The sequence below is a fragment of the Bos taurus genome, chromosome 8, assembly GCF_002263795.3.
Source record: "Bos taurus isolate L1 Dominette 01449 registration number 42190680 breed Hereford chromosome 8, ARS-UCD2.0, whole genome shotgun sequence".
Taxonomy (NCBI): Eukaryota; Metazoa; Chordata; class Mammalia; order Artiodactyla; family Bovidae; genus Bos; species Bos taurus.
In genome coordinates this window covers 104,998,183-105,070,271 of record NC_037335.1, presented here as the reverse complement: position 1 = coordinate 105,070,271, position 72,089 = coordinate 104,998,183, and positions in this window count along the sequence as shown.

The following is a 72,089-nucleotide window of genomic DNA, read 5'->3' as shown; positions in this document are numbered from 1 at the left end:
TTGGGGTCATTCCAAGTACTGAGGCCCATACAAGATATTCCACTTAAAATGGGTTAGCTATTATTATCATTCTATATTATTATAGACTCTGTGGGATGTACTGTAATTCTATTTACTGCCCTGTTTTCTTCTTGAGCTGGACTGCAGTCCACAACTTAATTTTGTTTTATCCTTAACACCAAAATGTGATGGGGTTCAGTACATCTCCACTTAGTAACTCAAGGAGAGGGTCATCCTTAGGAATCAAGAGATCCAGCCTTACAACTAACCTGCTATGGGATCCTAGGCAAATCATTTCCCTTTCTAGGAATGTTTGAATTTGATGATGGTTAAGGCCCCATCTAATTATACCATGCTATTGAATCCATCAAACTATACAGGATGAGATGCTTTGGTGATTTTCATATATTTTTTCAAAGAGTTTATTCCAATTCCAGGGGCTGATGCCATACACACACAGACTTTCATAAGTTTCTGGCAAATCTGGGAGCCCTGCCTGCTAAGTGGAGTGAATGTTCCTTAAGCTGATAACTCTAATGGTCTCAGCCCCAACTATTTACCTGTCCAGCAATTGGACACTTATTGCTCCTGCTGTTTCAGCAAAACCTGAGAGGGTTGTTTATGATTCAGGATGTCAGACTCACAGAAAAACTGTCATCTGTAATTTTTACATGTACAAGTGACTATAGGTTGAGCCGATAGAATGAGTAAAGTGCCCTTTCTCACTTATGTTGTGTCCCATCGCCAGCAATATGATTTTTTTTTTTTAAATTAAGAACTTGCTTGAAGTAAACTATTGAGACAGTAACAGCCAACAGAAGGAGTTTTTTCCAGGGACAGAAGAACAAAAGATGGCAGTTGCCCCTTATGGAAAATTCCAAGAACTTGGATATGATATTTTGAATCAAGTGACAGGTGACTGACATCTGTCACCAAGTGGCTGGGAAGTTTATGATCATCTCTATGCCTCAGTTAGCACATCTTGTACAGTGGAGATAATACCTACCTTGTATGATTCCTGGAAGTATTAAATTAAATGTTTTCAAAAGCATTAAATATATTCAAAAGCACTTTGTTCAATTGTAAATTACCAACAAACATAAATTATAGTTAACTGAGGGAGTCAAGCTTTGATTTGCATATTTAACATCTTTACAAACCACATAATCCCAATTTTTACTCAGGGGATATAGATTACATTGAAAATAATGTAAATTTTGTTTAAACATTTTATATCTGACAAAGCTTTGGGAACATCTTTTGTGAAGGGAAATTTTCATGGAGGAACAGAGGGAATTGGGTTCACCCTAATTGTTTACTCCACTGTGTTTTCTAGAACTTGAGGCGGGAAGGAGAGTTGTGTTGATTAAACACTGCCCCCCATGCACCACACACACACACACACACACTCACACACACACTCACACACATACACACACACACACTCACACACACACACACACACACTCACACTCACACACACTCACACACACTCACACACACATACACACAAACACACACACACACACACACACACTCACACAGTACTGCACCCTTCAATTTTATACAGCTGTCCAATTTCTCCTACACATAAAGGGAAGAAAATCAAGGACAGTCATCTCAACCCTGTATGGCGGTTGTGAGGAATAAATGAGCTGTGTTTATGTGACTAGAGCTTTGCTAATAGTAACGTCATGCACAATGGGGCCTGTCCTGGAGGCAGATATAGGACATGAAGTCTTATCGAAGCTCTGAGGTCAAAAAATTCTGAGTTTAGCTACAGCCTCTGCTTCTCTGCCTGGTCTTTCCTGCATTGATTGGCACTTACCTCCTACAGTCACATAGGTTCAGTCTCTGTGGGTATAAACTGATACTTCCCCTTGCCTTGCAGGACTGTCATAAGGAGCAATCAAGAAGATGCCTATAGCCTTGCCCTGCAACTGGCAGTATCTCCTACAAACTTACAGTAAAGAGTGGGTTCCGTTCTAGTTACAAGAAAAGCCCAGGGCCTCTGAATTAGCTGAGGAATTATTCTCCCCTCCACCAAAGGCTTGAAGAGCCAGCAGCAGGATTCTGCCACCAAAGATAGCCCATCATTAAGCAGGAGCATTCACACCCCATCTCCAGGGCATTGCGTTTCTCAGTCTAACCATCTCACAAGTGCAATCAGCACAAAAAAGAAACAAACATTGTTGCAAAGGTAAGTTCCTCTACAAGAAGAATCCAGCATGTTGGTCCATCCTGGGCTGAGGGCAAGCACCATTTCCTCCCTGAGTCCCAGCTATGTCAATTCATACAAAAGAAAGGGATAAAAGAAGCAAATTTTCTGCTCCCACTACTGAGCCATCCCTAACTTACAAGAAAGAAAAGGAGGCAGACAAAAGGAAGGATGTAACTAGCCTCTCCTCTGAGAACAGAGCTCTCTTTAATATTCATATGGGTCACACTCATTGGCAATAAATACAGACACCCATTTTAATGAAATATTAGGAACAGAGTAAGAACATCCAGAAACTTGACCATACAAATGATGTGCTAAGAGCTCCGTGTCTGTTATATGGGCCATCTTCTGTCTCATCCATGGAAAACTACTTTAATCCTCTTGCTTTTTGTTTCTGATTTCTGTGTTTACAGATACATGATACCTTTGTTTTGTACGATGAGCTCTTCAAAGACACAGGCCAGGTCTCCCTCGTCTCCCCGCTGGCCTGCTTAGCACAGGAAAGGGCACAAAACGTTGCAGGGGGGCTTCCACAGGGGACCACACAGTGCTGGCCACCAGGCTTCAGAAAGGACACGGGACCCTGGAGTTAGATGGATTTGTGCCTGGAAACTGTGTCATGTGAGGAACGAGTGAAAGCATGGAAAATACTCTAAACTAGGAGAGCAGAAGGTGGGCTGGGGATGGCAGGCAGCATGGGGACCCAGTCAGCAAAACTCCCTGCAGCCTGGAGAGACCTAACCTAGAGTGTGGTCCAAAGAAGGAAGGATGCTGTACTCACATCTGTAAATGGACCATTTAATTTAGTGCCCTTTCCAACTTGGGTGAGTTTTCACACTATGAGATTTTTACCTGTAGGGATTATTAAATTTTGGATTAGAAAATCTGATCTACTCTTGAATATCACCAGTTCTTGTCTCCCCTTGAACATCACTCTAAGACATGCAGGGTCCCAAGCAGGATCCTTTGGTTTACATGAGCATTAAAATACACAACAGCAAAAAAGCTTCCTCTGGGTACATGATATGTTTTTTCATTTTTCCTCCTGAGAATCACTGATCTTTTTCCTCTGATGGAAGAGAATTTTTCTAAAACAGCATGATGGCATTTCTTTTTCCCTCAAGTCCCAACCTCAGAGCTTTCCAAAGAATACACATTCCAGATTCAGTCATCAGGGACCCCTCATTGGACAGCCAATGTTTTGGTGAAAAGGAACCCAAGCAGAAGCAGTGGGGGAGAAGTTTCAATTGCTAACAAGTTTCATGAGGGGAGGATGTTAGATGATCTAGAACTATAGCATAGCATATTCAGCTCTGAGCAAATTTTAGACATAGGGAACCTGAGACTGAAAGAAAAAATGATTTTCTCAAGGTGCCTCAAACAGTGAGAGAATGAGGGGTCACCCCCATGTAACATATCAGAAGTGATGCTGCAGGTCTTGTCCAGGGGAATGGACTCTGCCACTGGACTTCAGAGACTACCTTGCTTCCCCAAGAATCAGAAACAAAGCTTGGACCCCAAATTCTGGGGAGAAACCAAAGATGGGTAAAGGAGGAAGGAATTCAAAACATCCCTGTTCAAACCCCTTAAGTCAGGGTGCAAGGCAACAGCAAATCCACAAGAGCAGGGCATCTGCTCACTGCCAAGCCCAAGGCCAGGCTCCCGGCAGGGGCACGGCCCAGCCTGCGGACCTGGGAGGGTCTCAGTAACCATGTGTTAACTGAGTCGATGAGAGATCAAGGGGAAAGCACATGTTGCCCCATTCACTTCTAGAAATCTGGTCTGAAGATGAAAAAGCTATAAAGAGGAGAGAACCTAACATGTATTAGGGACCATAAATCAATACTCTGAACACTGGTTCCAGGATCTTAAATGTGACAAGTGAAGCAGGTACAACCCCTGCCCTTGAGGCATTTATGCTGTAATTTCTTGTACCCACTTGAATCGAGGAAGTTATTTATTCATTTAGAAATCACATGGATGTATTTTACACTTCACTAAATTGAAGGGACACATTTCATTATCTCAGTACCTAACACTGGGTCAAGCATCTCCCTGCCTGAGCAGTTTTGGGAGACTTCTGTTCTGTGCCGTAACTCTCCAAGCAGGTTACACCTCGTCTCTGAGCCTCAGCGTGACCATCTGTAGAATGAGCAGATGGGGACAGATGTTCTCTTGACTCCCAGGTGTGGAGCGCCGGAGCCTCACCTGAAGCAGGAAGGTTTGTGGCTTCACTTGAATCTGCAATGCCACCTTGTGGTTCTCAACAAGGACGGCACTGGGGACAAGCAGGCGGCTGCGTGATGGTCTCAACACAGCAGCCGGGCCAGCAGACAGCCAAGGGCAGGGAGTGCTTATCCTAACCCCCCAGGAGAGGGGAGCCAATGAATGGGCTATCGGGGTTTTCTTTCAAGTCCAAGTCTCAGGGACCTTGGAAGCCTCATCAACTTAGAAACACTAAGAGTATACTCTTGTAACATAGTCTGGGGTGCCCTGGAGGCTTGGAAAACGTATCCGCCCCATCACTCCACACATACATGCCCTTCTTTATGTCTGCAGGATGATGACAGAGGGGATGAGGCCGGGACAAGACACTGGAGACAGCGACGGAAAGGAAATGAGCCAGTTTTCCAGGCCAAAGTCCTCTCGCTCGGGCTATGGGGAAAGGATGTCATTGTTTCCAGGGTCTAGGAGGTCTGAACATTCTCAAGCTTCTGATGCTATTTTTTTTTTCTTAAAAGCAGTTTTTCTCCCCCTCATGCATACATTCTAACATGGAATTGGGTGAGTGGCCATGGAGACCAGCCTCCTCCTCCCGCCCTCCCCAACCTCACCCTTCTCCAAGGAGCTGCGTGAACTGGACGGGGTGGAGCCCACTGCCCCCAGCTTCTGCTCTGCTGGGCCCATCATCTCTCCTTAGTCCAAGGAGTGCACTTCTCCTTCTCATCCAGACCAAAGACTTCCTCCTGTTTACCACTGCACTGCCCCTTCTGAACAGGAGACGGAAGGGAGGCCATATCCCTGGCCTCAGCCACACACCAGTCAGCCCTAAAGCTGTGATACCCTAGTTCCAGACACCAAGCTGCAGGTTAGAATGTACCACATACGAAACTCTCAGCTGACTGAACTCAAGCATATTGGCTTGTGGGTGGCAAAGAGACTACTCCTGCAGGAAGAGAACACCAGTTTAAAACTATCTGGTCCTTAAAAACATCAAGAACTCTGAACGTTCATTCTTTAGTATGGGAAGTGATACTGCACAGCAAAACAGCAACCATGATAACAAAAAACCAGTTAAACCACAAAAAACCCCACTTGGCACTGAGCTAAACATTTAACATCATTACTTTACTGAATCCCCATATTACGATTATGAGGTAACTAGTTTTATCATTCTCATTTTTATAGTGAAAAAAAAAAAAAAAGATTTAGTAAAGAGAAAGTAACTCATAGTTTCCCAGCTTGGACGTGTGTCACCAGGATTTGAACTGCTCTCTCGTCTGACTCCAGGTCTTGGGCTCTGACAGTGCCCAGAAGAGTGTGAGGTGGGGACTACCAAAGCTTCTGTCCTGGTTCTCACTCTCCACCTTGAGAGCCTGGACCAATACTCAGCCTCTCCAGCCTCTGGTTTCTTTGGATCTAGAAAACAGACGATGCAACAACATCAGATGAAAGACAAGACTCTGAACCATATCATGCTGTCAAGTTCTTCCTACAATCTAGCAGCCAGTGCGATACTCTGGTGGAGTCTGAAGCTGAAGCACGTTACAAGAGGGAATTCAGGTCATCAGCTTGTTCTGCTTGTTCTGAAATCTGTTAAATATTTGAATTCAAAAAGCGGACCCTCCACTTCATCCTGGCTCCCATTTCCCTGTCCTGTCTTGTTCCAGGTCCGTTGCCTGCCTAAACTCAGTGGACAAGAGAGACTGTGACTCTTGGTTTAAGCCAAATCCAAGGTTTGATATGTTGGTGATCAGAGTGCAGGCATTGTAGAGGATAACCTCATTGCCAAGCTGCCTCTTGTATTGTTTATTATTATTATTATTATAGGCGTAGGTGTCTCAAACCCTGTTTTCTGATCTGGGTAGCTTATGAGCAACTCAGGCCACGTTTATAATATTTTAGAAAATATTATGACCCAGATTTCAGAAGACCTGAAATCTAAATTGAGTGATTTTATATAAACTTAGGAATCTTCCTGGGTTTCAACTTCCCCATTCACGGGGGTTTAGAGTAAACTTTGCAATTTTCTATGTCCCTGAAAAACTGACCATTTCATTCTGATTGGTTAAGCGCAAGTTGTCTACCCTACTCTTAATCTACATTTGGGTAGTATTTTTTAATACCTTTGTCCCACATATAAGCATTTAATTGACTCGTGCATCTGTGTTTTTTAAAGCTCCCCAGGAGATTCTAATGAGCAGTCAAGATTGAGAACCACTGGACTAAAGGGTACATTTTAAAACATATTTTCTTTCTTATATAAGACATAGAGAGGTTACAAAGAAAACTGCCCAAAGCTTAAAAAAAAAAAAAATAAGTGATATGTTCAAAACCAAACCTAGGACTGTCTAACTCCAAATCAAGGTTTTTTTCCACTGTACCCACCATGGTATAGTAGTTAAAACATCCAATCTTTCCTTAAAATACTCAAAATCCTTTAAAAATGCTCAGCAGTATAAACAATGTGCAGCTTGTAAAAATAGTTCTGCTCTGACTTTTTCTCATTTTTCTAGCTCCCAGCAGAAACAGAGATCCTATTTTCTAAGTCAGTCCTTCTAATCTCTTAGGTCTCATGACTGCTTCACAGTGCTCAAAGTAAAGAGGGAAACTACAGCTAGGTAGGCAGAGAAAGAAAAGGCCTGCTGAATTTCCAGCAGGTGCCTGATTCTTATACACAAACTAAGAAAACAAGAGCACCTTTTAGATTCGCTAATCAGTTAAAAAGCCCAGATTATCACCCTCCGAAGAAAGAGAAATGGCTCGGAAGTCAGTTTCTGCCGACACCTGCAGGTTTTAGCAACTCTGTTCTTGGCATCGGGTTCCAGATCCATCCGTCAAGTCACACTAGCCCATTTGCAAATGCTATCTGGCTTCATAAGAACTCTCTTATTCATCCCACTTGTTAAGTAATAGAAAGAGTTATAGTCATTAGTGAATATAAAAGTTATTTTCATTCAGGGGTTCAAATGAGCCTCTTTGGCTTGAACATGGAAGAGGAACCCTGGCTGACTTCTCCCTGTGCCCAGCAATTGTGCCAGAAGGTAGCGTGTGTTGGTCAGTCCTTTCTAGATTAGCTCAGCACTTAAGCTAATTAAACTTTACGCCTTCAGATTTGTTTGCTGAGTGTCAAATATATGTCTGGCCCTGTACTAGAATGCTGTGAGTTTGGGCCAGGTGCTTCATGCATGAGCTTCTTTTTCCTCATCATTGAGATGGGCCTAATAATGTCTATCTTACAATGATGTAAGTGATATAAGAAATATTAAAGCTTTGTCAAATGTAAAACAACTTTTGCTGTTTCTTTCACCTATATCTTTTCTGTGCCTAGAATTATATTTAAGGTGGAGTCATTTCTACGCAATGGACACTTGCCTATTTAGTGCAATTTTGAGTTTCCTAACTCACAAGGGGGACTTAAGTTTCCCCTTTGCCATTTTGATTGATGTTGCCCTGATACAGGTATTAAACTTCTATTTTTTAATCCAGTCCCTCAAAACCTCTGTTCTTCTCCTTATGTTAATTCTGAGTGCAACATTAATGAATCTTAGGGATATAAATCTTTCCAAGGAAGTGGTTTGTATTCACATGGAATTACAGATTCTAGCTTGGGTGACTCTTTAGCGTAACCTGATCTAATTTTCCACCTCATCTGGAAGAAACTTGGACTATCTAGCTGGAGAAATAGACCGTTGGAATTGTTTGCATGTATTTCAAATTTTGATAGGGAAGACAAATCACACCTCTTGTCTGAGATGATTGAAAACTAAACAGCAAATTGCAATCATTAGAACTATAATACATAAGCATGGGCTGTTTGCAAATTCATTGGGTCCTTTGTCTCTGCATACTTAAGTGATAGTTATTGTAAACTATTGAATTCCGCTGGGCATGTTACGTGCTAGGCTGAGTTGATTTGGCTGTAACTCACAGTGTTCGATAAACCTATCTTTGGTTTGGTCATCCAGATACGGGTACACTTTCTACTCTTCCCCACCCTTTCCTGTGCCCCATGTGTCTTACCTCTCTGGGCTTCCTTGTCTTCTAGCTTTAGGTTAGATTCATCCAGATAAGAGGGAGAGAGCAGCATAAAGTCAGGAAGTTGGTTCCTCCCTTCTTACAGGTTTGTCATAGGCTGGTTGTTTCCTCTGGATGATGGCGCAGCTCCTTTCTAGCGCCTTCCCCTGTGGTATGAGCATCTGTGTCTCATGGACCCCAGAAGCGCTCTGTCCTCCCTTCGTTCAGTTCTAGGTGTGATGTAGGTGCCCTGCTGGCATAGGACCCAGAGCGCTGTGCTAAATCTTGGCTTTTCCCTCTACCCCACCCACACCTCTGTCAATACTTTACCATATTCTCCTCAAATAACCCATCTTTCTTTCTACCAGGACTCTGACAAAATGGGATAAAAATAATGGCAGAAATCAACACAAAGTTGTAAAGCAATTATCCTCCAATTAAAGATAAATAAAACTTATAGAAAAGGTGAGAACATAGAATCTAAGATATTTTGGTGTTTTCTCTAAACCCCATAGACGACAGCTGAGACCTGAAGAAGCAAAGTGACACAGGAAATTGATGGCAGGATCAGGATTAACAATTTATATTCCCTGAACCAAGATCAGACATCACAAACCTCTGCCCCAAAGCCTCTCTGAATAAGAAAGAGGAGTTTGTTGAAAAGTAATCCATTTCCAACCTGGCAAACACTATGTATGTTGGGTCATTGAGGTTAACACCCTCAGTTATAAATCATGTTGTCAGCATGCACCCTTGATGTGATGTGATGAGAATGGCCCTTCATCTCTGAGGTCCTCCTCTCCAATGCCCCAAACCCCAGTTCAGCCCTGAGAAAAACATCAGACAAATCCACACGGAGGGACATTCCATAAAATGCCTGAGTGGTATTCCTCAAAACTGTCAAGGTCATCATAAACAAGGAAAGTCTGAAAAATCGTCGCAGGACAGAGTCATCTAGAGAGACTTGCCAACTAAACATGATGTGGTATTCTGGATGGAATTCTCAAACAGGAAAAGGATATTAAAGAAAACTGATGAAATCGAAATAAAGGGAAGAATTTAATTAATAGTCAGGTACCAACTAAGTTTCTTACTTGTGACAAATCCATCCTAGTAACAAAATATGTCAATAGGAGAAAATAGACAATGATATACACGAGCTCTCTGTATTATCTTTTATTTTTTCCTATAAATCTAAAACTATTTTGTTTAAGTTACCACTGTTTTCTGAAAAAGGACCTTGGTATGAAGTTCCTGAATATCTTCTCTCCCCAACAAATTAATAAAAGACTATGCAGGGGAAAAAAGTCAATTTCAAAGTTTAAATAGGAAAAATAGTTTAGAGCACAAATTCTAAATAATTCTAACTCAGAAACTTTTATGAGACACAAAAGAACACAAAAACTTTCTAAAGCACAAATCTTTACCAACCATGGATCTAAAATAATGTTACTTGTAATTAGTTTTCACTGTTCAAGAGTATCATTGTTTTGTTTGTAAACTGAAGACAGAATTGGCAAGGGTGGGGGTGAGGTTGACTGGGAATGATGGAGAATAAAACACATCCAAATGCAGATAGCATATATGTATCTCAGCCTACAAAGCTCAAATATGTTTTTATCTATACTTAGAATTCTCAGAATTGAGGGTTTCTATTCTTTAAACCAAAATCTATTAACTATAACCTTCTGGTGTTTGAAAGGAGAGAAAAAAAATCATTTTAATGTTTGTTTTTAAAAGCTATCAAGTATCCTATAGAAAATCACATTTGGTGAATTAAATCTAGAGATTCAGCTTTTCCTTAAATTACACCTGGGATTTAAAAAAAGATCAAGGGGAGACTGTTTGGCCAAATACATTGGAGATTATATAGAATCTGAAATGAAAAAAATGCCAAATTCTTCAAGATGCAGACACAGCTCTGAAACTTGTCTGAGTTTCCTGATTGACCCTGTGACGTTTTTTAATGGTGATTACTGACTTCATATCTGTTATTCTCCTACGTACTTATAGTAGTATTTGTTCTACTATATGTGTTTCCTTTGTTTTTCTTCTGTTTCCTGCCTTCATTTGGATTGACGAAATTCTGTCCATTCTCTTTAATTTCCTCTAATAATTTTGAAGGTGTATATGTGTGAAAGTACATATATACTATATGTATGCATAAATATTGATTTTTAAACAAAAATCAAAGCCAAATTTTTCATTTTCACCAAGAACTTCATTGAACAGTATATTCACTATTTTGTTCCAACATTCTGCCATTTTTCAGGCAACTCCATAATTCTATCTTCACAAAACTTTTTATCTTTTTGCACAAAGAACTATTCCAAGTGCCTTTTACAGTCTTCAAGAGAACTGAAAATTTTTTTTCCACTAAGAGAATTTTGTAATGACCAAAATACATAGAAATTCAAAGGTACAACATCTGGTGAATACGGTGGATGAATCTGAACTTCCCAACCAGGCTATCACAGTTGTTGCCTGGTCATCAAAGAGACACGTGGTGTTGCCTTATGCTGAAGGAAGATTATGCATTTTCTGTTGACTAACTCCGGACACTTTTCATCGAGTGCTACTCTCAGTCAAATTGGAAGCAATACTTTTTGGAACTCATATTTTGGTTTTTCTGGAAGGAGTCCTTACTAGAAGACTCCTTTCCACTCCCACCATGTACAAAACATCAACTTCTTGGGATGAAGATCGGACTTTGGCGCAGTTGGTGATGGTTCACTTCACTTGCCCAGTGATCTCTTCTGTTTCATGCTATTGTACAGTATCCACTTTTTTCTCCTCTCACAATCTGTTTTAAAAATGGAATATTTGCATTTTTTCAGTAGAGAACTGCATGTGGAAATATGGTCAAGAAGGTGTTTGTTTCATTTAATTTATGTGGAGCCAACACATCAGACATAACCAGTTCAGTTCAGTTGCTCAGTCGTGTCCGACTCTTTGGGACCCCATGAATCACAGCACGCCAGGCCTCCCTGTCCATCACCAACTCCCGGAGTTCAGTCAGACTCACGTCCATCGAGTCAGTGATGCCATCCAGCCATCTCATCCACTGCCGTCCCCTTCTCCTCCTGCCCCCAATCCCTCCCAGCATCAGAGGCTTTTCCAATGAGTCAGCTCTTCACATGAGGTGGCCAAAGTACTGGAGTTTCAGCTTTAGCATCATTCCTTTCAAAGAAATCCCAGGGCTGATCTCCTTCAGAATGGACTGGTTGGATCTCCTTGCAGTCCAAGGAACTCTCAAGAGACTTCTCCAACACCACAGTTCAAAAGCATCAATTCTTCAGCGCTCAGCCTTCTTCACAGTCCAACTCTCACATCCATACATGACCACTGGAAAAACCATAGCCTTGTCTAGACGGACCTTTGTTGGCAAAGGAATGTCTCTGCTTTTCAATATGCTATCTAGGTTGGTCATAACTTTCTTTCCAAGGAGTAAGTGTCTTTTAATTTCATGGCTACAGTCACCATCTGCAGTGATTTTTGGGCCCAAAAATATAAAGTCTGACACTGTTTCCACTGTTTCCCCATCTATTTGCCACGAAGTGATGGGACCAGATGCCATGATCTTCGTTTTCTGAATGTTGAGCTTTAAGCCAACTTTTTCACTCTCCTCTTTCACTTTCATCAAGAGGCTTTTTAGTTCCTCTTCACTTTCTGCCATAAGGGTGGTGTCATCTGCATATCTGAGGTTATTGGTATTTCTCCCAATCTTGATTCCAGCTTGTGCTTCCTCCAGCCCAGCGTTTCTCACGATGTACTCTGCATAGAAGTTAAATAAGCAGGGTGACAACATACAGCCTTGACGAAGTCCTTTTCCTATTTGGAACTAGTCTGTTGTTCTTGTCCAGTTCTAACTGTTGCTTCCTGACCTACATATAGGTTTCTCAAGAGGCAGGTCAGGTGCTCTAGTATTCCCATCTCTTTCAGAATTTTCCACAGTTTATTGTGATCCACACAATCAAAGGCTTCGGCATAGCCAATAAAGCAGAAATAGATGCTTTTCTGGAACTCTCTTGCTTTTTTGATGATCCAGCAGATGTTTGCAATTTGATCTCTGGTTCCTCTGCCTTTTCTAAAACCAGCTTGAACATCTGAAAGTTCACGGTTCACGTATTGCTGAAGCCTGGCTTGGAGAATTTTGAACATTACTAGCGTGTGAGATGAGTGCAATTGTGTGGTAGTTTGAGCATTCTTTTTGCCTTTCTTTGGGATTGGAATGAAAACTGACCTTTTCCAGTCCTGTGGCCACTGCTGAGTTTTCCATATTTGCTGGCATATTGAGTACAGCACTTTCACAGCATCGTCTTTTACAATTTGAAATAACTCACCTGGAATTCCATCATCTGCACTAGTTTTGTTCGTAGTGATCTTCCTAAGGCCACCTTGACTTCACATTCCAAGTTGTTTGGCTCTAGCTGAGTGATCCCACCATCGTGATTATCTGGGTTGTGAAGATTGTTTTTTTGAACAGTCCTCTGTGTATTCTTGCCACCTCCTAATATCTTCTGCTTCTGTTTGGTCCATACAATTTCTGTCCTTTATTGAGCCCATCTTTGCATGAAATGTTCCCTTGGTATCTCTAATTTTCTTGAAGAGATGTCTAATCTTTCCCATTCTATTGTTTTCCTCTATTTCTGTGCACTGATCACTGAGGAAGGCTTTCTTACCTCTCCTTTGTATTCGTTGGAACTCTGCATTCAAATGGGAATATCTTTCACCCTCATCTTTCATTATTGTTTTGGAATACTTTGTTTTCACCTTATTTCTCATTATTTCAAATTAGTTAATATTATTTGTTTATTTAGATTTACCAATGTATCAAGTAATTTATTATTATTTCATGTGCATTTCTAATTCCTTGTACATACAACTTGCTGCTTTCTGAAACAGAACCTTTAGCAGCACTTTTCTTGTTATGTTTTGTAAGCCTTCAGTCTTTACTGAAATTATATTCAATTTATTACCAATCTTGAATAACATTGAGGTCTTATAGAATAATTGGCTTAAAATTATTATTGTTTGGAATGTTGTGTATTATTTAATTCTAGCCTCTATTGTTGGTGCTAATTCTACCAAACATTTAGCTTCTGTTTTTGATATTATTTTTCCCTTTGTTTGCTTTTTAAGATTTTTACTGTGTCTATGGTTTTTAAGTGTATGTTTATTATGATTTTTCCTCTTTCAGTTCAGTTCAGTTCAGTCGCTCAGTCGTGTCCGACTCTTTGCAATCCCATGAATCGCAGCACACCAGGCCTCCCTGTCCATCACCAACTCCCGGAGTTTACTCAGACTCACGTCCATCGAATCAGTGATGCCTTCCAGCCATCTCATCCTCTGTCGTCCCCTTCTCCTCCTGCCCCCAATCCCTCCCAGCACCAGAGTCTTTTCCAATGAGTCAACTCTTCACATCAGGTGGCCAAAGTACTGGAGTTTCAGCTTTAGCATCATTCCTTCCAAAGAAATCCCAGGGCTGATCTCCTTCAGAATGGACTGGTTGGATCTCCTTGCAGTCCAAGGGACTCTCGAGAGTCTTCTCCAACCACAGTTCAAAAGCATCAATTCTTCAGTACTCAGCCTTCTTCACAGTCCAACTCTCACATCCATACATAACCACTGGAAAAACCATAGCCTGGACTAAATGGACCTTTGTTGGCAAAGTAATGTCTCTGCTTTTGAATATGCTATCTAGGTTGGTCATAACTTACCTTCCAAGGAGTAAGCGTCTTTTAATTTCATGGCTGCAGTCACCATCTGCAGTGATTTTGGAGCCCCCAAAATAAAGTCTGACACTGTTTCCACTGTTTCCCCATCTATTTGCCACGAAGTGATGGGACCAGATGCCATGATCTTCGTTTTCTGAATATTGAGCTTTAACTCTCTCCAGTTCTGAAAAGTTCACAGCTATTATCTCTTTAATTTTCACTCTTTAGGCACTTAGCATCTCTCTTCTCTTTCAGGGATTTCTATTCATTCATTAATTCATCCTTTCAGCAAATATTTCTAGAGTACTTTCTATGTGCCACATACTGCTTCAGAATATTAGTAATATATCCCCAATATGAAATATTGAAACTTCTAAGTTTCTGGTCCAAACTCTTCACCTCTTTTTTCTTTACTCATATCTGTTTATTGTTGCTGCACTTCCATCTCAGTAACGCGATCTTTTTTTAGTCTTCTAGGTCTTTACTTCTCTCTCCAGCTACGGCTAATCTGTTGGGCCCAGACATTGACATTTGTTAAAAGTTAAAATTATATACATGTTTTTCTTGTACAATATCCATTTTTAAATTCTAATTATTCATTTTGATAAGTTCTTGTTCTATTTTAATTTGTTTCCATCTATGTTCTCTTTAATCATTTAAAATGTATTTATTCGATAGCCTCTTTTTTATGTTCTGTAATTTCAGTGTCTTGGGGTATTAATTTTATGCTTTGTTGTTTCTGTTGATCTCCCACGTAGTAGATCATTTCCTCCAGTAATTTGTATTTTTGGATTATGTGTTTATTTTTCGTGGTGGTCTTTCCGCCACAGTCTATCCCCTCTGTCAATGGGAGGCACATGTCCTCTGGGTTTTGGAAGCATCTTCACAGCGTGGTTTCTTTTATTTGCTTCTGCCAAAACCATGAGGTTTATGGTCTTAAGAGTGTTTTTTTGCATTATTTCCCTTCTTGTGATCCATGTTCCATGTGAATAGTATATATTCTGACCCAAATGCATGCATGGCACATGCTGGGTTTTCCAAATTCTCATTGTAGATGCGTTTGCTTTTCCCTCTGTGAGCACAGGCAGAAGATGAGCTCTCCTGCCACTTTACTTGACTTACAGGAAGATCTTTGTCCCCTAATTACATAGATTGAGCATTGTTTCAGGGCCCAGCTTTATGTGTAGCACAGAAGGTTCCCCCCTGGGGAAGGGCATGGTAACCCACTCCAGTATTCTTGCCTGGAGGATCCCATGGACAGAGGAGCCTGGTGGGCTACAGTCCATGGGGTTGCAAAGAGTCAGACATGACTGAAGCGACTTAGCATGCAGCACAGAAGGTTCCCAGTTTCCTGCAGGTGTAACTCTATACTTCCCATTTCCACAGAGAATTCAACTCCTACCTTATCTGTTCCCTTTCTAAGCCACCATTACCATTAACTTGATACTAGAAGCATTTGGCTTAGATCTACCCTAGTTCTTATCCTTTAGAATTCATCTGTTTCAATCCCAGCTACTGATTGGTATATTGCTGTTGTTGTTATAATTAATGCAGTATCGCTATGTGTTCAGAGTAACTGTGGGTCTCTGAAGGCTCTGATATGACATTGCATGATACTGCAAGAGGTGTGAAGTCAGACCATGATACTGCAAGAGGTGTGAAGTCAGACCATGATACTGCAAGAAGCGTGAAGTCAGACCAGATGGGGAAAGAATAAAACAAAACAAAACGCTAAGTTTTGTCTTTAGCATTCTCTTCACAGAGCCAAGAGGCCTGGCTTACTGCTGGTTATTCCATCACAGAATGGATGAATAGCCACGTGCTTTATTTGACTTACCTCCCCCGCAACTTACATTTGCTGATGCTTTATATTTCTGCCTTTGTCACCACATTTCATCCATTTTTCTTTTCAAATGGATGCTCCTTAAGTCAAAACTTCATAAAATTACAATGCATACTATTACATCTTTAAAGCAGTGCTCACATCTCTGTAACGCGCTGTGTATTAATGTATAATACTGCTCAGTAATATATACAGTACAATAAGAAATCCCATTGTTCAGTTCCAGGATGGCACTTGAAAAGTTTAGGAGAGTAAATTTCCAGAAGGCATAGCTTATTTGATGTGTAATTTTTTAAAAAGGGAGATAACTGCATTGCCCAATGTAGTAGCCATTATTTGAACATCAAAAAGCTACTAAGACTGAGGAACTACATTTTTAGGTTGTAATTAACTTTAATGAAACAATGGATGTTCAATTCAATTACTGAAAACATATCTTTCCAGCACATTTGAAGAACTTTGATCTGTGACTCTCCCAACTGTGAATTGGATGAAATATATAGATCAGCTATTTCTGATTATAGCTTAGAGTTCAAATCAGTATGTGTTATAAACAACTGTCTCTGAGAAGTTTTCCAGGATACAGACTTTCAGAGATAAAACCTGGACAGTATCAGAGAAACCAAATGGGTTGGTTACCTTCAGTTCAGTTCAGTTGCTCAGTCGTGTCCGACTCTTTGCGACTCCATGAATCACAGCACGCCAGGCCTCCCTGTCCCTCACCAACTCCCGGAATTTACCCAAACTCATGTCCATCAAGTCAGTGATGCCATCTAGCCATCTCATCCTCTGTTGTCCCCTTCTCCTCCTGCCCCCAATCCCCCCGAGCATCAGGGTCTTTTCCAATGAGTCAACTCTTTGCATGAGGTAGCCAAAGTACTGGAGTTTCAGCTTTAGAATCAGTCCTTCCAATGAACACCCAGGACTGATCTCCTTTAGGATGGACTGGTTGGATCTCCTTGCAGTCCAAGGGACTCTCAAGAGTCTTCTCCAACACCACAATTCAAAAGCATCAATTCTTCGGCGTTCAGCCTTCTTCACAGTTCAACTCTCACATTCATACATGACCACTGGAAAAACCATAGCCTTGATGAGACGGACCTTTGTTGGCAAAGTAATATCTCTGCTTTTCAATATGCTATCTAGGTTGATCATAACTTTACTTCCAAGGAGTGCTGCTGCTGCTAAGTCACTTCAGTCGTGTCCGACTCTGTGCGACCCCATAGGCAGCAGCCCACCAGGCTTCCCTGTCCCTGGGATTCTCCAGGCCAAAACACTGGAGTGGGTTGCCATTTCCTTCTCCATCCAAGGAGTAAAAGTCTTTTAATTTCCTGGCTGCAGTCACCATCTGCAGTGATTTTGGAGCCCAGAAAAATAAAGTCTGACACTGTTTCCACTGTTTCCCCATCTATTTGCCATGAAGTGATGAAACCAGATGCCATGATCTTCGTTTTCTGAATGTTGAGCTTTAAGCCAACTTTTTCACTCTCCAGTTTCACTTTCATCAAGAGGTTTTTTAGTTCCTCTTCACTTTCTGCCATAAGGGTGGTGTCATCTACATATCTGAGGTTATTGATATTTCTCCCAGCAATCTTGATTCCAGCTTGTGCTTCTTCCAGCCCAGCGTTTCTCATGATGTACTCTGCATAGAAGTTAAATAAGCAGGGTGACAATATACAGCCTTGACGTACTCCTTTTCCTATTTGGAACCAGTCTGTTGTTCCATGTCCAGTTCTAACTGCTGCTTCCTGACCTGCATATAGGTGTCTCAAGAGGCAGGTCAGGTGGTCTGGTATGCCCATCTCTTTCAGAATTTTCCACAGTTTATTGATATCCACAGGGTCAAAGGCTTTGGCATAGTCTATAAAGCAGAAATAGATGTTTTTCTGTAAATCTCTTGCTTTTCCGATGATCCAGAGGATGTTGGCAATTTGATCTCTGGTTCCTCTGCCTTTTCTAAAACCAGCTTGAACATCAGGAAGTTCATGGTTCACGTATTGGTGAAGTCTGGCTTGGAGAATTTTGAGCATTACTTTACTTACCTTACTTAAGGGCAAATACCCTGAATTTCAAGGACAAAGTATTTTTAAAAAGAATGCAAAATACTTGACGTGTTGAAATGATAGTATTTTAGATGTATTGAGTTAATAATAAATGCTATTAAAATAATCTCATTTACTGTTACTTATTTCAGTAGCTTTTTTATAAATATGGATGTTAGGAAAATTAAACTAATATATGTTGTACATATTATATTTCTAATGGACAGAGCTGATGTAGAACATAGATTGCTTAAGAGTTATTTTATCTATTTATCCATCTATTTACTGGAAGCACTCAAAGTTTAATACCTAGACTTATGAAATTCTGGATAAATCATATAATTTTAATCGAGTTTATAGTCCCAGTGTCTAAGAATTATTATTGTTCATAATTGTCATCTTTTGAGCAGTTACTATATTCTAGCCACTATGCTTTGCTATTTCCTAAATTCTGTGTTTAATAACAATGAACCTTTAAGATAGCCCACTGATATAGGAAAGTTCACTGTTTCTCCATTTTACATACAAGAAAATTTAGGCACGTATGGAAAAATAACTCTCTGGTGGTCATTTTTCTAGTCAATGTTAAAGCCCAGGTCTCCAATCCTGGATGACATTTTCACCCAGGTAACAGGCACACTTTTCAGAAGTGCAGCCAAATAACACTGGCTCATCTGGACAGGTACTTTCAATCATTAAGAGTCACTAATTTAAATATCCAAAATTGTTTTCTTCTAACTTTGAGTTTTATATGTAATGTTTGTGGTGACCTAGCTTGAATTTAGCTTGATCTTTCTAATAGATTGATGTGACTTGGCTTAGGGTTTGCTATGGTCAAGAAAAAAGTTAATATGTTAACTGATACAAAACACTACGCCAAAAATCTGTGTAAGTGCTGAGTATGCATTATTTCACCTCATCTTGCCCTAAGACTCGTGTATTATTCTTATGGGTAATGAATCTGCCTGCAATGCAGGAGACATAGGAGATGCAGGTTTAGTCTCTGGGTGGAGAAGAACCCCTGGAGAAGGAAATGGCAATCCTCTGCAATAATTTTGCCTGGAAAATCCCATCGACAGAAAAGACTAGCAGGTTATAGTCCATGGGGTCACAAAGAGTTGGATATGACTGAGCACAAGGCACATGAGTATTATTATTTAGTTCCCTTTTATACACAAGGACATTGAGGCCCAGAAAAATTCAGCAACGTATTGAAAATTGTATTATTCCAAGTAGAGATAGATGATTAATCTGGTTGCACCTGCTTCCAGAACAAAAATTGTACTGCTCTCTGATATATTGTAGATGTAATAGATGCTCTTGAGAAGACTCTTGAGGTCCCTTGGAAACAAGGAGATCAAACCAGTCAATCTTAAAGGAAATCAATCCTGAATACTCTTTGGAAGGACTTATGCTGAAGCTCCAACACTTTGGTGACCTGATGCCAACAGCTGACTCATTGGCAAAAGATCCTGATGCGGGGAAAGAATGAAGACAGAAGAAGAAGAAGGCAACAGAGGATGAGATAGTTGGATGGCATAACCGATTCAATGGAAGTGAACTTGGGCAACCTCTGGGAGATGGTGAGGGACAAGGGTGTCTGGTACACAGCAGTCCATAGGGTCGCAAAGAGTCGCACACAACTTGGTGACTGAACAATGACGCCACCAGATGCTCTCAACATTCTGGGGGCGCCGCCAGATGCTCTCAACATTCTGGGGGCGGTGAGTCTGGAACCTGTTTAACACAGTGCAGTCCAATGTTGACTTAATGAATTGCATCTCTTTGGGGAATGTTGCCGAAAATTCGAGGTTCACACTGTAGTAATTTCCTATTGATGCTGCTATATATTATTACAAACTCAGTAGTTTAAGACAACACACATTTATTCTTTTTTTCTAGAGTTCAGAGCTCTGAAGTCAGTTTCACTGGACCAAAACCGAGGTGCCAGCATGGCTGTGCTCCTTCAGGAAGCTTTCAGGGGAAAATCTGTTTCCTTGGTTATTCCAACCTCTGAACTGCATTTCTTGCATTTCTTGCCCAACAACCCCTTCCTGCAGCTTCAGAGCCAGCAGCATAGCATCTTTAAATCTTTGTTTCCTTATAAATCACTTTCTCCTCTTCTGTCTCTGAAGTTCAATCTCCTTCTTCCTCCTTACAGAACTATGGTGATTACATTTAGAGCCCACCTGGCTAATACGGGAAAATCAATCACTCCATTTCAAGATCCTGAATCACATCTATAAAATCTCTGTTACCATATGAAGTAACATTCTTTGGTTTGGGGGATGAGGATGCAGATATCTTGGGGAGCTGTTATCCAGCCTACAACATATGCCTAAAAATAGCACCTATTTGTGTGACCCCATGATTTCCGAAATTGTCATAAAGGTGAGCACAGAAGGATCTTTTAAAAAGGGGACTTCCCAGGTGGTGTAAAGAATCTGCCTGCCAATGCAGGAGACGCAAGAGACACAGGTTCGATCCCTGGGTTGGGAAGATCCCCTCGAGTAGAAAATGGCAGCCCACTCCAATATTCTTGCCTGGAAAAATTCCACGGACAGAGGAGCCTGGTGGGCTACAGTCCATGGGTTCACAAAGAGTCGGACACGACTGAGTGATTGAGCGCACACACACACAGATTTTAAGCAGCTGTGCGGAAGTCCTTTTCTGACATGTGCAAAATATTGCTAAACATCTCTGCAAAGTGAAGTTTCACAGGAGAACCAGAGATAGTGACAATATTACTTCTTAACCTTATTGTTTCCTGTCAACTCTTAAAAATCCAAATACAAAGATGTTTCCATTTTAGCTTTCTTCATCATAAAATGTAGAAGTGTGCTACCTCAAACAGTACATATGACATAAACCAATTTACAAAAATGAATGAGACTAAAATGATTTCATGTGATTGTTTCATCTGCTTGGATACAGTCAATGTACTTTTGTTCTGGTGAGCAGCTTTTTTACAAAAAATACCTATGAACACATATAATTTGAAAGTATTTTAGCAGAAGAGCTTCCGTACTTGTAATAGGAAACTTGTAAGACACATGCTGCAAAGATGTAAACTGATTTTAATACTTGAGATCTTCTCAGGCAAACAAAACATGATGCTTCTATAATCTATTAAAGAATGTATAATTTATCTTAAGCCGTCTTGCTTCCATATAGGACTTTTACATGGTACAGTTATGCTATATCCAAGTGATCCCTCTAGATATTTTGGATATAGGTAGAACAAGTATTATACCAGTTTTGGAAGAAAAAAAGGCTATTCAGAGACAGAGAAAATCAGTTTAGTTTTCATCCAAGTTTTCTGAGCTAGTTTCATCCAGAGAAAGGCCAGAACACAGATCTTGCAGTTCCTAGTTCTATATTCTCTGTTTGAAACTTTCATCCTACTTAAGCCACACTGATGTAACTTTATTTACTACATATTTTTCTAGAGTAATTTAAAGATTGTTTACTTGTGTTCAAGGAATTGGAAGCTCTATTATTAGACAGGGAGAAACAAAGACTCATAATTCAATGTGTTCAACACAGATAGTCACTTGGTCTTTTAATCCATATTTTATATATTCAGGGTATTCAACTCATTTATAAGCCTTGACTCAAATATAAACTTCTCAGGAAATCTTACTCTGTTCAATTTTTTTCTATCAAACTTATAGTACTATAAACTATACACTCACTTGTGTGTGAGTGTGTGTGCATATATGAATAAAGCTGCCACTCCAGTACTCTTACCTAGAAAATCCCATGGATGGAGGAGCCTGGTGGGCTGCAGTCCATGGGTCGCTACGAGTCGGACACGACTGAGTGACTTCATTTTCACTTTTCACTTTCACGCATTGGAGAAGGAAATGGCAACCCACTCCAGTGTTCTTGCCTGGAGAATCCAAGGGACGGAAGAGCCTGGTGGGCTGCTGTCTATGGGGTCGCACAAAGTCAGACACGACTGAAGCAACTTAGCAGCAGCAGCAGCAGCAGGGAATAAGGAACCTGCCGCCAATGTGGGAGAGCCAAGTTCAATCCCTGGCTTGGGAAGATCCTCTGGAAAAGGGAATGACTACCCAATCCATTATTCCTGCCTGGAGAATTCCATGAACAGAGGAGCTTGGTGGGCTATAGTCCATTGTGTCACAAACAGCTGGACACAACTGAACAAATAACACTTTCATATATATACATAAAACATATATAATTTATTTGTTGTCTATGCCCCTATGCTAAAGGCAATTTCTATGCAGGCAGTGGTTTTTGTACCTTTATTTATCCCAGTGCCTAGAATTGAACTTGACCCATAATAAGTGAAAGTGTTAGTCACTCACTATGCCTGACTCTTTGGGACCCCATGGACTGTAGCCTGCCAGGCTCCTCTGACCATGGAATTCTCCAGGCATCTTCCCAACTCAGAAATCGAACCCAGGTCCCCTGAACTGTGGGCAAATTCTTTAATGTCTCAGTAACCAGGATCCATATTATGTACTCAATACAATTTGTTGAAAATTTTTAACAAATTTTTAAAAATTTAACAAATGAATTAAAAATTTAAAATTCTTCTACAGATTCAATGCAATCCTTATCAAATTACCAATGGCATTTTTCACAGAACTAGAATAAAAAATACTAAAATTTGTATGGATACACAAAAGACCCCAAATAGCCAAAGCAAACTTGAGAAAGAAAAACAGAGCTGGAGGAATCAGGCTACCTGACTCCAGGCAACACTATAAGGCTACAGTCATCAAAACAGCATGGTACTGGCACAAAAACGAAACAGAGATTACTGAAATAGGATAGAAAGCCCAGGAAGAAAGCCACACATCTATGTTCAATTAATGTACAGCAAAGGAGGCTAGATTATACAATAAAGAAAAGACAGCCTCTTCAATAAGTGGTGCTGGGTAAACTGGACAGCTACATGTAAGAAAACAATTTTTAGAACATTCTCTAACAGCATACACATAAATAATCTCTAAATGGATTAAAGGTAAATTGGAACACTATAAAACTCTTCAGTTCAGTTCAGTCACGCAGTCGTGTCCGACTCTTTGCGACCCCATGAATCTCAGCACGCCAGGCCTCCCTGTCCATCACAAACTCCCGGAGTTCACCCAGACTCACGTCTATCGAGTCAGTGATGCCATCCAGCCATCTCATCCTCTGTCATCCCCTTCTCCTCCTGCCCCCAATCCCTCCCAGCATCAGAGGCTTTTCCAATGAGTCAACTCTTCGCATGAGGTGGCCAAAGTACTGGAGTTTCAGCTTTAGCATCATTCCTTCCAAAGAAATCCCAGGGCTGATCTCTTTCAGAATGGACTAGTTGGATTTCCTTGCAGTCCAAGGGACTCTCAAGAGTCTTCTCCAACACCACCACAGTTCAAAGGCATCAGTTCTTCAGCGCTCAGCCTTCTTCACAGTCCAACTCTCACATCCATACATGACCACAGGAAAAACCATAGCCTTGACTAGACAAACTTTTGTTAGCAAAGTAATGTCTCTGCTTTTCAATATGCTATCTAGGTTGGTCATAACATTCCTTCCAAGGAGTAAGTGTCTTTTAATTTCATGGCTGCAGTCACCATCTGCAGTGATTTTGGAGCCCCCAAAAATAAAGTCTGACACTGTTTCCACTGTTTCCCCGTCTATTTCCTATGAAGCAATGGGACCACATGCCATGATCTTCGTTTTCTGAATGTTGAACTTTAAGCCAACTTTTTCACTCTCCACTTTCACTTTCATCAAGAGGCTTTTGAGTTCTTCTTCACTTTCTGCCATAAGGGTGGTGTCATCTGCATATCTGAGGTTATTGATATTTCTCCCAGCAATCTTGATTCCAGCTTGTGTTTCTTCCAGTCCAGCATTTCTCATGATGTACTCTGCATAGAAGTTAAATAAGCAGGGTGAAAATATACAGCCTTGACGTACTCCTTTTCCTATTTGGAACTAGTCTGTTGTTTCACATCCAGTTCTAACTGTTGCTTCCTGACCTGCATACAAATTTCTCAAGAGTCAGGTCAGGTGGTCTGGTATTCCCATCTCTTTCAGAATTGTCCACAGTTTATTGTGATCCACACAGTCAAAGGCTTTGGCATAGTCAATAAAGCAGAAATAGATGCTTTTCTGGAACTCTCTTGCTTTTTCCATGATCCAGCGGATATTGGCAGTTTGATGTCTGGTTCCTCTGCCTTTTCTAAAACCAGCTTGAACATCAGGAAGTTCATGGTTCACATATTGCTGAAGCCTGGCTTGGAGAATTTTGAGCATTACTTTACTAGGGGAAAGAAAAATTTTGCAAACTATGTGACCCACAAGAGAGTAATATGCAAAACTTACAAATAGCTTATGTAGTTCAGATTAAAAAAAAAAAAGCCCAATCAAAAAATGGGCAGAAGACATAAATAGATACTTCTCCAAAGAAGACATACAGATGGCCAACAGGCACAGGAAAAGATGCTTAACATTGCTAATAATTAGAGAACTACAAATCAAAACTACAATAAGATATCACTTCACACGAGTCAGAAAGACCATCATCAAAAAGTTTACAAACAATAAGTGCTGGACAGGAGTCAGGTGGAAGTGTAAATTTGTAAATCCACTATGGATAATAGTATGGAGCTTCCTTACAAAACTAAAATTTGAACTATCATATGATCCGGCAATCCCACTCCTAAGCATGTATCTAGAGAAAACCCTAATTTAAAAAGATACATGCACCTCAGTGTTCATTGCAGCCAAGATGAAGCAGCCTAAATCTTCCTCAATACATGAATGGATAAATAAGATATGATACACATATGCAATGGAATATTACTTAGCCATCAAAAAGAATGAAATAGTGTCATTTGTACCAACATGGATGGCCTGGAGATTATCATACTAAGTGAAGTAAGTCAGATGGAGAAAGACAAATATATGATATTGCTTATATGTGTCTAAAATGGATATAAATTAACTTATTTTGAAAACAGAAACAGACTCACTGACTTAGAAAATGAACTAATGGTTACCAGGAGAAGAGAGCTAGAGTCAGGGAGGATAGATTGGGAGTGTGAGATTGACATGTACTCATGGCTATATTTAAAATAGGTAATGAATAAGGACCTACTGTATAGCACAGGGAACCCTGCAATAACTTAAATGGGAAAAGAATTTGAAAAAGAATAGAAACAAATGTACAACTGAATCATACTGCTATACTCCTGAAACTAACCTAACACTGACAGCTAGCTATACTCCAATACACAATAAAAATTAAATAAAATTATCTAAATAAATGAGTCTGACTTTGATAGAAAAAATAGCTATGAAGAAATTCTTTTAAATTTTTAGGGTATTTTACTCTTAAATGACAACTTTCATATAATTCATTCCCATTGTGCAAATAAGAAAACTTTGGCTCACAGAAATAAAATGACATACGCATGATCAGTCACCAATAGTTTGGATATTACTTACAATATTTATGAGATATCACACATAAGAAATGTACATTTGGGTATAACGTATATAACTATACGTTGAGATATGGATATAAATGGCCCCTCCTTCTGTAACTGTAGCTAATCAATGATTAAGAAATTCAGAGTTCTAGGGGACCTTTTACCTCTTCTACATCTACATAAAGGGCAGGATTCATTCTTCTATTGAAATTTAAGAGATAAAAGAGTATAGTAGCCTAGGGGGCTGATTTTGACAGCATAGAATGGGTATTTCTGTCAATAATTCAGTTCAGTTCAGTCGCTCAGTCCTGTCCGACTCTTTGCGACCCCATGAATCGCAGCACGCCAGGCCTCCCTGTCCATCACAAACTCCCGGAGTTCACCCAGACTCACGTCCGTCGAGTCAGTGATGCCATCCAGCCATCTCATCCTCTGTTGTCCCCTTCTCCTCCAGCCCCCAATCCCTCCCAGCATCAGAGCCTTTTCCAATGAGTCAACTCTTCGCATGAGGTGGCCAAAATACTGGAGTTTCAGCTTTAGCATCATTCCTTTCAAAGAAATCCCAGGGCTGATCTCCTTCAAAATGGACTGGTTGGATCTCCTTGCAGTCCAAGGGACTCTCAAGAGTCTTCTCCAACACTACTGTTCAAAGGCATCAATTCTTCGGTGCTCAGCCTTCTTCACAGTCCAACTCTCACATCCATACATGACCACTGGAAAAACCATAGCCTTGACTAGATGAACCTTTGTTGGCAAAGTAATGTCTCTGCTTTTGAATATGCTATCTAGGTTGGTCATATCTTTCCTTCCAAGGAGTAAGCATCTTTTAATTTCATGGCTGCAATCACCGTCTGCAGTGATTTTGGAGCTCCAAAAAATAAAGTCTGACACTGTTTCCACTGTTTCCCCATCTATTTCCTATGAAGTGATAGGACCAGATGCCATGATCTTCATTTTCTGAATGTTGAGTTTTAAGTCAACTTTTTCACTCTCTTCTTTCACCTTCATCAAGAGGCTTTTGAGTTCTTCTTCACTTTCTGCCATAAGGGTGGTGTCATCTGCATATCTGAGGTTATTGATATTTCTCCCAGCAATCTTGATTCCAGCTTGTGTTTCTTCCAGTCCAGCATTTCTCATGATGTACTCTGCATAGAAGTTAAATAAGCAGGGTGACAATACTCAGCCTTGACGTACTCCTTTTCCTATTTGGAACTAGTCTGTTGTTCCATGTCCAGTTCTAACTGTTGCTTCCTGACCTGCATACAGATTTCTCAAGAGGAAGGTCAGGTGGTCTGGTATTCCCATCTCTTTCAGAATTGTCCACAGTTTATTGTGATCCACACAATCAAAGGCTTTGGCATAGTCAATAAAGCAGAAATAGATGCTTTTCTGGAACTCTCTTGCTTTTTCCATGAATCAGTGGATGTTGGCAATTTGATCTCTGGTTCTTCTGCCTTTTCTAAAACCAGCTTGAACATCAGGAAGTTCACGGTTCACATATTGCTGAAGCCTGGCTTGGAGAATTTTGAGCATTACTTTACTAGCGTGTGAGATGAGTACAACTGTGCGGTAGTCTGAGCATTCTTTGGCATTGCCTTTCTTTGGGATTGGAATGAAAATTGACCTTTTCCAGTCCTGTGGCCACTGCTGAGTTTTCCAAATTTGCTGTCATAATGAGTGCAGCACTTTCAGAGCATCATCTTTCAGGATTTGAAAGAGCTCCACTGGAATTCCATCACCTCCACTAGCTTTGTTTGTAGTGATGTTTTCCAAGGCCCACTTGACTTTCCGTTCCAGGATGTCTGGCTCTAGGTCAGTGATCACACCATCGTGATTATCTGGGTCATGAAGATCTTTTTTGTACAGTTCTTCTATGTATTCTTGTCACCTCTTCTTAATATCTTCTGCTTCTGTTAGGTCCATACCATTTCTGTCCTTTATTGAGCCCATCTTTGCATGAAATGTTCCCTTGGTATCTCTGATTTTCTTGAAGAGATCTCTAGTCTTTCTCATTTTGTTGTTTTCCTCTATTTCTTTGCATTGGTTGCTGAAGAAGGCTTTCTTATCTCTTCTTGCTATTCGTTGGAACTCTGCATTCAGATGCCTATATCTTTCCTTTTCTCCTTTGCTTTTTGCTTCTCTTCTTTTCACAGCTATTTGTAAGGCCTCCCCAGACAGCCATTTTGCTTGTTTGCATTTCTTTTCCATGGGGATGGTCTTAATCCTTGTCTCCTGTACAATATCATGAACCTCCGTCCATAGTTCATCAGGCACTCTATCTATCAGATCTAGGCCCTTTCATCTATTTCTCACTTCCACTGTATAATCATAAGGGATTTGATTTAGGTCATACCTGAATGGTCTAGTGGTTTTCCCTACTTTCTTCAATTTAAGTCTGAATTTGGCAATAAGGAGTTCATGATCTGAGCCACAGTCAGCTCTTGGTCTTATTTTTGTTGACTGTATAGAGCTTCTCCATCTTTGGCTGCAAAGAATATAATCAATCTGATTTCGGTGTTGACCATCTGGTGATGTCCATGTGTAGTCTTCTCTTGCGTTGTTGGAAGAGAGTGTTTGCTATGACCAGTGCATTTTCTTGGCAAAACTCTATTAGTCTTTGCTTTGCTTCAGTCTATATTCCAAGGCCAAATTTGCCTATTACTCCAGGTGTTTCTTGACTTCCTACTTTTGCATTCCAGTCCCCTATAATGAAAAGGACATCTTTTTTGGGTGTTAGTTCTAAAAGGTCTTGTAGGTCTTCATAGAACCGTTCAGATTCTTCAGCGTTACTGTTTGGGGCATAGACTTAGATTACTGTGATACTGAATTGTTTGCCTTGGAAACGAACAGAGATCATTCTGTCGTTTTTGAGATTGCATCCAAGTACTGCATTTTGAACTCTTTTGTTGACCATGATGGCTACTCCGTTTCTTCTAAGGGATTCCTGCCCGCAGTAGTAGATATAATGGTCATCTGAGTTAAATTCACCCATTCCCGTCCATTTTAGTTCGCTGATTCCTAGAATGTCGATGTTCACTCTTGCCATCTCTTGTTTGACCACTTCCAATTTGCCTTGATCCATGGACCTAACATTCCAGGTTCCTATGCAGTATTGCTCTTTACAGCATCGGACCTTGCTTCTATCACCAGTCACATCCACAGCTGGGTATTGTTTTTGCTTTGGCTCCATCCCTTCATTCTTTCAGGAGTTATTTCTCCACTGATCTCCAGTAGCATATTGGGCCCCTACTGACCTGGGGAGTTTCTCTTTCAGTATCCTATCATTTTGCCTTTTCATACTGTTCATGGGATTCTCAAGGCAAGAATACTGAAGTGGTTTGCCATTCCCTTCTCCAGTGGACCACATTCTGTCAGACCTCTCCACCATGACCCGCCTGTCTTGAGTGGCCCCACATGGCATGGCTTAGTTTCATTGAGTTAGACAAGGCTGTAGTCCTAGTGTGATTAGATTGACTAGTTTTCTGTGAGTATGGTTTCAGTGTGTCTGCCCTCTGATGCCCTCTTGCAACACCTACCATCTTACTTGGGTTTCTCTTACCTTGGACGGTAATATTATCCTGTCAATATTTACCAGGGAATAATATGTACTTCCTTTTTATCATGCCTACCTCCACTGCCCCACCTATGCTTCACTGTTTAGATTCTCTTGGGGATAATTATTTGAAACAGAACAGAGTTAATTCAGTCAATGCTTATCTTGACCCCACTCACACAGCTGAACTGAGACTCAGCATTAGACACTAATTCTTATATTCTCAGGAAAATCAGAATGAAATGCTCCATTTGCTAAAGATGTCCACACTGATTAATCTCCTCTCCTGTTGTGGTTAGGTCTGGAGAAAAACATACAGCCATATTTGCATAATTGTGTGTAAACTTATCCTACTCCTCAGTGAGTGCATATATACACAAAGATTTCATTCAGCTAAGATTAATACTGTCCAGAATGATAGCAGAAAATTTTCAGTTACCCATATAGGGCAACTGCGTTCTTTATGGGACAACAGAAAGACCTATATTCTTCATTTGACTCCACTCCAAGTAAAGGACAGTTTTGTGGAATCTTGTGGCTGATGAAGAGAGTTGACAGTTATTAATTCTCAATGATTTAATAAACTCATTTACATCATTCAATAACTGAACAAAAAGCAAATTAGGTATTATGTGTCTCACAGAACTATTGAGGAAATTTCGGCTCAGAGAGTATTTAAAAAGCAGAGACACCACTTTGCCAACAAATGTCTATATGGTCAAAGCTGTGGTTTTCCAGTAGTCATGTACAAATGTTAGAGTTGGACAATAAAGAAGGCTGAGCCCCAAAGAATTGATGCTTTTGAATTGTGTTGCTGGAGAAGACTCTTGAGAGTCCCTTGGACTGCAAGACCAAACCAGAAAATCCTAAAGGAAATCAACCCTGAATATTCATTGGAAGGACTGATGCTGAAGCTGAAGCTCCAATACTTTGGCCACCTGATGCAAAGAGCTAACTCACAGGAAAAGATCCAGATGCTGGGGCAGATTGAGGGCAGGAGCAGAAGGGGATGACAGAGGATGAGATGGATGGATGGCATCACTGACTCAATGGGCATGAGTTTGAGCAAACACTAGGAGATGGTGAAGGACAAGGAAGCCTGGTGTGTTGCAGTCCATGGGGTTGCAAAGAGTTGGACATGACTTAGCAACTGAACAATAATGAGTTAAACCAAGACTTGAGTGCAGATCAAACTCCAAAATATTTATACTACATCTCAATATCAATGTTTTTTCTAAACCCATGTATTCTTTTAAGGATGGGAAGAGGGTCTGGAGAAATGAACATATGCAGTCTCTGCCTTAGAGTAAATATTGAATAAACAGGGCACTGTAATGTTGTAAAAGAACTTCAGATTTTGGGGGTGCATGTATTTATTAAGCACGCCTGGGGCTTCTATTTCCTACAGCACATAGCAGGCAGAGAACGGTCATCTCTCAGTGCTTTCGGGAGTACTTAGGTTCCTCAGGATTATAAACAAACAAACAAACCAAACAAATACAAAATGCTGACAAGGTGTTTTTATTTTATCCAAGATGTACAATGCAAGGGGGAAGTTAAGTGGCTAGAGTTCAGTGATTCATGTTCGTGTTAATATTCTAGAAATTTGCTGAGAATGTTCTTCCTTTTTAGAGAATCCTGTGCTCAGATCATACTAAAGTCTGTAAATAAGAGGGAGAAATTTGTGACGTTCTCATTTTCAAATCAAGCCTGGGAAATGGCTTGACCCAGTGTGTGGAAGCCAGTGAATGTGATCATGTTGGAGTCAGAGACTAGGAGAGGAAGATGTCTGAGGCTTTCATTTTCCACATGGGGTCTTCTGCCTGGATCAGGGAGTTACTGAATTCAACCATGAGTAGGAGTAATGAAAACCTAGACCACAGAAAGACCACTATTGAAGAGCTACTCCCTGTACCACCACTGCCACTGGCATCACCTATACCACATCAACGGCCCCCAGTGCAGCGTTCAATCAGTAACCGTATAAACACAACAAAGCAGGCAGGTAAATGAGGTTAGTGAAAACTGCTATAAAGAAAGTATAGTAAGTTGATGTGGTAGTCACCTGGGGTGGGGTAAATGTTGTTTTAGTGAGTGGTCTTGGGCAAAGCTCCCTCGGTAGTTGATACTTCGTCTTGAACCATTACAAGGAGCTAGCTGTGAAATCTGGGAGATGAATTTTCTAATGGAGCCTTAACATATACAAAATCCCTGAGTTGGATGTAAGCATAATGTATGTGACATACAGAAATACAAGGGAGAAGATGAAAAAAGGTTAGTCCTGAAAAGGTAGGTTATGGTGAGGTCATAGGTTTTCCTCCAATTCCATTGGGCTTTGTTGGAGGGATTTAAACAAAGAAGATATAGGATGTGGCTTACACTTTTTAAAAAGATTGCTAAACAGAAAATGCAGTAAATTATTGCAAGGGGGAAATGGAAGGGCAGTGTCCATGGCCAATAGGAAAATAAAAACAACAACAACAACACTTATTTAGGAGACTTGGTCTATTCTGGTCAAGGCAGTAGGCAACTGAAGAATGAATGATTCATAGGACTTCAACTTCAGTCTAAGTATAACATGCCAACCGAGCCTTAGGATTCTATTACCTTTCTTTACATGCTATGAAACATTTGTATCATGACATATTTGTGCCTTGAATCCAGCAATGAATCTACATGGGACTGTAATCTGCACATACTAATGTCCATGCACATGAAAAGCAGGAGAGTAATATATGGAGCGAAGCACAAAGGGAACATTTTAGCCACTTTAAAAAAATTGGGATATAATCGCTTTACAACATTGTGTTAGTTTCTGCTGTACGACAGAGCAAGGAGCTGAGCTCCCTGTGCTATATAGCAGGTTCCCACCAGCTATTTTACACATGGTAGTGTATTTATACCAAACCGAATCTCCCAATTTGCCCCATCCTTCCCTCACTCCCATGTCCGCATGTCCAATCTCTCCATCTGCATTTATAGTCCTGCCCGGGAAATAGGCTCACCCGTACCATGTTTTTAGATTTCACATATATACGTTAATATACAATATTTGTTTTTCTCTTTGACTTTGTACAGCACAGAAAACTATAAACAAGACGAAAAGCAATCCTCAGAATGAGAGAAAATATTTGCATATGAAGCAATGGACAAAGGATTAATCTCCAAAATACATAAACAGTCCGTGGAGCTCAAAATAAAAACAAACAAACAATCCAATCAAAAAAAAGAGGGTGGAAGAACTCAATAGACATATTTCCAAAGAAGACATACAGATGGCCAACAGGCTCACGAAAAGAGGCTCAACATCACTAATTATTAGAGAAAACAAATCAAAACTGCAGTGAGATATTGCCTTACAGGAGTCAGAAGGGCCAGTATCAAAAAATCTACAAACAATAAATGCTGGAGAGGATGTGGAGATGAGCTGCTTCTTTTTTGTCTTGAAAGCACCTTAGAAGGAACTGTGTCAGTGCAGGGGAGGGCGGGGTCTTAGAGAGCTACAGTAAAAAGCAGGCAACACGGGAGCACTGTGAGGAAAGGGCAACACAGAAAAGCAAGGAGGTTGGGGAGAGGAAAAGAGGAAAGGATCAAAATGTATGTGACAGAGGACGTGATGGAGACTTAGAGCAATAGATTTAAGAATCCCCATCTAATCTTAAAATAACACACCTCACAGGAACCTCGGATGTGTGAGTTTGGAATACTACTAACAAGGGCCACTATTTTCTGTGTATTTTTTTTTTTTTAATATGAAAGACATCGTGTTAAATGTTTTTTATGCCAGATGGGGAAACTGAGATTTTGAGAGGTAATCCAACATGGCCAAATCACCGCAGCTATTAATTTTAATTTTCCAACACAAAATTTCAATCCAGATCTGTCCAATCCCAAACCACTCTTCTCACTGTGAATTAGATGTGCCTATTCTTGAACCGTACATGAATGGCATTCTGTAGCATGAAACCTTTCATGCCTGGCACACTTCCTCAAATTTTCCACGGCTTTGCATGTTCTTTTTCATCACTATATAATATTCTACTTTATAACACATTTTAGGGTTGATGGACACTTGGGCTCTCCCAAGTTGTATTATCACAAGTCATGCTTCTGTGAACTTTCCCGTCGGAATCTTCTGGTGCATATGCTCACTTTTCTCTGTTGGTACACACTTAGCTGTGGAATTGCTGAATCATAGGGTTTACAGACACGACCGAGCGACTTCCCTTTCACTTTTCACTTTCATGCATTGGAGAAGGAGATGGAAACCCACTCCAGTGTTCTGGCCTGGAGAATCCCAGGGACGGGGGGAGCCTTGTGGGCTGCCGTCTATGGGGTCGCACAGAGTCAGACACGACTGAAGCGACTTAGCAGCAGCAGTAGCAGCAGGGTATACGTATAATCAGCTGTAGGAGATACTGCCAAAGGAAGTTTCATAATGGCATACAAAATCCCCTCATTTCTACAAGTGATAAAACAAGTGAGGTCCTTTGAGAGGAGGGACTTACCAAAACAGTGAGCTGAGCCCGAGTTGCCAGCCTTCTAAAACTTGATGCTCCTTGTGGCACCAGGGGTCACTCCCTTTTCCTGTGCTGAACCATTCCAATAAAAACTGGTTAGTTCATTTCTATCACTGCGCTTCTACCTAAATGTTTTCTTTGCTCTTCTTTAAAAATTCAGGATAAAATTCTCTAAGTAGAATTAATTTAAAAACAACAAAAAACAGTGCAACCATTTGTGGAAAGGCTCTCTAATGGAAAAACCAGACAGTTATTGCCATAGATCTTCAGAGCACCTTTGACTCAGCTGGGATTCCTTAGCAAGTTTTGTTATAAAGATGAGTCATTGGCTTTTGACCACACTTGACAATAAGCATCCTTGTATTAAAGAAGGAGCAGCATCATTTCCCCAAAATCCTATTTCTACCCCCACTCATTTTTTTTCTGAACACCATGAATTCTGTACTCACCTCAATGTGAAAGATACAGCCAATTCCACTCACTGCCACACAAGCCAAAACTTTTACAAGCGTATTACAGTGTAATAAACATATAGAGCTCAAAGTCTTCCGAAAGGAACAAAACGGAGTGGATGACTTCGTGGCCCCGTAGTTTCTTCATTACAGAGAAAACTATCCTGTGTGTAAGGTCCCAAGTGTGGGTGTGCACAGGCTTTCATTTTAGAAACTGTTCTGAGAGTTATTCACTATGAAAAACCCATAAAAAGCATGTTGATTTTATGGACAAGTAGGTAGAGACAAGTTTTTATGGGATCCCCACCCCTGCTCAAATATCTGACATTTTAATTTTCCTTTAACTGAAAGGTCTATGTACTATTCTGTGTTTATTTACAGTCACCAATGAAACCCTTGTTGACCCTTCTCTCTGAATCTGATGTTCCCTGTGATCGGTAACGTCCCTTTTATATCTGATATCTTCTATAAAAGTAATTGTTACCTGGGAAAGTGGATCTAACACTACCTTTATCTGATCGTTTCAGTCTTTCATTCAACAAATATTGCCGAGTAATTACTATGTGCCAAAGCCCTAGATGCAGTGTTATACCAGAATCAGCTTTGTAAGTCTACTTTGAAGGAGAACCTTGTGTGATGGAGGCTTATTTTTCAGTGATAGTACAGTGAGTGGCTTTGGAAACGTCCCCTACAATTTGGAAATGTCCTCTCACGATTGTATTGAGACAACATTTTAGATAACTTCCAGACTCAGTAATAGCAAGGGCCAGACTCAGTGATCGGCATTATCTGCTAAGAGAAGTGAGTGGATGGAAGTACGTGTTTGCTTCATTTTCTGGATTCTTGCAGAGAAGGCCTCAAAAGATCACAGCAGATGGAGAGAGAAAAGCCATGTGCGGAGAGTTTAGTAACCAAGGATCAGACTGCATGGGTCCAGGAATCCAGACACAGGTCTCAGCATGTGCGGGTACCGGGTGGTTCTCAGAGGAATTTGGGGCATGCTTACCATCACTTTCATTGCATTCTCATCCTTTAACTCTCAAAGAAAAAATGTCAGTGAATGCTTTACTGAATATGTGATTCTCCAGGCAAGAATATTGAAGTGGGGAGCCATTCCCTTCTCCAGGGGATCTTCCCAACCCAAGAATCAAACCCAGGTCTCCTGCATTGCAGACAGATTCTTTACTGTTTGAGCCACCAGGGAAACCCTTACTGAGATTAGCACATTGCAAAGTAGATATGTGTCAGATTAAAGAAAAAGGGATGTAAATGTTTGTCTGTGAGACCTTGGAGAAGTCACACCTCCCCTCCCTGAAATCAATTTTGCTAAAAGAGGGACTAGAACTTGAGGAGCTCTAAAGACATTTGGGAAAAGTTGCCTGCTGCTTTAACAAAGTCTGCTAAATGATTGGAATGGGGACTTGAGACACACCTTGAGAGCAAGCAAAGTTTCCTCTTTCCAAGAGATGGTCTGTAGAAGTTCTCATGGGCCCCTTTCGGGTGGGGCGGCTGGCCCTGCTAAGCAGATGGACCCAGATTGCAGTCAGGGGTTGGTGAGTCATTTGCAACACACGTTAGTCATTCAGGTGCATTTGCATTGGACTCTGCAGCTGGGAACGGGCCCCAGTCTCCGAGTTTGTTTATTTCCATGGACGATGGATGTCCCAGAGCTTGTTGTGAAATAAGAAATTTATAAATTGTTATGTTCTACTGCTGACAGCCTTCTCCCTTCTCTTGATGATCAGCAGCCTCTCAGACAGTTCCCTTGTTCCATTCTAGAGGAAGGGAATTTGTTGCACTGAACACTGACCAGGTTGCCCTGCCCTGGACTGGGAGCTTAATATTGATATCAGTTATCTAGTTTTATCTTCATAGCACCCCTGTAGATAGGTATAATTGTTCTCATCTTGGAGATGTTAGAAGAGAGGCCAAGAAAGTGTAAGAGGATTGGCAAAATTGGACAGTGAGAAAGTCTGGAGCTAAGATTCAAACCCAGAACTGTCTTTTCCAAACCAATGTTTTTTATCCTAGATTATACAGCGTTTGTCCCAGAAAAGATCACCCATTCACACCTCATTTCATTTTGGTTCATTTTGGTTCTCAATATTCCCTCCTGAGATTGAGAAGCAATATGAACTTACATTCGAAGGCTGGAGAATTGCAAAGAAAATTAACAGTCACCTTTTCTTTTCATTGTTTCATTTTTTGTGGAGAGAAACCACTGCTATTTATGTTTGTAACATGGGACTCAGAGAAGGAAATAGCACCCCACTCCAGTACTCTTGCCTGGAAAATCCCATGGATGGAGGAGCCTGGTAGGCTGCAGTCCATGGGGTCGCTAAGAGTCAGACACGACTGAGTGACTTCCCTTTCACTTTTCACTTTCATGCATTGGAGAAGGAAATGGCAACCCACTCCAGTGTTCTTGCCTGGAGAATCCCAGGGAGGGCAGAGCCTGGTGGGCTGCCGTCTATGGGGCTGCACAGAGTCGGACACGACGGCAGCGACTTAGCAGCAGCAGCAGCAGCAGCATGGGACTGAAAATACAACAGGGCTTCAAAAAAGTTTAAAGAACTGAACTAAATTAATTTTTTGTCCATCAAGATTATCTTAGAGTTTCTGTTGGTGTCCATTACTGGGATAAATTTGAATTATGGTAATGTACGGAAGCAAGGATATGCTTGGATGATAATTCAAGGAATGAAAATATGGTATAAGAAATACAAAGTAATCATATCATTGTATATAATTTTTTAAAAAAAATCAACAATCTCACATTTCCAATTTTTATAGGAAATAATTACAGAAATCTTGAGCTACTATGTGAATATTATATATTCAACAGAAGACTTGCTCTCCAGATTACTGATGATCATGACTTCTAGACTCCTTACCAGCTCAAAGAAATGATTTTTTCCCCCCAAACAACTATCTGCAATTATCCCAAGATAGCTAGATCTAATATCTATGTATGCATTGATCTTTTTACCTATTATCCATCTACTTAACATGGAAGATGTTTACAAATTTTTTCATCAAAGGTATCTACAATCAATGGTTTTTTAGACCATGAATGAAAAAAAAAGAGAGAAAAGTGCAATTTGAGAACAGGCAGTACTAGAACAAGGTTATGTGTATTTGGAAACATGGACTGCAACTCTGTGGCAAAAAACTGCTACTGAGGAGGCCCATGAAGGGAAACAGATGTCTCCATGGATTTGGCTCCCATGAACTCAAAAGAAGTGAGCTCTGAGGCAAAGCATCAGAAACACTTGCCTTCTGAAAAAATGCCAACTTCATAAAAAGTCTTAATATCAAGCTGTGTTCATCTTCCACACTTCTTAATTTAGCTATTCTAGGTTTTTTGCATTTTCCTTTCAATTTTAGAAGGAGTTTAATTTCTTAAAAAAAAAAAACGATGCTAGTGTTTTATGTATTGCTTTGCATCTATAGGTTAGTTTCGGAAGAATTAACATCCTAACAATGAGCTAAAAAAATTGAAGGGCATCCTCTGCATATAGTAAAGAACCTGACTGCCAATGCAGGAGACTCAGGGTATGATCCTTGGGTCAGGAAGATCCTCTGGAGAAGGAAATGGCAATCCACTTCAGTATTCTTTGCCTGGAAAATTCCATGGACAGAGGAGTCTGGTGGGCTACAATCCATGGGGTCACAAAGAGTAGGACGGGAATGAGCATGCACCCACATGGTTTGCATATGTTTAGAGCGCTCTCTATGCAGACAATTCTTCTGTTATTGGAAATCCTAAGCCCCTTGGTCTTCCAGGATTCTGAGTTCCATCTCAACTCAGGGAGTCTTCTTGGCTCAGATTGTGTTCCATTTTCTTTTTGCCAGGTCTGGAAACTCTCTCAAGGCAGCAAGCTGTCACAGCTATACAGCTCACAGTATTTGCTTCCTGTCTCTGAAGGGCCACTGTCCTTCACTACCTGATGTCTTCAAAACCATCGGTTCGTAATTCTGCTTCCTTTTAGTTTTCATGGAGTAAGCTCAACATGATCACTGTCGCTTCTTCTTGTGGGAAATCAAAGTCATTTAATTATGCTGAATATTTTAATTAAATTTCATGAGTTAGTGTTAGTCGCTCGGTCATGTCTGACTCTGTGACTCTATGGACTGTAGCCTGCCAGGCTCCTCTGTCCATGGGATTCTCCAGGCAAGTATACTAGAGTGGGTAGCTATTCCCTTCTCCAGGAGATCTTTCCAACCCAGGAATCAAACCCAAGTCTCCCACATTGCAGGCAGATTCTTTACCATCTGAGTCACCAGGGGAGCCCCCAAATTTAATTAAATAGTATACAAATATTTATTGTTACACTTATATCTACCACCTCCAATGCCATCTATTCCTTTGTATAGAGGCAAATTTCCCTTTGGTATTATTTTCTGTCTTCTTAAAGTATTTTTAAAGACATTACTTTTAGAGGTAACTGACTAGAGATAAATAATTTCAGCTTTCTTTTGTAAAATGTTTAATTTTGCTTTAAAAATTTAAATATTTTTGTTGATTATAAAATTCCTGATTGAACACTGACCTTTTTTTTCTCTCCTCGTTCAGTACTTAATAATGTTACTTTGCTGTGTTCTGAGTTTTACTTTTCCTAAGGAACTGTCAGTGGTATACTAGTCTTTGACACTCTGTGCAAAATGTTTTTTTTTTCTTTTCCTCCTAAGATTTCTTTAACACTGGTTTAAGAAATTTGATGATATGCTTTGGTGTAGTTTTCTTCATATTTCTTCTGCTAGGATTTGTTGTCCTTCCCAGATATGTGGGTTTATAGTTATCATCAAGTGTGGATAAAGTTCAGTCATCATTTCTTCAAATACATTTTCTGTTCTTTCTCCTTGCCTTTGGGAACTCCAATTATACATATATACATTATGGTGGTATCTGTCATGTTTATGCATGGAAAGTTACTCCATTTGCAACTATTAAGTGTCAGGTGAGGAGCAACTTTGAAACTATTCACAAGTTCTGTTTCTCATCATCCCCTAACTTTAGTATCCATGGATGCACACAATAATTATTACAACAGATTTTGCCAAAAGGTAATTTTCTATTTATGTCCTTCCTTTTACATTTATTAAGTGTAATTCTATATGATTTAGAGAATAGTAACTCTGTCCCTCAAAGACACTTACATACTAAACTCCAGACCCTGTAAGTTATAATGTTACATGAAAAGGAAGAAATAAGAGTGTAGATAGAATTATAGTTGCTAATCAGCTGATTTTAAAATAATATTATCCTAAATTATCTAGTTGGTCCAATGTAATCAAATAGGTCCTTTGAATGGGAGGCAGGAGTTTAGCGTCAGGGTGATGTAATGTGAGAAATATTCTACTAGCCATTTTTGACTTTAATGATATTCAGAGTGAGGGAAAGTGGTAGTCCCCTAAGGATGCTGGAAGTCTGTAGAACATGGAAAAGACAAGAAAATATTGTCCCACAGAGCCCACATAAAGGAATGCATTCTTGTCAACAACTCGGTGTTAGCCCACTGAAACCCATTTCAGACTTGCGACCTCTAGAATTAAAATTTTTTTTAATTTTAAACTAATTTTTTGCGTTATAATCTTTTAAAATTTTAATACTTTTTACAGTGGCAATAGAAAACTAATGCATTCTACCATAAGGAAGTGAGGCCCCTTTTCTCCGTTTATTTATCAACTCACTCATTCATTTATTCACTATTTTGCTGCCTGAATCATGCAGCAGCATGATTTGGTCACTGGAAACTTCTTCAAATTGACTCCATGTCCTCAATGTCCTTCTACATCTCATCACTTGATGAAAGTATGTTCTTCCCCCCCGTCTCACACTTTTAGCCCAGTGTTATACTGATCTCTGTGAATCAGATTTTATATACTAGTTGCTTCTCAGGATTACATGTGAAATTGATACTGCCTGAAAAATAATGTAGTCCAAAAAAGGAAAGATATTAAAAGCCAAATAAATTCTCACATCTTTAAAAGCCTGATTAAAGGTCTTCACAGTCACTTATCTCTAATGTTTGGAATTGACATAAAAGGTAATTATAAGAGTTCTTCAAATGTCCTTACTTCACAATTGGAATTGACGTTTTACCATAATTTTGTCTCACAATGCCTTTGTGTCACCTTACTTATATATTTATTTATCCTGAAAGGAAATCAAAATACTAGTGTCGAACACTGATAAAAATGCATTGTAGTCAAAACTTGAACTTTCAAAACTAATGAATCAGTCATTATTACCCATAAATCTAAAGGTATTTTTGCCTAGCTAAAATGTACCTTTAAAAAATTCAGTTAAGTACACATCTCCCTTGACTTAGGATGTGATTACATCCTAGTAAACCTATCATAAGTTGAAAATATTTAAGTCAAAATGCATTTAGTACACACAATCTACTAAATATCAAAAGTTAAACTAACCTATCTTAAATGTGTTCAGAACACGTGTTAGCCTACAGTTGGCAGAAATTATCTAACAAAATGTCTGTTTCATAGGAAAGTGTTGAATCTCATGTAATTTTTCAAATGCTGCCCTGAAAGTGAAAAGCAGAATGGTTGTACGGGTCCAGAATGGTGATATTGGTTGTTCATTCTCATGATCTGGTGGCTGACTGAGAGGCGTGGCTACTGCCACTGCCCAAATCACAAGAGAACATATTCCTAAGCCTAGGAAAAGGTCAAATTTAAAATTCCAAGTACAGTTTCTACTGAATACATGCCACTTTTACACCATCCTAAAGCCAAAAAGTCTTGAGTCAAACCACCTTGAGTAGTTTGAGTGGTTAAGTCACAGACATTCTGTATGTATTCACTAATTTATTAATGAGTTGACAAGGAGCTAAAATATTAGAAGTGACTAAAAATTGAAAAGGAACTCATACAGTTCATTTCTATAATTAAAATGTATGTAAATGAGACTGATATTTGATTTACAAATGGATTCTCAGAAATACAGGTGTTCACAGAACAAGACTTACTTGCAAATGAGAGAAAAATACTGATACTTCACATCTATGGTGAATTGAAATTTCTGTAACCTGCATTAATTAGTTTTTATGTTGTTATTCTTTAGCCATCTAGTCATGTCTGACTCCTTACACCACCATGGACTGCAGTACACCAGGATTCCCTGTCCTTCACCATCACCTGGGGCTTGTTCAAACTCATGTCCATTGAGTCAGTGATGCCATCCAGCCATCTCATCCTCTGTCGTCTCTTCTCCTCCTGCCCTCAATCTTTTCCAGCATCAGGGTCTTTTCCAACGAGTTGGTTCTCCATATCAGGTTGCCAAAGTATTGGAGCTTCAGCTTCAGTTCTTCCAATGAATATTCAGGGTTGATTTCCTTTAGGATTGACTAATTTGATCACCTTGCAGTCCAAGGGACTCTCAAGAGTCTTCTCCAACACCACAGTTCAAAAGCATCAATTCTTCAGCACACAGCCTTTTTTATGGTCTATATCTCACATCCATGCATGATCACTGGAAAAACCATAGCTTTAACTAGATGGACCTTCATAGGCAAAATGATGTCTCTGCTTTTTAATACACTGACTAGGTTTGTCATAGCTTTTCTTCCAAGAAGCAAGCATCTTTTAATTTCATGCCTGCAGTAATTTTGGAATTCAAGAAAATAAAATCCGTCACTGCTTCCACTCTTCCCCCATCTATTTGACATGAAGTGTTGGGACTAGATGCCATGACCTTAGTTTTTTGAATATTGAGTTTTAAGCCAGCTTTTTTACTCTTCTCTTTCACTCTCATCATTAAGTTTTTTTGTTCTTCTTCGCTTTCTGCCATTAGGGTGATGTCATCTGCATGATCTCAAAAAACTAAGATCATGGCATCTGGTCCCATCACTTCATGGCAAATAAATGGGAAAACAATGGAAACAGTGACAGAGTTTCTTTTCTTGGGCTCCAAAATCACAGCAGATGGTGACTGCAGCCATGAAACTATAAGACGCTTGCTCCTTGGAAGAAAAGCTATGATTAACCTAGACAGCATATTAAAAAGCAGAGACATTACTTTTCCAACAAAGGTCCATCTAGTCAAAGATATGGTTTTTCCAGTAGTCATGTATGTATGTGAGAGTTGGACCATAAAGAAAGCTGTGCACCAAAGAACTGATGCTTTTGAACTATGGTACTGGAGAAGACTCTTGAGAGTCCCTCCGACTGCAAAGAGATCAAACCAGTCAGTCCAAAAGGAAATTAACCCCAAGTATTCGTTGGAAGGACTGTTGCTGAAGCTCCAATACTTTGGCCACCTGATCCAAAGAGCTGACACATCTGAAAAGGAGATGTTGGAGGACAGGGAAGCATGGTGTGCTGCAGGTCATGGTGGAGAAGTGGACACGATTTAAGAAACTGAACAACAACAACATCTGAATATCTGAGGTTCTTGATATTTATCCCAGCAATCTTGATTCCAGCTTAGGATTCATCCAGCCTGGCATTTCGCATGATGTACTCTGCATAAAAGTTAAATAAGCAGAGTGATAATATACAGCCTTGACATAAGCTTTCCCAATTTTGAACCAGTCTGTTGTTCCATGTCCAGTTTTAACTGTTGCTTCTTGATCTGCATACAGGTTTCTCAGGAGACAGATAAGGTAGTCTGGTATTCCCATCTCTTTAAAAATTTTCCAGTTTGTTGTGATCCACACGTTCAAAGGCTATAATGTAGTCAATAAAGCAGAAGTAGATTTTTTTTTTTTTTTTTTTGGTAATTTCCTTGCTTTCTCTATGATCCACCAAATGTTGGCAATTTCATTTCTGGTTCCTCTGCCTTGTCTAAATCTAGCTTGTACATTTGGAAGTTCTCAGTTCATGTACTGCTAGCTTAAAGGATTTTAAGCATTACCTTGCTAGCATGTGCAATGAGCTCAACTGTAGCTTGAACATCATTTGGCATTGCCCTTCTTTGGGATTGGAATGAAAACTGACATTTTCCAGTCCTGTGGCCACTTCCGAGTTTTCTAAATTTCCAAGTTTTTATGTATTTAAGTAATAATATGTAGGTTATTAGCATGTAATTAGTTGACCATTCCTTTGAAATTATAAGAAGTCATCCAGATTTTCTTAATTTTTAGCTCAAAATTCTAACTCAGTAGGATTTAGGTATTTAATAAGTGGTGACAAGGTTGACCTATAGAGAAATATCCTAAGGCAAAGGACTGATAGTTTCTTGGATAAGAAAACAAAAGACAGAGAGTAGGTCCTTGAAGAAGATGATAAAGAAGAGCAAGGCTGACTTACTCAGGAAAGAATTACTCTAGCAGGTAGAATCCTAATTGGATGATAACAAATTTAGCTTCATTCTAGCTGAATGGTGGCAGCAAGGGGTTAGGGAGGGGGAGATACCATAGGATTCATAAGGAGACAGCTTTCAAGGTGGGTCTAGGTTCTATGTGGCCAAGAAGGGCAGGAGCTTGGCATGCCACATGGAAAATCAATCTAGAGCAAAAGCACAGATAGAAATTTGGGGCAATAAATTCAGTCTGACAAGAGTAAAGTAAGAATAGGAACGATGGGAAGTTGAAATTGTGAATTGAAGCCAGATAGTGACACATCTTGAATGACATCCTCAGGGGATGGGGGAGCAGCTTCGCTGCTTGCCTTCCTGGCGTCTACTGAACCTTTTATTGCATCCACATGGTTCACACTGTTTGGCCAGGGGTTGGTGCTGATTTCCCTAAACAGACTGTAGCCACTCTACATACCTTCCTACAACATTCAGCTCAGAGGTTGCTTTAAACTCAAATCTAAGGAAATCAGCTTATGACATCTCTTTAGAGCCAGTGATTGTTTCAGAGGCGGGTCCACAGCTTAAGATGGAGCAGTAGGAAGAAATCCTTGATTTGACTTGTGCAGGACGGTGATGTGGATTTAGGATACCTCTGACTGCTTTAAAAATGTCGCTAAATAATAGAAGTCAGTTAGAGAACAAAACTGACATTTGGACAAGAACCAAGTGAGAGATAGAGCTAAAATTCTATTCAAATTGTGCCCAAAGCCCAAATCATCTCTGGATTTTTCTGGTAAGTGAAGTAATCTATTATCATTATTCTTTTAATTGGATAGGTCTGTTATTGTTCCTTGCAATGAAAGGTGTCCTAATAGACATTATTCAGAAAACAGAACATCTGTGAAGGTTTCCACACAAGATTATACAGTGATCAGTGTGACATTACAGGAAGAACGTTCTGATATCCCAGTGAAAGCTGCACTGAAATAGACAAGTTTGAAAGAGCAAAGGGAGAGGGCACACTGGGGATGATACCACACTAGTTTGGATGAGAGATGAATCTTTAAGTATGGCAGTGTGAATATGGAAATGCAGAGAAACTGAGAAACATCACCAAAGTTAAATAGAAATGCCTCTTCAATGTTGACAGCTAAGTGAGAAATATCATTTTACCTATAATTTATGCTCTGCTCATTTCCTCTTATACATGGTGGAGCATGCTAACGTGAATTTCCAACTGAACTCTATGTAGAAATTGTTCTTTACGTGGTCCTGGCATGGAACTGATAATACCCAGGACTCCATTATTTGAGATTACCCATTATCCAGTTGTTGGGGCCTTACCATGGTGGGGTGCTAACTATAGGTGAGAGAGGGTAATGAAAAGAAAAAAAAAAAAAAAAAGATGGAGAGGGAAGGAGAGAAGATGGACAGAGAGAGGATCCAGGGTTCAGGGCTTCCAGAAAGGAGATGTTGATCCCAGATCACTTGACTCAAGGGATTAACAATAACGAAAACAAAACAAAACAGGAAAAGACAATGAAGGCATAGATGAAATAAAAAATAAATACATAATAATAATAACGGTAGTAACATGACCTCATGTTTATCAAGGTCATTTATCATGACCTCATATTTACCATGTCTCAGCTGGTGTGTAAACAATTTACATGTTCTAACTTATTCAACCTTTACATACACCCTATGATCTAATAATGACTAATAATGACAGTCAGTCTTAGAAAGGTTAAGTAATCTGCTCAAAATCAAACAGTCTGAAGAGCTGGAGCTGGTGATGAACACAAATATGTCAGACCATACTGCTGTAGGAACCAGGTTTTAAAAAAATACCATCCAGCTCTTTACCTTGCTGGGGACTTCCCAGGTGGCTCAGTGGTAAAGAATCCTGCCAATTCAGACACAAGAGACACAGTTTCAGTCCCTGTGTTGGGAAGATCCCCGAGCATGGGAAATGACAACCCAGTCAAGTGCTCTTGCTTGGAGAATCCCATGGACCGAGGAGCCCAGTGGGCTGCAGTTCGTGGGGTCACAGAGAGTCAGGGCTGAGTGCATGCAGCAGGGCCTTTCCTCTCTAGGTGAATCTCTCATCAAGTGAGAGTCCATTTCCAACCTGAGGCTTTTTTTTCTCCCTGGGGCTAGCCTCCTCCACCCATTCCTCTCTTTCCTTAACTTGAATATCAGTTCTCTTGGCATAATTTCCATGACTTTCTAGAACCATATAGCACCCCCTCCTGCGGAGTCCCCGCTTCCACTTGCAGGACGGTACTAACTGCCGCACTGTCTGCTTCCTGAGTTAGACTGTGGCCTCTGTGAGGGGAGGCTTGCCTGTTTGCTCACTGACTAGAACACCATGGATATTCAATGGTTGTGTCAAATGAATGAATGAGGTCAGAAGGGCATGAGTTGAGGACAGAATGCTCCATGTAATAAGCAATACATGTGTATGTTTCTGTGGAAGGCCTGTTTTCAAAAATAAGATCTGAACAACAGCAAGAACATGCTGGGGCTGTTTTTTCCAGCATCCTGAAATCTAGCTGGGAGAGGGGGATTTCTGCATTGGGCAGTAAGGTATGTTTATCTTTATGATTCCCACACCTCCTTTCAAAAGGCTGGATTTAACATGGAGATTTCAACTTCAAATGGTCTCCAGAGATTTTGCTGTTGATGAGAACAAGACTTTTTTTGGTAAAAGGTAGTGAATGAAAGCAAGAAATGGTCAAGAAGAGAACAGGCCAGACGACTCCGTCTCCTTCCACAGGCACTCAAGTAATTAAAATAAAAACAATTACTCATATACATAGAGCAGGTCAGCACATTTTTTCACAGAACAAGGGAAATGCACAACTCCTAAGAGGCAGTGATATAAATATTTCAGCTGATAGTACGTCCAGGACCAAGAAGGTAAAATAAACTAGATTTAAACAAACAATTTGACACAGAACTGCAAAAAGGCATTGTGAAATTCTGCAAAATTGCAGATCCGATTTCCCTGGAATATACTTTGGCCTAGCAAAACCTTGACAATTATTCATGTTGGAGGACTAAGCAGAAATGCAGACAATGGGAAAACAGACACCCAATCATCAGGTTTCAGAATGTTGCAGTGTCCAGAAAATGCCTATGTTTGCCTCTTTTTCTCTGAAACCTAGAGCTGGCCTACTGATTCTTATGTGCGTGCTAGGTCGATTCAGTCAAGTCCTATTCTTTGCTACCCTATGAACTTTAGCCAGCCAGGCTCTTCTAACCAAGGGGATTCTCCAGGCAAGAATACTGGAATGGGTTGCCATGCCCTCCTCCAAGGGATCTTCCCAACCCAGGGATCCAACCTAGATCTCCTGTGTCTCATGCACTGGCAGGCAGATTCCTTACCACTAGTGCCACCTAGGAAGCCCTCTTGATCCCTATAGTGAAGAAGTGAAGTGAAGTTGCTCAGTCACGTCTGACTCTGCAACTGCATGGACTGTAGCTTACCAGGCTCCTCCATCCATGGGATTTTCCAGGCAAGAATACTGGAGTGGGTTGCCATTGCCTTCTCCAGAAGATCTTCCTGACTCAGGGATTGAACCCAGGTCTCCCACATTGTAGGCAGATGCTTTACCGTCTGAGCCACCAGGGAAGTGATCCCTGGTGGTGGGGGTTTAATTGCTAAGTCATGTCCAAGTCTTTGTGAACCTGTGGACTGTAGCCTGCCAGGCTGCTCTGTCCATGGTATTCTTCAGGCAAGAATACTGGAGTGGGTTGCCATTTTCTTCTCCAGGGGATCTTCCTGACCCACGAATCGAACCCAGGTGTCCTATACTGCAGGCAGATTCTTTACCAATTCAGCTATAAGGGAAGCCTTTGGTACCTGAAGTGAAACTGTTTATCACTCAGTTGTGTCCAACACATTGTGACCCCAAGGACCGTAGCCTCTGTTCATGGAGTTCTCCAGGGAAGAATACTGGAATGGGTTGCTATTCCCTTCTCCAGGGGGTTTTTCCAACCCAGGCATCAAACCCTGGTCTCCTGCACTGCAAGCAGATTCTTTACCATCTGAGTCATTTGATCCCCATATCTCCCAATATATACTTTGCCACTAACAATAAATAAGGATTCATAGCACTGAGGCTATAAGGACTCCCTGGAACCAGAGATTTTCTGCCCTGCTCTTGCTAAGAATAGAATCTGTGTACTCTTGAACCTCATACTGAGCTAGCATTCTGATTTTCCTTGTTGAGAAGTTGCTATGTGCCTGGTCCACAGCCACTTGAAGATTTAACAAAAACTTTAATGAGACTCTGAGTTGTGAAGTCATGTTCTTCCCTATCTACTGGTCAAACTTTCAGCTTATCAAGTTGAAATTGCAGATCTGACTCACACCACTGCATTCCATCCATCTATGACCACCCAGTGTCTCCAGGACAAAGTACAGATCTCTGAGCCTATACAGGAAGTTCTCATGCTTCTATCCCTGCTTAAGTCTTTAAGCTCATTTCCCAGAACTGCGTGGATATACACAGCCAGCTGGATTGCTCTATACCTGTATCACTGTTGTGACTAATTCCCACCAGTCACACCAGCTCTAATACCAGTCTACACTATTAAGCCTTGTCCATCTGGCCAAATTCTGTCCTTTAGTCTGAGCTCAAGAATTATCTTTTTTTCTGAAACTTTACTCTACAGGCAGACCTTGGAACTCCTCTGTAGATACCCAACTTCAGTTTGCTCAAACCTCCATTGATCAGTGAGGATATTGTATTAATCCTTTTTACATACAAATCGATATCTTTTCCAAGGGTATGCTTCCTAGGCAAAGGCTGTGTATTATTCTTCACTGTGGTCCCAGGGCTCAGATCTCGCTTAATCGCAAAATCAGTGCTCAGCAAATAGTTGTTGGCATCAGAGACTGAAAGTCCTGCTTTACTTTTCTGATAATTGCAATTTTTGTTCAGTTTCCCGTCACTCATTGAGTGTTTCTTGAGTTTCTACCATGCCAGGTACTGAGGACACAGTGGTGAATAAAAATAGACAAGGCCCCTATTTTTGTGAAGTATAATGGCTGGAGGAGAGGTCAAAAATGGTTCCAATGACACCAGTGATGAACATATGATTGAAAATAAAGCCCTAAAGGAAAGGGGGTTGTTGCAGCACTGTGAGTGGAGGTTCAGTGCAGGCTCCATGGATGGAATGATGATTTTGCCTGGAGAGAAGCAACGATTAGTAATTTGGTATAGGGGTGGGGAGAGGGAGATTATCTCAAGGAAAGTAGGTAGTGCTTTTAGACGTTTTATAATGAGAGGGAGGGGAGCATGTACATTTGAATGAACATATACCTGAAAAGGAAAGATCTAGAACAACAGTTCTCAAGCAGGGGAATCCCCCCTTCCCCAGGGACATTAGGCAAGCTGGAGAGATTTTTGGCTGTGAATAACTGGCAGTGAGTACTATCTAGTGGGTAGAGACCAGGGATGCTATTAAATATTCTACACTAGCCCCCAAAGAATCATCCAGTCCAACAAGTCAATAGTACCAAAGCTGAGACCCTCTAATGTAGTGGAAACTGGTATCAAATAAGGCTGAAGAGACAGATGTGCGAAGATCATGAAGGTCTCTGTAGTCCATGGGAAATAGTTTGGTCAGGAAGAGTAAGGAAGAAGGAAAGAGTTAGTAGCTCAGTTGTGTCCGATTCTTTGAGAGGCCATAGATTGTAGCCTGCCAGACTCCTCTTGTCCATGGAATTCTCCAGGCAAGAGTATTGGAGTGGATTGCCATTCCCTTCTCCAGGATATCTTCTTGACCCAGAGATTGAACCGAGGTCTCCTCCATTGAAGGCATGTCCTTTATCAGCTGGGGCACCAGGGAAGCCCATGAAGAATAAGAGGGAGCCAATAAAGAACTGAGCATGAGAGATGGCATCCCTTGTTTTTCCCTTCATTAAAATCATCCAGGCTTCAGTATGAGGGCATGTTGGATGTCTGTATAATCTTGGATTAGAGAGAAATAAGAACAAATGGTAGAGAACAGTTAAGAGAATTTTTGAGTATCCAGGCAGGAGAAAATGATTTGGACCAGCTTTGCCTCCCCTATTCCTGTCACCATCCATTCTAGGGCTGCTGTTAAGCACTGTCCACTACTCCTCTACCTCAATATTTCTTTTATTTATTTTTATTTCTTCTTTTTCAGTCTCATGTCATCCCCAAGAGTGACATCTGGTTTAAAAGGCTTAACTAGATATTACAGAATATCTTAGAGCTGGAAAAAGATCTTTGAAGTCAAATGAATTTTAGCCTGATGCTTAAATGCTTTGAATGCTGACTACATGGGAACCTTCATATTCCTCAAAACTGTTCTGTCATGGTGGAGGAGTAAACTTTACACCATGTTCTTGCCAGTCTGTGGTTTCCAGGAAGCGGAGGGAACGTCTTCATGCATTTATGTGGTTCATAAGATGCCACCCAGGTGCCTTTCCATCTTTCAGCGATTCTGTGCTGCAACTCAGAGCGCAGGCTCTGACTTGCAGCTCTCTTAACGTATCATCCTGCTTCATAGCTCTGTAGTTTGCATATGCTTTTCCTCTGCCAGGAATGCCCTTGTTCTACTAACCAGCTCTGCTTGGTTAACCACAAAACATCCTCCTCCTTTGGCATGACTTACTCTGAAGAGCTTTATCAGAAACTTTTGTTGATTAACCCCTAACACTGTTCATTGCACCTACTTATCAATGCAGAATGTGATTCCTTAAAAGTAGAACTTCTTTTTTTCCGTATTTATCTCTGGTTCTCAGTGCCATAGGCATAGGCTCAGTCATCTGAGAACAATTTTCAGGGTTGGTATAGATTTAAGAAAGGGTCCTTCTTCTTGTGTTCCTTCAACTCAAGAAAGTCCCCCTAATTCTGCCTCTTATTCTTTGCTCGTGACCACAAGGACTGAGCTGTCATTGCTAGGGTCTCAGCAGACTTTGTTTGTCCCATGAAACTTCATGCTGTACATGGTCACTCTTTTTTGGAGGACATGCCATGTAGTACTCAGCCCTCAGTTTCCCTTTGCTGTATCACCTGTTCCCAAGACCCCTATACGAGGCCCAGCATCACCTGTCATTTGCCAAGGAGGGAAATCTAGAGAAGAAACTAGCCTAGTTGTTAGGACAAAGTAAGTTATCTATACGTATTTGTAGACCTAAGCTGAAATCTCACTTATAGTCTTTGAAAACATATCAAACCTTGGGTTTTTCTGTATCCTCTGTGCTTCTCTATCTGGACATTTATTTGCTTTTCAGTCACCTAGGACTATTTCTCATGAATTTCTCAGATTAAATTTTTCCAGGGAATGCAAGCCTGCTAAAAAAAAGTAAAATATTATGGCTAAGAAAGTGGGGGGAGGGGAGAAGATGGGCAAAATGCTGCTGAAAGTGTATTGAACTCAAACTTAGTTGAAATTCTGGATCCTTTGGTTATGTGCAAAGCGTTTTATGGAAAATCAATTTACCTCTATGGGCTTCAATTTTTCATCTGTAAATTGAAGGATGACCATAGCTCATAAGTTCTTAACTAACATGGGATTGAAAGTATCAGCGAATACAATGAATTTGTTACATGTCTTTATGAACAGTGATATGCTTGCTTGTTCTATCTGCAGGAGATGCTGCTGCTACTAAGTCGCTTCAGTCGTGTCCAACTCTGTGCGCCCCCATACACGGCAGCCCACCAAGCTTCCCCGTCCCTGGGATTCTCCAGGCAAGAACTCTGGAGTGGGTTGCCATTTCCTTCTCCAATGCAAGAAAGAAAAAGTGAAAGTGAAGTCGCTCAGTCATGTCTGACTCTTTGCGACCCCATGGACTGCAGCCTACCAGGCTCCTCCATCCATGGGATTTTCCAGGCAAGAGTATTGAAGTGGGGTGCCATTGCCTTCTCTGAGAAGGTTCATAGGTAAAGTTAATTAAAAGAAGGGTCTCAATAGAAACAGTCAGAGAAGGCGATGGCAACCCACTCCAGTACTCTTGCCTGGAAAATCCCATGGATGGAGGAGCCTGGTAGGCTGCAGTCCATGGGGTCGCTAAGAGTTGGTCGCTAAGAGTGACTTCACTTTCACTTTTCACTTTCATGCATTGGAGAAGGCAATGGCAACCCACTCCAGTGTTCTTGCCTGGAGAATCCCAGGGACGGGGGAGCCTCGTGGGCTGCTGTCTCTGGGGTTGCACAGAGTTGGACACGACTGAAGCGACTTAGCAGCAGCAGCAGTAGAAACAGTGAATTAGTTAAACAGCAATAGATAAGTTATAAGACTGCTTATTCTATTATACTCTATAGTTACATTAACCTATTGAGTGCTAATTCAGAAAAATCTAGCACTCTGGAGGCAGTGTACACCGACTAGAAGATTTCGAAGTTGTTTGGGCAAGGTCACTTTGGGATCTTCAATTATACAATTTGAACTAAAAGTCATATTCAGTGCCTAAAATATTCTATATTTTTGCTCCCATCAATTTATATCACCCAACCATAGTTTTGCCATGTGTCCCTAGCATTTGCTACAGGGATAATGAGAGATCAACCATTAACTCAGTAACAGAATGAATAAGTCAAAATAAGAACCCTTCTTACAACAATAATCCCACATAAGCTTGGAACAGTCCCCATTCTCGGAACAGCCTTAAAGATGAAGTGAGTCACCTCCTTTTAGAATGAGGAGATTGAGTATGGAGAAAGACAGGCTCCAGGTCACGCAGAACAGCAACACTGGAGCAGCCTGTCTCTGGCACCACAGCACTGTTAAATCCAACAAATCAATGCCCTTCTCTGCATCTTACTCCGTCATACCCAGTAATATCTATCAGAAAGGGAAAAATGTAACATCTTTTTAGGATTCATTGTGTCATAGGCGGAAGAAGAGACGAATTTATAAAAGCATTCCCCTCCTGTCCTTTCTTCTAGTTATATGCTTTCGGACATCTTGGAGTGCAAAGTCAAGTGGGCCTTAGGAAGCATCACTATAAACAAAGCTAGTGGGGGTGATGGAATTTCAGCTGATAGTTAAAATCCTGAAAGATGATGCTGTGAAAGTGCTGTACTCAACATGCCAGCAAATTTGGAAAACTCAGCAGTGGCCACAGGACTGGAAAAGATCAGTTTTCATCCCAATCTCGAAGAAGAGCAATGCCAAACAATATTCAAAGTACTGCACAATTGCCCTCATTTCACATGCTAGCAAAATAATGCTCAAATTTCCCAAGCTGGGCTTCAACAATATGTGAACTGAGAAATTCCAGAGGCTCAAGCTGGATTTAGAAAAGCCAGAGGAACCAGAGATCAAATTGCCAATATCCACTGGATCACAGAAAAAGCAAGAAAATTCCAGAAAAATATCTACTTCTGCTTTATTGACTATGCAAAGTCTTTGACTATGTGGATCACAACAAACTATGGAAAATTCTTCAAGAGATGGGAATACCAGATCACCTTATCTGTCTCCTGAGAAATCTGTATGCAGGTAAAGAAGAAATAGTTAGAACCGGATATGGAACAACAGACTGGTTCCAAATCAGGAAAGAAGTAAGTCAAGGCTGTATATTGTCACCCTGCTTATTTAACTTATATGCAGAATACATCATGCAAAATGCTGGGCTGGATGAAGCACAAGCTTGAATCCAGATTGTCAGGAGAAATATCAATAACCTCAGATATGCAGATGACACCACCCTTATGGCAGAAAGTGAAGAGGAACTAAAGAGCTTCTTGATGAAGGTGAAAGAGGAGAGTGAAAAATCTGGCTTAAAATGCAACATTCAAAAACAAAGATCATGGCATCCAGTCCCATCACTTCATGGCAAATATATGGGGAAACAATTTAAACTGTAACAGATTTTATTTTCTTGGGCTCCAAAATCACTGCAGATGGTGACTGCAGCCATGAAATTAAATGCTTGCTCCTTAGATGAAATTAGATGCTTGCTCCTTGGAAGAAAAGTTTTGACCAATCTAGACAGCATATTAAAAAGCATAGACATTACTTTGCTGACATGTCCATCTAGTCAAAGCTATGGTTTTTCCAGTAGTCATGTATGGATGTGAGAGTTGGACTATGAAGAAAGCTGAGTGCCGAAGAATTGATGCTTTTGAACTGTGGTGTTGGAGAAGACTCTTGAGAGTCCCTTGGACTGCAAGGAGATCAAACCAGTCAATCCAAAAGGAAATCAGTCCTGAATATTCACTGGAGGGACTGATGCTGAGTCTGAAACTCCAATACCTTGGCCACCTGATGAGAAGAGCTGACTCATTGGAAAAGACCTTGATGCTGGGAAGGATTGAAGGCAGGAACAGAAAGGGATGAGAGAGGACAGGATGGCTGGATGGCATCACTGACTCAATGGACATGAGTTTGAGCAAGCTCAGGAGATGGTGAAGAACAGGGAAGACTGGTGAGTTGCAGTCCATAAGGTCGCCAAGAACCAGACAGGACTGAGGGACTGAACAAAAACAAGATGAGAAGCTTCCATTTTACCGCTTTGAAGTTCAGTTTTTCTTGCTCATAAATGGGGAATGGCTGTAGACACCTCCCACAGTGTTGGAAAGCTCATTTAGGGCAAAGTCAAGTTTTTCTACGGATTTTCCAGGTGATGCTAGTGGTAAAGAACTAGCCTGCCAATGCAGCGGATGTAAGAGCCACGCGTTTGCTGCCTGGGTCAGGGAGATCCCCTGGAGGAGGTCATGAGAACCCACTCCAATATTCTTGCCTGGAAAATCCCATAGACAGAGGAGTCTGGCAGGCTACAGTTCATAGGAAGTCAAAGAGAGAGTTGGTGATGGACAGGGAGGACTTGTGTACTGCAGTTCATAGGGTCACAAAGAGTCAGACACGACGGAGCAACTGAACTGAAAGCCACTTAGCACACGTGCACTCAGGTCGTTTTATAGATTTCTTTTCAATTCTCAGCAGAACATCTGACACACAAGTGCTGAGTAATTCTGGTTACTTCGTTTGTCCATCCTCACTGTCCAGTTGCCTAAAGGAACAAAATTCAACACCAGAATGCCACAGAAAGGATATACACTCATGACATTTTTTATGAAAAGGGAATCAAAATTATCCTCTATTTAAGGTACCATATGTTCCTACCGTTACATTCATATCACCACTTATGTACAGACAGCACTGAATGAACAGCATAGTATTTCTTGCAGTCATGTAGCTTTGAAATTCTACCCTCAGATCACCTTTTCTTCCTGATCCTTCCGGTTTTATTACTCTCCTTGAGAACTGCTTATCCCACAGCCATATCAACTATTCCTCCTCGTATTCTTGGAACTTTCACCTCTTTTTCCTCATTTCCTATTTGGCTTGCATGGTCTACATCAGACCTGAATGAGTCTCCAGTTCAGAGAATTTCTCAGGTCATTAGTCCCAGTTTGTGAAGGGTTTCCCACCTAATCTGGTTTTTGAGAATATACATTAATCTTACAGAGGGATGAGCCCAAGTAGCTCCCATTAGACTCAGAAAGCGAGTAGGGAATTGAGGGAAAACCCCTGAATGTCGTGCCTTTTCCAGGCCTGACCCCAGTGACTCTCCAGTTAAAGTCCTTTCTGGTCATGTGACTGGAAACATTGGGAGTCAATTTCTCCCCAGGTATTAAAATATACACATTAGAGTTGATCAATAGTAAAACCACCACACCATGTGTATATTTTTAATAGTGAAATTCATAATGGATGAGCAATAGTGAGGAAGAGATCTTCTGCACCTTTTAAAGAAGCTGAAAATATTACTCAGTTCCAAAATACAAGAGCACATGATTTTTTTTTAATACTTTGGTTGAACATGGCCCAATTTCTCTATTTTGATTCATCCTTTTCATTTTTTTTTTATCGTTGTTCATTAATTTGCTCACTAAAATAAAATTGGAGGAAGGGAAGACATCCATTTAAATAGTGTACCAGACCATGGGTGTTTGCAAATAACTTATAGCTTGTCTCCAAGGAGGACAGAATTAGTAGATAAAAAAAGACATGCACACAAATGAATAAAGACAGTAAAATAAGCATAACAAGAGACATATGGGCAGGATACACAAATAGCATCAATGAGGAGGTGGCCCTTTCCTGTGCCAGGTAAGGAGTGCTAGCACTAAGTCTCTTCAGTCCTGTCTGACTCTTTGCAACCCCATGGACTGTAACCCACCAGGCTCTTCTGCCCATGGGATTCTCTAGGCAGGAATACCGGATGGGGTTGCCATTTCCTCCTCCAGGGGATCTTCCCAACCCAGGGATCAAACCCAGGTTTCTTATGTCTCCTACATTGGCAGGCGGGTTCATTACCACTAGCCCCCACTGGGAAGCCCAGACAGTAAGAAAGGGGCTCTTAATTAGCTGACTTGATGGGCTTTATGAAAATGCAGTAATCAAATGATGGAGAAAATTCTTCTGGAGAAGCCACTTGAGACATCACTGTGAAACATGGAATGTTATGGAGTTTAGACTTGATCTTCTAGGGAACAGGCAGCTATTGGAAAATATTAAACAGGAAAGAAGACATTCAGAATGCTTACTTTAAAAAAAATAGTGGGAAACGCAGACTGGTGAGAAAGATCTGCTGTATGAGCTATGCTCAGTCGCGTCCGACTCTGGGACCCCACGGACCGTACTCTGCCAGCCTCCTCTGTTCATGGCATTTTCCAGGCGAGAATACTGGAGTAGACTCTGTCATTTCCTCCTCCAGGGAGTAAGATCGAGGAGGCAACAAAAATAGTGCAGGAGTGGTAGCAACAGCTTAGGTCAGGTCTTTGGCACCCCTTTGCCCTCATAATTAAGTCCCAGATCCTTCGCATGGATTGCCCGTTGTATGATCTAGTCTCTGCCTGTCTTCCTAGCCTCATTTACCCATGGTTTCCTGATTCCCACTCCCATTGCCCTGTACACTATGATTCAACCACAGTGATCTTCTCTTCTGTTTCACTTCCACATCATTGAAAATGCAGTTTCCTTTGCCAAAAGCCGCCACCACCACCACCTCCTCCCACACACAAGGGCCTGCCAAACTCCTGGGGAAAAAACAAGTGGAAAGTGAGAGTCGCTTCGTGGTGTCCGACTCTTTGCGACCCCATGGACTATATCTCACCAGGCTCCATGGAATTCTCCAGACAAGAATACTGCAGTGGGTAGCCATCCCCTTCTTCAGGGGATCTTTCCAACCCAGGGATTGAACCTGGGTCTCCCGCATTGCAGCTTACCATCTGGGTTACCAGGGAAGCCCCTACTTATGTTCAAAGCACAGTTGGAAGTTCTGTCCTGTGTGCCATCTTCCTCATCACTCCCACCCCTCAAATGCCCAATTTATTCCACATCCTCTCTCTCTCTAGACCCTTTGCATCTACTCAGTCACAATGCATGCTGCTCTTATTTCTGTTAAAAATATACATTTTGCCAAAAGCTAGGCCAGTGGCTAGGGATACATCAATGAACAGCACCATCAAAGTTGTGATCATCATAGAACTCACTCTTGCTAGGGGTCAGGACAGCCTACCCCAAGATATACCACACTGGCATATTATTTTGCACTGAAGTCACAGCTGGTGTGGGGCAACATGTTTTATTAATAAAACAGCAGCGCAGCAACAATACTCCGGCTCTCTTCTTTCCCCTGAAAGCAGGAAATAAATCTTCCATGTTGAAGGTACCCTCCCTACACTAACATCCTTATCACCAGAGATAGGGAATTCAAGGCTAAGAAACCTGTATAACAAACTTTGTTACTCCCTCATTAGTTTGCAACCCAAAGTACAAACTCCTATGTTTTGTTAAATCTTAACAAATAATTGTTAAGATCATTTATATGAATAGTCTGCTTTGGTCACTTTGTAGGCCCTATTTCTATGTCACCTCCATACATACAAATTGAACTAGCTTTTTTCTGTTAATCTGTCTTGTGTCAATTTAATTAATCCAGCCAAAGAACCAAGAAGGGCAGAGAAGAAATTTACCCCTCCGGACACTCCTTAGCAATAAAAACAAATATTAAACAATCACCAGTTGTATGTGTTATTAAGAAAATAAAATATTTTGTGTTTTGAAAATATAGTTCTTGACTTTAACCAAGTCAATGGTCATTTGTGTTGGACTATAATATAATTATAATCAGAGAAGAGTGAGTTAGGGTAAACATTCTTCTTTTGACATAGATCAATTACCAGAACTCAGGACTACACAGCCTCCACCGAGGTCATGATCGATACCACTCATTTGAGGCAGGAGCAAGAACCTTGTGAACCTGTGATATTGTGATTTATAAGAAATAGATATATCTGGTCTTATACCTTTTATTGGTCCAGAATCCTAAAACCCTTAGACTTTCCTGTGTTAAGAGCCATCAAGGTTTATTTTGTTATGTTAATGACTTTCCAAAATACCTCAGGTAACCTGAGGAAGGGTCCTGGTTGCCAGGAGAACCAACCCAAGTTAGAGGGTTGAAGCTTTAGTACCTTCTACCCCTCAGTCTCTAAGGAGAAGGAAGAGACTGGAGGTTGAATCAATCACCAATGGCCAAGGAGCTAATCAATCATGCCTCTGTAATCCAACATTCATCAAAAACCAAAAGACAAGGTTCAGAGAGCTTGGGAGTTGGACAATGCATACACCTTCACGGCGACTGAAGCTCCTGCACGGGGGGCCCTCCTGGCCCTCACATTGTGTATGTCTTCATCTAGCTTTTCCTCTGTAACCTTTATCATCTCCTTTAATAAACTGGAAAACATATGTGTCTCTTGGAGTTCTGTGAGCTGCTCTAGTAAATTTAATCTAATGGAAACTCCCACCTACAGCTCACGTGTCAGAAGCACAGGTGGTAAACTGGGCTTGCAGCTGGCGTCTGTAGTGAGTGCCTGTTGGGGGAGGCAGTCTTGTGGGACTGAGCCCCTAACTTGTGGAATCTGAAGCTATCACCAGGTAAATAATGTCAGAACTGAATTAAGTTTTAGTACACCCAGCTGGTGTTACAGAGAATTGCTTGGTGTGGGAAAAGTTTCCACTCATTTAGTGATGAGCAATGTCAGAAGTGAACTGATTTATATGAGTAGTAGGGACTCACAGGGTGGTAATTCACAGCAGTGAATTACTGTGAATTACTACGTAGGGTTTTCCCTACATAGGAATGAAAGGCCTGAGGTTTTCCTTTTCTAGGGCCTTAAAGCTAGGTTGAAACTTCTGGGATGACTGAGGCCTGATGTAAAGAAACAGGATTTTGATACAAGTCTGGCCTGATTGGCACCTAGAAGCAGATAAAAATGTTATCCCTGTGTATGAACGAAGGACCTATAGCTGCTGTCCAAAGTCCTCATAGGTGGAGATATTGAAAAGAGAAAGTCAAAGGGACTAATTCAAAGCTTGAGAGGGAGTCCTGGGTGCACCGCCAATTTCGGCCTATGCCTCTAGCAGAGAGGAGACTTGTATGAAGATATTATGTGTATGTGTGTGTTAAATGAATGAATAAATGAATTAAAGGATGAGTGAACAAAAACGCATGACTTAGAGATTCAAAGACTGAGAAAACTAAACTGGATTATTTGTAGTAACATGGATGGACCTAGAGTCTGTCATACAGGGTGAAGTCAGAAAAAGAAAAACAATGCCATATACGAACACATATACTGAGCGACTGAACTGATGGAACTTAGAAAAATGGTCCTGATGAACCTATTGGCACGGCAGGGCTAGAGACACAGACGTTGAGAATGGACTTGTGGACACAGCAAGGGAAGGAGAGGGTGGGATCAACTGGGAGAGTAGCATGGACAGCTGTACGGCACTGCCATGCAGAAAAATAGCCAGCGGGAAGCTGCTGCTTAGCTCAGTGCTCTGTGACGACCTAGAGGGGGGGGATGGGCAGGTGGTGAGAGGCAGGCTCAAGAGGGAGAGGATATACATATACATATAATTGATTCACATTGTCGTACAGCAGAAAGTAACACAACCTTGCAAGTCAATTACACTCCAATTAAAAAAAAAAACAATTAAGTGAATATGTAAATGATCAAGAGATTGAGAGAGTCTTGAATGAGTTAATGACTAAGTTGATAAATTGTAAGAAAGTTGATAAAGGATACGTGAATGAATAAATATGACTAAGGAGGAGAAGTGGATATGAAAATGAATATGTGATTGATCAAAGGAATATGTACAAGAACATATTTAAGTCAATGTTTCCACTAGAAAAAAAGTTCATTTTGTAGGAATTAGTGCTCAGAAGGGTTTGATTTACCTGCCTGAATCACAGTCATAAATTCTGAACTGTACTCTGACCTCAAGAAGAGTTTAGTTCTGTCTGAGGTTTGACTTTTCTTTATCTTCTGAGATAGGGATTTGAGGGATCTTCAGCAAGTTGGCCTGGGCTTATTAGCAAAACCTCTTTTCCTATCTAGTTCTTCTGAAATGAGAAAAATAGCAGGAACTGTGAGCTAGCTGGTCTTACCAGGTGAGACCACATGGGCTGCCTCCCATGAAGTATGAGACTCACAAACGTTAGTTAGGAAATATACCAAGATCTGTTGTTTAAAGCTTAAGAAATCTTTTTCTTTTTTTCCATTGTGAAGAGTAATGTCTTATTCAAATGAATGTATACTTTTTTTTTTTCCTCTTCTCAAATTCTGCCAGAGATTGAGATATAAACCAAGCATCTCATTCTCAGTTTGTATTGATAAATCTTACTGCCAAGGGGATTTTGGTATTCTCATGTCAGATAGTGACTATCACATGTGGCCTTCAAGTCTTCCACATTTTTATAGTATCTCTTGGTATTTCTAATAAAAACACACCTACTGAGTCAGTATGCTTGGAAGTATAATCTTGAGTCCTGCATTTGAGAACGACTAACGTAGGTGGATATCTCTGGCAAGTTTTAACTCGAAGATTTACAATGTTTATATTCTTAAGAACTGGTCCTCAGTGAAGAGGGCTTGGAGGCTCCACTGTACAGAATTCCTGCAAAGGGAGGTCTGTCTGTCAGTATGCTATCTTCAATGACTGGCTCTTGAATGGATCAAGTTCTTCTCAGTAGGTTTCCATTGATAACGAAGCATACTTTTGTCTTACCCTGGCCTGAGAATCTTTTTCTCCCGTTTTGGTAGATTTTTTTTTTTTTTTTTGGCATGGTTTTTCTTTATTTTGTAGACTTAAACATGTGCTCTAATCAATCTCCTCTTTCTAGTGTTTTAGTGGTTATGCTAATAATTACAAACAATTAACACAAAGTCCTCAGTTAACACCTATTTTCATTCCAATGATGAACAGTACAATGGACTTCAGAATACTTTTACTCTTCCCACTCCTCCCCAGTATGTGTTATTGTTGCTGGTATTTAAGTTGCATCATGGATGGTTTTTGCTTTTTAAACTCAAATTAAACACTATTGTTTTTCAGATACTCAGTGTTTGTTTGGACAAGCTCAAACATTTGCTGTTCTTTTACATTATGAACCTTATTACTGGATTTATTTTTTCCCACATGTACATCCTTTCCAAGTTTATTTTATGAGAATTTATTCATAATCTATTCATTGTTTATATAAAAATGTCTCTATTTCAGCCAGATTCTTAAAGGATGGTTTTGCTGGAAATACAACTTAACCAAATTTTTTCAGCACTTTGAAAATACTTTTTCTATTTTCTTCAATTACTCTAACCATAGTTGATTTCTATTTCTTGTCATTGTAATTTCAGTGCCAGCATCCATACATTTATTTTGACTTGAATTAAAAAATTTGATTGCAACAGCCTATCACATTGGAAAAAATACTTAAGATTTTATTAACATAAAGTCTCTGACCTGGTATGCTTTCTTTGTAAACTGGAGTTACTAATGTGCTTTTGATAGAGTTATGAGAATTAGATGAGTTAATATGCATATAATGTGAGCCTTTAGTAGTTCCTCAACAAATTGTATTTACTATTAATAGAGAAACGTGCATATTTCATTGTAATTAGTTCATAGTGTTTCTGCAAGGGTAAGTTCACACAAGGTGTTTAATAAGCACTTAATTTAATATTCAAGGAATCCCAAATTGAGACTAAAATATAAGCAATTCCAACTCTGAAGGGGTTAGACATTCCAGATACTCTGGGTAACAGAACAGGCAGGAATGATCCATACAACGCTCATTGCAATGTTAAAACCTGAGTAAAACATCTGTCAGCTATTGGCTAACTTTTAGCATGAAAAATTACACAGGAGTCCCCCCCAAAACACTACAGAAATGCATCAGGTTGTATTGCAAATATTAGATAAAATAAACAAACTGGTATTTTTTCTGAAGCCTTTTTTGTACTTTCCTAAATCCCAACATGCCTTTATTGTTTTTAAATGTAGCAAGTATAATTCCCCTCGGCTTTGGAGGATAATGATGCAATGCCAGTGATTAATACCATAATTACGGCTTAAGTTTCTACAATTTCTTATCCCCTACAGGTTTCAAAAATCTTGGCTTGCTATCATCTGCAGATATTCTGACTACCACATACTTCAAAGACCTATAAAGTTTCTGAAAAACAGCTGCTAATAACTGTGCTTTAATGGGGGCCAGAAAGAGAAGAGTCTACTTCACTGAAGTGCAACTGAAGACTGGAATTTTGGAGTCAGTATATAACTCCCTTTGGACTCCTGGCCCAAAGCTCAAGTTTCAAGGACCTACTGAATAGCACAGGGAACTCTGCTCAATGTTATGTGGAAGCTTGGATGGGAGGGAGTTTGGAGGAGAATGGATATATGTATGGCTGAGTCTCTTTGCTGTTTACCTGACACTATCACCAGCTATACTCCAATACAAAATGTTTAAATAAAAAGAATAATTCTCTGTGTATTATAAAACATGGAATGATGTACGTTTAAGAGTTAGAAATAATGTCATTCCAATTCCTCCTCTCACAAATGACGAAACAAAGACTTACTGAAGGAGATGGGCTTATAATAAATTAGCAGTGCTGGGAGGTGGAGTCTAGGTAGTCCTATCGTCTTTCTGGTTAGGGCTCTTGATTATGCTGGACTCCACAGAGAGGTCTTACTGACCCTGGTACAAGGGATTAGATAAGCCAGTTAGTCAGTTTACCTTGACAGGTGCTAGAAATTTGCATCAACAATAATACAAGTCCTGGGAATCAGATTAATTGAACACAAGCTCTGCCTTCAAGGATTGGAACAACAACAGCTGAAATGTACCGAGGGTTTATTATATGCTGAGCAGAATTTTAAAAAAATATTTATTTTTGTTTATTTGGCTGTGCCAGGTTGTAGTCGCAGCATGAAGAATCTAGCTCCCTGACCAGGAATCGAACCTGGGTCCTCTGTTTTGGGAGCATGGAGTCTTAGCCACTGGACCACCAAGGAAAGGCCCTGAGCAGACTTTCAATGCATTATTTACTCACATAGACACACGTATGTGTATGTATCCATTTAATGTCTACAACTACCCTGCAGAGGTGATGCACATACATACTGAGCTCTCAATGCACATTTCCAGAATTAAAAATATTGCAGTGTTTCAAACACTCTTTCTTCTTTTGAGAAAACTGTAGACTCACAGACACTGGTAAGAAATAATGCAGACTGATTCCCGTGTTCTGTTTACCTAGTCTCCCACAATGGTAGTATCTTGCAATATCACAATCGAGAAATTGACAGTGATACATTTTGTTACCAGCAAAGCCCATTCACAATTCCCAGCAAAATAAAAATAGATCCCAGGTAATAAAATTAAATCTAACTTTTTTTTTCCTTTTCCTCTGTGCTTCGTCCAGTTTCATTTGCTCATAGGATGCTGCATGCAGTGGCCTCTGCCCTGTGCTTGGACCAGAGTTAATGAGCGGGAGGGGCGGAACTCCGTCCCTCCCCACTCAGGAGACTCCTACAGGCTGATCCTAATAAAGCTGATCACTATAAAGCAGCTCCACCTGCACCCTATCACGGAGAGCATGGACTCTATTGCAGGAGCTGGCACCTGAGTTCAATCAAAGAACTTTGTTTTTGAACCAAACTCCATCTCACTCTACTGGCGCAAGCAACACCTGCAGGAGGACATTTGATGGGAGCCAACTCAAAAGGTAACAGCGTGTGTGTATTTAGATGTGTATAATTTTATCACAAGTGTAGGTTTGCATATATACCACCACAGTCAAACAGCAATTTGATCACCACGTGTTCCTTCTATAGCTATTTTTTCCCATTATATTATCTTGTAATAAACACATTTACCTCTCTTCCTCCAACACCATCTTCATCCCTAATCCCTGGAAATCCCTTCATCTCTTTACATTTACCATTTGAGAATATTGTATACATGGAATCATACAGTATATAGCCTGTTGGGATTTGTTTTTTGCTGTGTGTGTGTGTGTGTGTTTTCTTTTGCTTGTTTGATTTTTACTTCAAGATTTACCAAAGTTGTATCAACAATTATATTTGTTTTCATTGCTGAGTCATATTCCATAGTATGGATGTACCACAGCTGTTAAGAATAACTATGTACTTTTTTTTTCAATGGGAACAGAACTCTTCATTCTCAAGGATAAATGCCCAAAGGTACAGTTGCTGGGTCATATGATAAGTGTGTATTTACTTTAATAAGACACTGCCAAATGGTTTTCCAGAGTGGCTGTGTCATTTCAGACTTTCACCAGCGGTATATGAGTGAGTGGTTTCTCCACATCCTCAGCAGCATATAACACTTATTATACTGGTTTTGATAATGTAACTGGGACACAGGGTGGTCAAGTAACCCCAGTTATTCACTCAAAAAGTATTTGTTGAGCCAAATACCACTCTATGTGCTAAGGATACAACAGTAAATAAAACAAAACTCTCTGTCCCTGTGGAAGAGATGTTCCAGTGAAAAAGATAAGCAATGTATAAACGAAAGCCAAATAGTAAAAACCACAGAATGTTACACAGTGACAAGCTCTAAGGACAGTAACCAAGTAAGGAAAGGTGAATGGGGCATTTTGGGTAGCTTTTAAATTTTAAAGAGTTGGCCGTGCAGGTGACTTTCTAGTAAAGATCAGAGGAAGTAAGGGGACCAGGTTTCTGGGCATTCAAGACAGTATACTGGAGACAGAGGCAACAGTGAGTAGAGTAGCCCCCCGGCTCTAATTCACAGGGAGATATGGTCCAAGACCTCCAGTGGGTGCCTGAAATCTCAGATAGCAACAAACCCTAAATATATCGTTTCCTTCTATACATACATACCTATGGTAAAGTTTAATTTATAAATTAAGCACAGTAACAGATCAACAACAATAACTAGTAATAAAATAGACACCTGTAGCAGTACACTGTGATATAAGCTATGTGAATGTGGTCTCTCTTTCAAAACACAGCACTCACCCTTCTGGTGATGATGAGAAGAGATAAAAAGCCTCAGTGATGAGCTGAGATGAATGATATGGGCTGCTATTGACCTTCTGATGATAATGGCAGGAGAATCAGCTGCTTCAGGCGGTTTCTTTTCTCTTCTTCACCATTTCACAAATGGAAGGTCTGCCCTAATGGTAGAGCTTAGCAACCTCAGCATATGACGTTTTTCTCTCCTTATTAAGTCAAGAACTTTCATCTTTTCACCTAATGGAAGCACTCTGTGGCTCCTCTTTGGCAAATCTGAATTGCCAGCATCACTCCTTTTGCACTTTGGGACACTACCGAGCAAAAGAAAGGTTCCTTGAACACAAGCACGGTGATACCATGGGAGTCCATCTGATAACTGAGAGGGCTACTAAGTAACTAAGGTATGGGGGTTGCTGAGGAAAGGGAGGAGTCATGTCACTGGTAGAACCTCGCGAGATTTCATCACGCCACTCAGAACATCCATGAAATTAAAAATTAGCAACGGTTTATTTCTGGAATTTTCCATTTAATGTTTTCAAAGCATGGTAACTGAAACCAAGGAACGTGAAACTGCAGAGAAGGGGGACCTACTCTACACAGCACCAGTACTGGAGCCACCTTGGTGAGTTTGAGGTACCTTGAGGAGTTTCTGGAGGCTGGACTGAGGGGATGCAGTGTGGGAGGTAACAGGTAGACAGATCAGGCAGGGCGATGCTCATTTTGGGACCGACACTGGATTTTACTGAGAGTCACCAGTGGGGTTTGAGCAGAGGAATGACTTCATATGACTATGTACTTTCTAAATGTCTATTTTTATTTATTTGTATGTGCTGGGTCTTCGTTGCAGCCTGTGGGATCTACTTCCCTGACCAGGGATCTGACCTAAGCCCTTTGCATTGAGAGCACTGAGTCTTAGCCACTGGACTTCCCAGGAAGCCCATGAGTGTGTTTTTACAGGATCATGGTTCTGTCTTTACCCAAGATTCTATAACCAAGGACCTGAAGAGGCTAGAATGCCTCCGGTTACAGTAGAGAAAAAAAAATAGCATTTTATAACAATACCACTTGGCAGGGGACACTGTAGAGATTTTATGAACCAGGAGAGACTAGAAAGGGACCATCTCTACCTGCGAGGAGAGGATGCTGCTCTTTGTCTCCCATCTGCCTGCTCATCAGCTTCCAGGTGAGGGCCAAAAACAGCCGGTGATAATCACTACTCCTCTCTCCCCTTCATCCTTTCCCTGTTTTCTGCTTCTCTCTCTCCTCTTCTCTTCTATCCTTCCTCCAAGTCTTTTCTTTAAAAAAATGGAGTTTAGGGCAATCTGTAAATCTGTAAAGGAAACTTTCTTATTGCCCTTCTTCTTCTGATTACTTCATTAAAAGTTTAACATGTATTAACTAGTAGCTTCTCCTACTGTCAACATTAGAAGCTCAGAGGATACTTCATTAAGCTTCATTTTTCTCCATTAGTTGTTAACTATAAAAATCCCTTTGCAACTACTCAGAGCCTACTGCACCATGAAAGGGATCAATGAATAATTAATAATCAATTAATAATCGCTACCCCACTTGAGGTGTACTGAAGATCAAAGGAAAGAGCACATGTGAAAATAGTGCTAGATGATCACATGTAAAATGATACCTTCTCACTATTTCAATAATAGTGTACAGTAATTTCAAACTTAAACAGGCAAGTTGCAAACAACATTATGAAGAAGATCTGTATCCTTTTCACATAGTGTTGATTTGCTAGGGGTACTAAAACGAAGTACCACAGACTGGATGGCTTAAACAATAGAAGTTTACTGTCTCAGCTCTGGAGAGTCAAAGATCAAGTCTAAAATCTGAAACCAAAGTGTATCCAGGGTAAATTCCTTCTGAGGGCTTGTGAAAGAAGGATCTGTTCCAAGTCTCTCTCTCCTTGGCTTAACGACGGTGGTCTCCTTTTGTCTCTTTACACTTCTTCCTTCTGTGTGTCTATCTGTGTCCAGATTTCCTCTTCTTGTAAAGACATCAGTCATATTGATGTAAGGCCCACCCTAATGACCTCCCTTTAATTTCATTATCTCTTTAAAGACCTTATCTTAAAATAAGGTCACATTATGAGGTTCTGGGGCATAGGACTTCAACATGTGAATTTAGAAAGGGGAACGTCATTCAACCCATGGATTCTCCTCCTTTGCTCTCTCTTCTTTCCCCATACCCATTGTCATTAGTTTTTCTGAACCATCTGAGAGCAATAGCAGGTATAACCCCCTCCCGTGACTCCTTAATTCTCCAGTATGTATGCTGCTGCTGCTGCTAAGTCGCTTCAATCATGTCCGACTCTGTGCAACCCCATAGACAGCAGCCCACCAGGCTCCCCCGTCCCTGGGATTCTCCAGGCAAGAACACTGGAGTGGGTTGCCATTTCCTTCTCCAATGCATGAAAGTGAAAAGTGAAAGTGAAGTCGCTCAGTCAGGTCCAACTCTTCGCGACCACATGGACTGCAGCCTACCAGGCTCCTCCACCCATGGGATTTTCCAGGCAAGAGCACTGGAGTGGGGTGCCATTGCCTTCTCCCCTCCAGTATGTATACCACCCAGGCAAAGACCGACTCTTGCATTGCCACACAACAACTCTCCAAATCGGAAAATCAATCTTGACATAGCCCTACCATCCAATCTATTATCCATACCCCATGCAGATTTCGCCACAGTCTCAACAGTGTCCAATTTGTTCTCCTGGCCAAGGAGCTTCTTCAGAAATTCATTGTTTTAGTTAACAGCTCTCATCACTCTCCTTCAGCCTGGAACAGTGGTTTGGACTTTCTCTGTCCTTTCTCTAACAGTTTTTAAGAGCACAATCTGTTCAATTTGTAGGACAACCTAACATGGGCCATGCTTTCTAGACAGAAGCAGCAGAGACCTTGCATTCTTTTCTTCTCAGTGACTCATGTCAGGAGACACATGATATTGACTGGTCCCACCAGTGGTCATAATGAGGATCACCTGGGCACAGTGCTAACTGCCAGACTGCCCTACAGTGAGGTCACCATTTTCCCTCTGTAGCTGTTGAGTCTTCCAGGGGTAGGTATTCAGAGATTACTCTGGCATCTTGTTTTCCGGAACCCCACCCGCTGCCTTAGCATCCATCGATAGAAAGTGAAAGTGTTAGTCACTTGTGACCAACTCTTTGCGATCCCATGGGCTGTAGCCAGCCAGACTCCTCTGTCCATGGAGCTCTCCAGGCAAGAATACTGGAGTGGGTAGCCATGCCCTTCTCCAGGGGATGCATCTTCCTGACCCAGGGATCAAACTTGGGTCTCCTACATTGCAGGGAGACTCTGTACCATCTGAGACAAATAACTTCTGCCTAAATCAATCCAGAATGTGATGATAGCCAAGCAGTGATTTTTCTATTTCCATTATTCCTTCTACATGTATCAGTTGGCATCTTTCTCAAGGAATTCCCTTGTGGCTCAGCTGGTGAAGAATCTGCTGGCAATGTGAGCAGACCTGGGCTCAGTCCCTGGGTTGGGAAGATCCCCTGGAGAAGGAAAAGGCTACCCACTCCAGTATTCTGGCCTGGAGAATTCCATGGGATCGCAAAGAGTTGGACATGACTGAGCAACTTTCACTTTCAGTTTTTCTCAAGGAATAAATATCCCCTCACCCTGTTTATTTATATTTTTGTTTATATCAAGTATGGGCTCATGAATACCAGTTACTTTCCTGATTTGTTACATGTCACTATCACTATCTATTTTGATGCTTAAATTGTCCCATCTTTGGTCCTTGGGAGCAACTACTAGCTGATTCCTATATCTATTTGACATGCCTTGTATTCTTTCAACCTTTCCTTGCTTTATGGCAAAACAAGATAACCTACAATCATCGCTTTTCCTTTCTTAGTTCTGGAAACATCATCATTCCTTCTTGTGAAGTAAGATATTTAGAAGCCAAGATCATTTGGGTATTCTGTGTGTTCATCATTATTTTTCTGGCATTGCTCAATGAACTCTTGACTGACAGAGGTAGGGAAATACATATGCATGTCATTATACGTATGAACACATATATACACATGCATGTATGTGTGTGTATCTATACACTAAGTATACACATGTGTGCATGCTGTCATTTCAGTCATGTCTGACTCTTTACAACCCTATGGACAGTAGCCTGCCAGGCTGCTCTATTCATGGCAAGATAGAGATGGGATTCTCCAGGCAAGAATACTGGAGTGGGTTACCATTTCCTCTTCCAGGGGGTCCTTCCGACCTGGGGAAAGCTGTGTCCCCTGTGTTGCAGGTGGGTTCTTTAGCACTGAGCCACCAGGGAAGCCCATACACGTGCCTACATATATGCTTAAATATGCATATGCATACCTACATGAGTTCATGGCAATCCTCTAGGTGTTTCTGAATACCCACAAATTTCTTGTCCCTCTTTCCACCAAAGAGAAAATGCATGTCCCCTTCATTTGAGTCTGGGTTAACCTCTGACTCGTATATAATTCCATGGTTATGGCAGAAATGATGCTATGTGATTTCTGAGGCCAGTGCAGAAAAAACCATGCAGGTTCTGCCTTGTTCACCAGAATGCTTGCACAGAAGTCCTGGGCTAGCATGGGAGAAGCTTAGCCACCCTGGGGACCCCAGATGACTGCAGCACACTGTGCCCAGGCCACCCCCTGCGGAGGCCCCAGACACCAGGGAGCCAGGCCGTTCTGTGCCCTCTTGTGTTTGCTGGGATTCCTGACCCACAGGACCTGCGAATAGAAAACGAGATTGCCATATGCAACTCAATTTCAGGAAGGTTTGGCATGTAACTAGAACAACGTCTAATTCTAATACCTCAGGCTTCTTTCTAGATTTCACCCTACTTATGTTTCTAAATCATTTTTTCAACATTGAGAAAACTGGATGTCATTATTCTCAAAATATCTACTCGTTTGCTCAGTCATTTGCTTCATGTAAGCAATCTCCCCACCATCCTGGTTTCATCTTCACCTGCCCACATCTGCTCCCTTGGCCACTAGGTATCCTCCTGCACTCCCCCCACTGCATGTGCACACACACTCACACGAGCACCTCTGAGCATCAGTGCTCTGCGGATGATGCCATGACCCCATCTCTCCGAAACTCTTCTTCCTCAACTGCAGGGCATGCATTTGCTTCTGTGAAGAAGATGGAAGAGAAGAAGGAAAGGAAGAGGGTAGAAGGAAGAGACATTCTGTTGTTATTCTCATTATATCACTGCTGTAATAGCATAGCAGTTGGGAAGTTACAGCTATGCAGACATTGGTACAGCTGTGGTGTGGTCTCCAGCATATAAAGGACACTTGACTGTAAACCTTGTCATGAATGAGTTTCTCCTCCCATTTCTCTAACAGTGTCCTCTCTGACTTTCAGCTCCTTGCTTATCCAGGGGTCTGCTTTTCTTTTGACTTGCATGCTGTCTCATTTGAACTGCCTTTCATTGTCACTATGGTTTATAGTTTTCCAGGCTAGCTTCATCCTGAGGGCAGATAAGGCTGGTAAGGAGAGAGTGGTGTTCTCTTCTTGACCACCCTCAGGAATGCCTGAACAAGACTCTACAAGGGACCGGGGATTGCAAAACTGTGGGTGAGAGTGGGAGCCAGAGGAATCCTTCTGATTACGCACAAAATGACCCTGTTTTTACAACCTCAAGAGCAGCTCATGTAATACACATGCACTTTGAAATTGAGAGTATTGTTTATCAAGTGTGTAGTCTCTCTTTTCATGCTGAGAGAGCTGAATTAGAATCCTGGTTTGCTCTTGTTCAGTTCAGTTCAGTCACTCAGTCATGTCGGACTCTTTGCGACCCCATGGACTGCAGCACACCAGGCCTCCCTGTCCATCACCAACTCCGAGTTTACTCAAACCCATGTCCATTGAGTCGGTGATGCCATCCAACCATCTCATCCTCTGTCGTCCCCTTCTCCCGCCTTCAATCTTTCCCAGCATCTGGGTCTTTTCAAATGAGTCAGTTCTTTGCATCAGGAGGCCAAAGTATTGGAGTTTCAGCCTCAACATGAGTCCTTCCAATGCATATTCAGGACTGATTTGCTTTAGGATGGACTCGTTGGATCTCCTTGCTGTCCAAGGGATTCTCAAGAGACTTCTCCAACACCCCAGTTCAAAAGCATCAATTCTTTGGTGCTCAGCTTGCTTTATAGTCCAACTCTCACATCCATACATGACTACTGGAAAAACCATAGCTTTGACTAGATGGACCTTTGTTGACAAAGTAATGTCTCTGTTTTTTAATATGCTGTCTATGTTGGTCAAAAGTTTTCTTCCAAGGAGTAAGTGTCTTTTAATGTCATGGCTGCAGTTACCATCTGCAGTGATTTTGGAGCCCCCCAAAATAAAGTCAGCCACTGTTTCATTGATTCCCCATCTATTTGCCATGAAGTGATGGGACCAGATGCCATGATCTTAGTTTTCTGAATGTTGAGTGTTAAGCTAACTTTTTCACTCTCCTCTTTAACTTTCATCAAGATGCTCTCTAGTTCTTCTTCACTTTCTGCCATAAGGTTGGTGTCATCTGCATATCTGAGGCTATTGATATTTCTCCCAGCAATCTGGATTCCAGCTTGTGCTTCATCCAGCCTAGCATTTCTCGTGATGTACTCTGCATATAAGTTAAATAAGCACGGTAACAATATACAGCCTTGACATACTCCTTTCCCGATTTGGAACCAGTCTGATGTTCCATGTCCAGTTCTAGCTGTTGCTTCTTGGCCTGCATATACTTTCTCAGGAGGCAGGTCAGGTGATCTGGTATTCCAATCTCTTTAAGAATTTTCCATAGTTTGTTGTGATCCATACAGTCAAAGACTTTGGCATAGTCAATAAAGCAGAAGCAGATATTTTTTTGGAACTCTTGCTTTTTCGATGATCCAACAAATGTTGGCAATTTGATCTCTGGTTCCTCTGCTTTTTCTATAACCAGCTTGAACATCTGAAAGTTCATGGTTCACATACTGTTGAAGCCTGGCTTGGATAATTTTGAGCATCATTTTGCTAGTGTGTGAGATAAGTACAATTGTGTACTAGTTTGAGCATTCTTTGCCATTGCCTTTCTTTGGGATTGGAATAAAAACTGACCTTTTCCAGTCCTGTGACCCCTGCTAAGTTTTCCACATTTGCTGAGATATTGAGTGCAACACTTTCACAGCATCATCTTTTAGGATTTTAACTATCTCAGCTGGAATTCTATCACCTCCATTAGCTTTGTTTGTAATGACACTTCCTAAGGCCCACTTGACTTTGCATTCCAGGGTGTCTGGCTCTAGGTGAGTGATCACACTATTGCGATTATCTGGGCCATGATTATCTGGGTTGCTCTTGTAGTCTTTGTCAAATCATTTCCTTCTGTAGCCTTGTGTTCTTTTTTGACAGAATAAGGCTACTACTCTTATGTTACAAAACT